The 72,089-nt window shown below is 39.4% G+C and overlaps 3 protein-coding genes across 3 annotated transcripts in view; 1 reads left to right on the top strand and 2 right to left on the bottom strand.

Moving 5' to 3' along the window:
• Window positions 1–2,263: 2,263 nt before the first annotated feature.
• LOC139725631 (3-oxoacyl-[acyl-carrier-protein] reductase FabG-like) lies at window positions 2,264–12,427 on the bottom strand. The gene is made up of 9 exons (XM_071636721.1): window positions 12,382–12,427; window positions 10,639–10,772; window positions 8,149–8,241; window positions 6,451–6,536; window positions 5,359–5,452; window positions 4,740–4,809; window positions 3,826–3,862; window positions 2,823–2,886; window positions 2,264–2,422 (listed from the first exon to the last, which is right to left on the bottom strand). The coding sequence occupies exons 1-9, from the start codon at window positions 12,425–12,427 to the stop codon at window positions 2,264–2,266; spliced, it is 783 nt and encodes a 260-aa protein (XP_071492822.1).
• A 4,139-nt stretch (window positions 12,428–16,566) lies between these two features.
• LOC139725632 (DNA mismatch repair protein Msh2-like) lies at window positions 16,567–53,835 on the bottom strand. Its single transcript, XM_071636722.1, has 20 exons — window positions 53,791–53,835; window positions 48,653–48,688; window positions 47,062–47,149; window positions 42,419–42,564; window positions 40,229–40,426; window positions 39,139–39,358; window positions 38,286–38,344; window positions 35,546–35,666; window positions 33,613–33,726; window positions 32,587–32,840; window positions 31,045–31,159; window positions 26,921–27,066; window positions 26,457–26,628; window positions 25,752–25,815; window positions 24,091–24,313; window positions 23,198–23,365; window positions 22,425–22,516; window positions 20,698–20,852; window positions 17,445–17,629; window positions 16,567–16,797 (listed from the first exon to the last, which is right to left on the bottom strand). The coding sequence occupies exons 1-20, from the start codon at window positions 53,797–53,799 to the stop codon at window positions 16,636–16,638; spliced, it is 2,727 nt and encodes a 908-aa protein (XP_071492823.1). The 5' UTR covers window positions 53,800–53,835; the 3' UTR covers window positions 16,567–16,635.
• Window positions 53,836–59,771: 5,936 nt separating this feature from the next.
• LOC139725633 (zinc finger C4H2 domain-containing protein-like) overlaps window positions 59,772–72,089 on the top strand; it is a 36,944-nt gene continuing 24,626 nt past the window's right edge. Inside the window, exon 1 of the mRNA XM_071636723.1 lies at window positions 59,772–59,833. Coding sequence (XP_071492824.1) covers window positions 59,772–59,833 — 62 coding nt within the window. The remainder of the gene's footprint in view (window positions 59,834–72,089) is intronic.

Genomic DNA, 72,089 nt, shown 5'->3' on the forward strand with positions numbered 1-72,089 from the left:
TTACAATATATAGGCCTACATAATATACTGTATATAGTCCAAATAGTTCAAAATTGCCATAATAGAAAAGATACATAAGCATTGTAATTTCGCACTGTATTTCATGAAATTTTAAGATTTTGTTTGTTTGTTTTTTGTTGTTTAGCAGTCAGCTAGTTATGAGAGGAAAAACTGAAACCTTTAAAAATAGTCAGAGATGGATGAGTGGGTCACTAGTTACACATCAGCGTGGTTCAAGTCTGGATACACCACTGCTTGCCATCTCGCGCACTGAGCGTGTATATACAAAATAGAACTATACTCCGAGAGAAGATTGGTGTAGAAGAGACAACTTCAGCAAATGCATCGTGTATAATACACACACGCGTAGCACACACACACGCACACATGATCAGAAACTGACATGTAACCTTATGTAAGAAGTATATTGTTTGCATTTTTTTTTTCAAGTTATATAAATAGTTAAGCACCATCAGGCTGGAAAAACGAGTCTCGGGTCATGAGAATGAAAATCGTAAATTTATCTTTTATTGGAACCTTTAGATTGATAGTGCAGCTGAAACATGATACATGCATATTTTGAATAATGTGCAGTGATAACACGGCCATTACAAGAAGAAAACGAAAGAAGAGAAAAATAACACTGTACCTGACATTTATTTACAGTATACACTATATGCACGGTGTTTAACTATCATAGGCAGAAATTCACTTCGCTTTTTATATATCTCTCACTGTGACATGACTGATGCGGCACAGGTACAATGTATAATTATGATCGTCGCCACGCTTCGTTGTTTTCCCATTTTTCGTTGGTATACTCGTGAATGTGTTTGCTAACACGGGTCATTTCTCAGAAATAATACGTTCGGACCTTATCTGTCCCCATTATAGAGTTCCCATTGTTTGGTTCATACCAGTAAAACATGCTGACTGCTGTGTACGCATCCTGTTTGAAAGTGATTTGACTTGCACAGGACCACTGAAATCAGAAAGGGGAAATGCATGTTTCGTTTGTTTGTTTGTTTGTTGTTGTTGTTTGTTTGATTTTTTTTTTTTTTTTTTTTTTGGGGGGGGGGGTCCCAAGCCGTACATCCATATAGAACAGAGACCGTCGAAGAATAATCCATTTTTCATAATTTCGAAGACGACAAGAAATTTAAACATGAATGAAATATATTACATGCAGGAAAAAATCCCTGTATGAACGAATCCTACTATTATGACACGCAAATCAAAACCTCTCAATAGATTCGTTTGTAAGAAAAATAAGTTGAAAGAAACATATAGAACGTAATTTGATAAAGTATCGGATGTAAACTGTAGGTCGCAGATGCGTGTAATTTAACCTACTCTAGCTGCTATCACATCACAGTTAGGAAGTATGATATTCTCTCAATTCAAATGAAAATCGAAAAAGAAACAAAGAAAATGTTCTAAAAAATAAAGCACGGAAATGCAGTGATCTACTCGTCGCCAAAATACTTTAAAACAACTATGAAGAAATGGTTGCTACTTTAGTGCTATATACGCTACCTTCACATCAAACCTAGATGATTATAGTCAAAAACAGTCATCCACTATTAACCTACGTGAATACGTTAACGGAAAACACTCAAGTCCTAGGCCACTTAGAAAATCACTTTATACTTGCGATTCCACACGATAAAAGTCATGCTTTGTTTTCACCCTTGACATCATCGTAAACAGTTGTTTTAAAATGAGCAAGATGCATTAAGCACAGTTGTAATTCTAGTAATTAACAAATGCTTCTTTAACACAAAATGTGAATCCCATGCGCAAATTATGTTCGGGAGATAACTTTGTCTCTATAAAAGTTCGTGGATACTGAACAATGAATATAGGCCTATAAATCTGTTCTGTACAGTAGATTCCATTTCAGATGATCCTTTAGAGCATCACTTTCATGGCCGCAATAAATACCATTTTGTTTCATTTGTTTAGGGTGTAATTTTATTTTATTTTGAGAGCTGTATTCTGATTCTGATTTTATAATGATCTTTCATATCGACTTTCATGAGATGATTGCGCTTAAAATTCATATTAGAGATAAACGTGTGTGATTCTGGATGAGATGTTAAGTTTTTAAAGGACGACTGAACTAAAGACTACATTGACTACAATCTTGTGAATAGATGCTACCACTTTGGGATGAAGCAACGTTCTTACAAAGAGCTACAAAATAATGATAACAATAAAAACACACACGCACACACACATTCAGGCAATGCCAGTTCTGCCTCTATCGTGGACAAAGGTTGTGTCTGCCACCATCTATTGGTAATGAGACGCCAGTGATAAAGGATGAAGCATCTGAAGCCAAGAAAGCGATGGTATTGGCCACTTCTTCTACGTCGCCAGGACGACCGAGCGGATGGGAGGCCTTGCAATTCTCGAGAAACTGAAAACAAAACATAGCAAGACAATTTGTGACTTATCAGTATTCAAAGTGTCATAATAAGTTAGACTAGAGTATAGACCTAGCATTTCATTTCACTGAATTCCATTGGATTTCCCTTTCCTTTAATTTCATTTCAGTTCTTTGTTTCTTCCAATTGCTTTTTAAAATAGGGCAAGGAAATTTGGCTTTGTCACACGATCAAAATCAAAATATTTAAAGCGCATCCAAAACGAAAAACGAATTTCATTTCTACGGAAGGCAAAGTCTGGTGCTCCAAAACAGCTCCACAAACTTGTCAATAAATATTGCAATAGTAAATGTTGGAAAGATAATGTTGAAATATCATCCATACTAATACGTATAATATCAACGGCGAGAGTGTAGTGAAATCTTGTCTTACCGTAGCATATGCCTCTTCACTTAAACCTCCTCGCTTGTGCAAGTTCGTGACTATCACACCAGGGCTGCAATGAAAGTACAAAAAAAAAAGGACAAAAGAATGGAAGGTAACACACAGTGACCGAAGGAAATTGTATGTCAGTATAAAAGTGTTTTTCTCAGAGCAATCATACGAAGAAACGGTTGTAGAGACACAGGTTACAGATTTGAATCATGACTGACTCTTTATGATGCACGAGCTCGCACCATTTTTGTTTTTATTTTGTAGATCATTTCTGACTACTAAAACATAATATATGAAATACAAGATCCAGAAACACGTATTTGCCGCGAATTACTGCATTGTCCGTTATTGTAGCTACCTGTAGTTTTAATCGGAAGACTGATAGGCGAAAGGATAAACATGAGCTGATTATGATATGGTAAAGAATGCAGGGTCAATGGTAAAATGAGTGAGTAAGTAGGTAGATCGATAGAGATATAACGAGAAAGACAGATCTTTAGAACAATATATAAATAAACGAATAGGATAGATGGTTAGATCGATAGATATTCAGATTGTTGCATTAAAGAATACCACACTGACAAGCTTATTTTTGACTCGTCGAGTCCCACTCCATCAACATCCACATACTGACAAACCTTCTTCACAGTAATAACACTTACTCCCTATACCACGTTGACTAGCTTATTTGACTATATAATGCCTCTTACTCCCCTCACAGTGACTAACTTACTCGACATATGATGACTCTTACTCTCTTCACATTGACTAACTTACTTCACCATAGGATGACTCTTACTCCCTTCACATTGATTAACTTACTTCACCATCATTATGATGACTCTTACTCCCTTCACATTGACTAACTTATTTGACAGAAATGACTCTTACTCCCTTCACATTGATTAACTTACTTGACAGAAATGACTCTTACTCCCTTCACACTGACTAACAGACTAGACTGCAATCACTCTCATTCTTTTCATCTCGACAAACTTACTTGATTGCGTTGACTCTCACTCCCTTCGGAGCCAAATCTGGAGAAAAAACAAAACAAGAAGAAAAGTGATGTTTAGTAAGACTAGAATGAAATGATATTGTGAGTACATAACATCTGTTCGAGAATATTTACATTATATGATAAATATGTTCAAAATCAAAGGAGATATTATTGATAACATAATACATTTATCACCGGGACTGGCATATTGTGCCACTGCTTGTAATTACACAAATCAACTGTAATCAATATAACATAACTATACAATGATTAAAATACACGCAGAGGAAAGTCAAGAAGCAGCATTCGTACGCCGCGCCTTACGGGAAAAAAGAAGTCGCTAACTGAAATGTTTAAAATAAAAAAAAATAATCCTATATGTCCATTTTTATCAACTTGGGATATTTGAGATTGAAGCTGCTGCAAAACAGAGAAAATAATCATAATCTTTGCGATAATTGTAACAATATCTTAATTTAAAAAAAATGTTTTTTTTTATATTTTTGCTGTGACACGAGTAAAGTATCATTGGAAAGATTTATTTTTTCTGTATTTGATAATGACCTTTATACTTGAAAACCCCTGAAAATATCGTTAACTTTATCAGTTTTTGCATTTGAACTCTGTAAATTAGGTTTCTCTTTTTTATGATATGATTTCGGTAACTCGTGGAGATAGATTAAATACATGGCAGCGGCGGTGTGAAAACTTGTTTGTCTTCACTACACGTCCTGTGAGCGAATTCCGATGTTATATATGTTCCGACATTATAGCTCAGTTCCAGTTACAACTGTATTTACTTTGATGTTTTCATGTGTACAGGAAAAGGGGTACCCTGTATTAATGTCAAGACGACCATACAATGATAGAGACCATTGCCTTCTATCTGATGTCCATAAACTTTTAATCATTACCGAGTGAAACACATCTGGTCATTTGGTCGATAGCAGCCTTTGACAAACAGTACCCCAGTAATCCAGAGAACTAGACATGAAAGAAGATAAAACAAAATATATATGGACATTATTACATACGCAAATGTACGGGGAGGAGGGTGAATTAGTAAATTTCCTCTTATTTCACGTAAATAATGTACCGTCATGCACGTGTACACCCACTTGGATGCCTTAGTCACGACTGTATGTAGCTGAGTAGATTATCCTCGTGCTTACTAAAACAACGTTTCGTCATCTTTCAGTAATGCCGACAGCTGTCTCAATCATCAAAAAGTGTCAATGATATGACAGTAAAAACAGCTAGAACAACTTCTTATTCGTATCCCTGAATTTTAGGTGATTACACAAAATCGGGAAATAGTGTACCAGTGACATAAGAAACACATCATTTTCTCATCATTCATAGGCCCTATTTGATTATAAATGTGTGGAAACTCACATATAGGCCTACACACTCACAGACCGACACACGTGCACACTCGAATAAATATAGACTCTGGTGCATGAAACTCCGTGAGAGATAATGTAACTTGACAAAGCCGACTGGCGACAGATAAAAACACCATACAGGTTATACCGCTTTGATGCCGGTGATGCTGGATAGATTGACGATGCTCCCCTTCGTCTGAATGAGGTGAGGAACGGCCAGGGCGGTCAGGTGAAAGACAGACCTGTGCCGAGCAGGACACAATAATTAAAATGGATTTAAGTTTGAAGTGATTGGTCCATTACCGGTGAATTAAAAAACAATATATAGTCACACAAAATTAATCAGGAAGCAACGGAAGACATTATGACTTTGAAAGTGCCATTCCTCACAGCGTTTACCTTGACTTTTTTCCTCAAGTAATTTCATATTTTGCAGGCAAATATGCACACTTTTTTTGTTTTTCCTTGATATCTGTTGATTTCATTCAAATCATTCATTAATCAACCCATTCTTGGTGTAACATGAACAAAAACAATACAAATACATTTTTCAAAACACAACAAATCCATTTTTCAATTTATACTATGTAATACAATCTCTCTTCAACATAGATAGCATAGAAAACACACGCACACACACACACACACACATTAACACACACAGTTAGCGAATCATATAGTTACCTCGTTCGCCCCTGCAGCAAAATGGCTACAGACATCAGCAGATCGCTTTCATAACTCTTTGATCTCTTTGACCCGACAGATTGCCGTATAGACGAGAATGAATGAAAACGGCGTAAACTATCTGAATGAGTACCATCGTCTATCCGACCTATCAGTCATTGTGTTTGATATCGTATCAGAACAGAAAATCATCTGCACTCGGCGTCAATATATGACCTTCCATCGACCTTTCTTCCGTATAGGTCGATCGATGTACCTTCTCATTGGATTTTAAGGCTTTCCGAATTAAACATTTTAGTTCTCCTACTGTTAATTGCGACGATCTCTGAAATTGCTGATTATGGATATTCTTGAATACATCTTTGCAAGACGACTTCAATTTAGCATCTACCTGCAGGTGTAAAACATCACCAGAAATGGGCGTGAAATCCTCCGTTATATTCCACACTCACTGAGTTTTTCTGATCATATCTGATTAAAAGGATTCATCATCACCACGTAAAGTATCGTCAGAAATTCTGCATATTTCACCATTGAGAGAACGATGCGAACTCACCTAACGTTTGTATCCATTATGTTGTCGTAGGCTTCAAGCGTCGTGTTTTCAATGTTTCCGGTGGTGAGTATACCCGCATTATTAATCTAAACGTGGGAGGAAACATATTTGTAGATGCAAGGATAACAAAAAAAAAATATCATGTCAAATTTAAAGTATTTGAAACAATACTTTTCATGACTCTGGGCATTAATGCTTAACATTCTTGTTTTTATTGATCTATTGGCTCCATTGTTATCCATATCTCTTATTTCATTCGCACTTGCAAGGGGACATGGATTAATCAGAAAATAAATAAATATTGAAGTAATTACGTTAATGAGCAGTGTATTATAAAGGAAATCAATCAAAAGTATCTGGACGTCTTTCAGCAAGGACATTACGCCTATGAAGGAAAGTGTAATGACACATCAGGGATAGTAATGGACATAACTTCATGTCACGTGAACAAAGCATTGAATATGCAAAATGGTATACAAGTATCCGATGAATTAAACTGACATCAAAGCATCGTCTCTTTTTTTTAATTCCGCATGTCAGTTCCATTCCATTTCCAAATTTTCTTTGATTATTATAATGTGTCATATCGCAAGCAAGCGGCTCGTGTCAGCCCTCTTCTGAGCTAATAATTCTCTCTGATTAGACATTTAATTTTACTTATAGAAGTAAACAAGAGGGAAAGAGAAAGAAAGAAAATTGCCTACACTAATTGTATACCCTATTTTGTTTAAGACTTCGGTGTTTTATTATCTATGATTTTTTTCAGATTTTATTTTTTATCTTAAAAGCAAGCAATCGTGGGACCGACAAATTAACGTCCCCTCCAAATAACAAGGCGATGAGTTTAAAGTGTCTTTCCAGAAAACACAACCACTGACTGCAAGAAGCGAACCGGTGAGATCAGGGCCCTATTTCATAGAGCTGTTCGTAAAGTTGCGAACAATTTACGAGCGACTGGTGATCAGTTCTTATGCTGAATTATGGAAATTCTGATAAGTATAGCACATCAAAACTGATCACCAGTCGCTCGTAAGTTGTTCGTAACTTTACGAAAAGCTTCATGAAACACCCCCTTGAATGCTGTGTTCTTGTCACTGAGTGACACCATCCCCTTTATTCATACCCACGGAGCCTAAATCCAGGGACTTTGGACTGGTGCACGTCACAATTCCGATACCATGCACGAGTCATACATCCCACGAGTTCGACACTAGGTAAACAGGGCCCACGAGTCCGACACTAGTTACATCACGCAGTTACATGTTTAGACGCAGTGTCGATCACATGGACCTTTTTCGTTTAGTGCTGGACTCGTGGACCTCGTTTGCATAGTGTCAGGCGTATGGGTCTTTTCCTGCCTAGTGTCTGACTAGTTGGCCTTGTTTGCCTACTGTCGGACTCGTGGCTGTTATTTGCCCATAGTGTCGAGCGCATGGGCTGTATGACTCGTGGGCTGTTTGACTCATGAACTTTTTTTTCCAATATCGAGCTCGTGAGTCGTATGACTCTTGGGTGTCGGGCTCGTAGGATGACCCATTTGGACAGCGTGCACAACGCTACATGGGATTTTTTTTTTTTGTTCCAATCAAAACTCAAACACACCCCACGGGGATATACCCGCCTTATGCTTTATACATGTCATGTAATGATATGTTTTTGCAGCCCTTGTGAAGTTTTCAAGCTGGTCCATGTACTCACCAAGATATCGATTTTTCCAAACTTATCCACTGTGCGATCGATTAGGTCCCGTCGACTGCCTTCAGCCGTGACGTCACCGACGACTATCAATGGCTGGGGAGAGAGAGAGAGAGAGAGAGAGAGAGAGAGAGAGAGTGAGTGAGAGAGAGAGAGGGGGGGGGGGGATGGAGAGTTAGAATACAATGTACTTCAGTAAACACTACTCACGGATATTCACTGCAACTGACAAATTAAAAAGAATCTGTGTGTTTGGATGGGGAAATGCGAATGCCTTGCCATTAGTATGTTGCTGATCGCACTCACTGTTTTGAGTCAACCTATCTACTGCATACATTTGACAAGCAATAATTATACGATGCACTCCTGCTAACCGTACGGCATTTGTTAGTTATTTTGTAAACGAGATAAATGAAAGCAGTTGTACTGAATACAATTTGAATACAATTTGAGAAGATACAGAAGAACGGTGAAATGGTAATTATCCTCTAAGGTTACGACCATTGCTATCATGAACAATCACAGTCATTATTGTTACATAAATCAATACAGTAATGCACTTATATAAAGTCTTGCTCTTTGCACATTAACCATAGTCCTGTCTGTAGTACTTCGTGAGATCAATACAACCATATCGGTATTAACATATCTGTATTACCATCATTTATGACAAGGCAGGCACTCGAAAACTATAATTTAGGCGCCATCCCTTTACAGAACTTGATATGCCATGTTGAAAATAAGGCTGGTACATCGAATATGTCGCGGGCGCCATTTTTTCCCCTATGTCTCGATGTCTCGTCCAAAGAAATTCACACACACACACACACACACACACACACACACACAAACACACACATTCTTGTCATAGCATACTCTTGTAGGACACCCACAGTAAGTACGTCCCACAAACGTATACTAAATAAAGCCAAAATCTATTGTTCGCAGTTGTGGGACCATTATCCTCAGGAATTTCTTTTGTTAGTTGTCCTACAACAGTATTTTTTTTTTGATAGAATACAGCAGTATTTCTTTTTTTATATATAGAATACAGCAGTATTTTTTTTTCGATTAAAAAAAAAGTATGTCATGCCTACCCACGCGCGCGCACACAATAAACACAAACACACACACACAAATCCAAACCCACGGTTATACTTCTCGGGTAAATACATGAACTGTATCACTAACGCCGAACGTTATTCCGCTTTCTCGAGTTTCAAACAAACGCATCCTAGAAACCGGATGTTCCACGCTGCATGTTTCGCTTTCTTTTGTTGTTGCTGGGTTTCTGAATATGGGTATACCATGCAATTCTTCACAGACTTGAATCTTTGCACAGTATATAAAAAAAAAAAAACATGTTCTAATATTTCTATGTAATCAGGTAGTGAAAGAAGAAGGAAATAATATTGATTAAATAAGGACGGGGACTATGGGCAACTTATACGAAAGAGCAAGATCGAGGGAGAGATACAGGTTAGGAAAAGGGACGTGGAAGGGAGAGAGAAAGATATAAACAGATAGAGATAGATGGATAAATAGACAGATAGATTGATTGATATAGATAGAGAAATTATCTAGATAGATAGATAGATAGATAGATAGCTAGACAGCGAAAGAAGAGAGAGAGAGAGAGAGAGAGAGAGAGAGAGAGAGAGAGAGAGATGTCTGCACTGGGAGAGACTGAGAAAAGGGCGCTTTCTTATTGTAAACTGAGTCCCAGATCGCGAGTTTGGCGATAAACTCGGAAAGTCGCAGATTTGGATGTATAGAACGTATAGAGTATTCGGGAACGCAGTGATCAGGAATGTATGTGCTGCTGGGGGTTTATGATAATCATTATCTACAGACGACCATAATACTATCGCTGCAAACGTTTTTGTGTGTTTTGCTTTCTTACCCATTTCAATAGCTGATGAAAAGAAGGCTGCATGGGTGATTATGAAAGGCTATAACGTTAAAGGACAGTGAATCAAAAACTAAATACATGCCTCGATCACTTCGTGGTATTCTTAGGCGATAACAAGGGGAGGCAATTCGTGTTACACATTGCTCTGTGCTCATACCGACGTGTGTTGAGGTAATAACTACGTTTGTGTACAGACAATAAAGCTGAAGACGACCAAGTGTCGAAAACTTCAACTAGTCCAGTTGGCATCCTGCAACATATGCCTTGTCATCATTAGTATAGGCTCATATACTCGCGCGCACACACACACCTGTACACAACTAAATGCATGCCTCGATCATTTCGTGGTATACTTTTAGGTAATAATAGAGGAGGCTCACTTATAATGTTAATAATCCACTGGTAAAGCGCATTTGAACATGTACGTTTATGGAAAATGCGCTATTTGTCTATTATTATTATTATTATTACTATTATGATTATGATTATGATTGTAATGATTATTGTATCATTATTATCATTATCATCATCAGTATTATCATTACACAAATACATACAATATGATGGTAAAACATGATTACCTCTTCCTGACAGCACTCTTTACAAGAGTCACTCGTCTCCTTCAGATTGTCTGCATTTCGCCCAGACAAGGCCAACTTTGCACCGAGCTTCGAGAACAGGACACTGGTAGCAGCCCCAATTCCAGAACTTGCTCCTGCGGATACATTATGACATAATTATAATGTACTTGTAATCACGTACTAAATGCGTCAATTACATTATGCACGTATCTCTTTTATCTCTTCCTTTCTCTCTCTCTCTCTGTAATATCTTTTCTTTTTTCTTCCTCAATATGAATATTTTTGTATGTTCTGTGCATGTCGTTAAATGGACATAGGCAGTATGGATGTTAGGAATTCGACTGTTATGTGTAGTTGTTTTTAGTTTTGATCTCTCTCTCTCTCTCTCTCTCTCTCTTTCTCTTTCCCTCCTATGACAAATAAGTTAACAATTTATGAGACAAACAAGTACACAACGTACAAGTGATGATGAAAAACAAAAATGGCTTTGGAATTCATTACACACTCTATCAACAATTAGATTTTTTAAAAAATCTCGAGAATAAATCCTTATATACAATATATTACAAAAGAGCAATCTAAAATGAAAATTGTAGTAGCTTCGGGCACCCCCAATTCACACACAAATACACACGCAAAACCACACACAGTCAAGAGGACTGAAAGGCAAACACAGAAACAACGTGTATGAAAAGAACAAAAGCAAGAGAAAGAAAGGGAGTATAATTATAATCATATACATACAAGGGAAACATACATAAGTGGACATGTACACAATGAAAATGCATTGCTTCAGGAAAGCTTGTCTGACGTATGGAAGTAGTTTTATGGATAAAAAAAAAAATCATACACATGGTCAAAGAGCTCTGTTCGCGTGGGAGAATGGCGAGCACGAAACATTGTCATACCGGCTGATCACTTTCTTTAATTACTGCACTCTTCCCTTTAAACAAGACTTTTAAACATGCTTGAAAGTTCGCGGGGTTAGAGTAAAAATCGATTATCATCCTTTCATCTCGTGCACCGGTATCCGATTCTCGGCCTATTCTTAGCTAGCGCGGTCATCGATCTGTGATCTGAGAACTGGCCACGTGTTGACAGCGGTTTCGGTACAGCTGAGAATTGGGTCTGGCCTAATATTCATCAATGTTCCTTTGTGTATAAACTAACTACAAATGAGCGCCACTGTGCCAAGTATATAGGTCTATAGGTGTATAGTAAAGATAACAAGTCTTTCTTGTTTGATAATGCAGCTAGCTTTCCCAATTTTTACTCCATATTAGGATATCATTCTTTGCGTTAATGGAATGAAATCTGTCTCAAAACACTACTAGTAACCTGTTGATTAGACCCTTGTTCGTTAATGTAGTTATATGTGGGAGATGTAGTGAAACTTTGGTTGAAATTTTATCCGTTTTGCAGCGCATATTTCGTGTCTATCGGTCAAAAGCAATGCATTTTGGCGGTCATTACATTCTCTAGTTTACTTGTTTGTTTGTTTGATTGCTGAAAGTACGTTTGTCCCCTCCCTTCTCTCTAGAGAAACACTCTGACAAACAAAACTATAGGCCCTAGAGCAATGCCGTGATCCTAATCAGGCAATTTAGTAAGATGTTTGATATGAATTTCGAAGTACAAATTGTATTTCATTAAGATAAAGATAAGCAGAGATCACAGACGTAACAGAATCAAGAGTAGAAAATGTGAACAGAACGTTAGACAGCGGACGAGATCGGGTCTTACCAGTGATGATTGCGACCTTTCCTGCCAATGAGATGGGAGAAGCCATTATTATTGAGAAAGTAAAAATGTAGCAAACGACACACTGGTCGGATGAGGACAACTCAAGTACTCCGATTCAGATCGAGTGGTTAGCAGCTGCCTGCGGATTCACTTCAGCCCGATCTGTCTAGGGTATGATGACTGATCAATAGTGTGCCGAAAAAAAAATTGCACATGCACGGCGTCCGAAAACGGATGGGTACCATTGTAATGGCTAGGTAACTCGCTCTCTCTCTCTCTCGCTCAGTATGCGGCACGCTTGACTGCACTCGCTTGTAAACGAATTCTGGGGGAAAAAAATGCCTCAAAGTTAGGAAAACTAAATTTTTGCGAAATTCGTCTTTCATTAATTTCTTTCCTGGAAGGAACAAAATTTTCATTTGCTGTTTTTGCCTCCCTCCCTCCATGCTGCGAGATCAATTCGATATGTTACAATTTTTCAGTTCATAGATGTACAAAATCAATCTTGCTTTTGTTATCAATCGCGTACAAAACGAAGAAAAGAAAGTGTAATGTATTATTTTCATGCCTCAGCGGCGAAGTGGCGCCAGGGGCATGATAAGTTTCCAGATTGCCCGTCCTGCAATCCGTCTGTCCGTCTATCCGTATTAAAATCAATTTTGTGGACGATGTAACTTAAGAACAGTAAAATTTTAAAACCCCAAATGAAACTTGGCATACTACAATTGTATGTATTTATGAGTGGACACAGCTGTGCCTATCAACTTTTTGGCGCACATGCTCAAGGTCAAAGATCAAGGTCAAATGCTAACATTTCAACTACAACAGAAAAAAAAATAAACAAAAAGGAGGTAAAGCTCAATCCAGGATTATTAAAGGTAATACTTTAATATATATTTCTTTAATCATTTGTTTTGACACCTTACGAACGTTTGCAAAACTCAGAAATCTGTTTCTTTTCCATTTACAATTTCATTATTGATTTTGTTACCTGATTTTAAGATAGGAATCAGCAAATAAAGTTTGAAGAAATGACAGCCTCGAGATGTTGACTAACTTTGTGTTTGAATGTCACACACTTCATAATGGCACACAAACACACCCCAACCCCCCCCCCCAAAAAAAAAAAACATATCACACATGGGCCATGAATTTAACAACACGTGAAAATGTCACCGTGAGCTAAGGTAATAGTGCGCTTATGAAGATCTCTGCATAAATTCGCAAAAACAACATCTCACGAAAATGTCTATGATCCCCTCATTCCCGAAAATATCTATACGCGAAAATAACAGCGTATACAGTGTATATATATATCATATATATGTATACATACATATTCATTGAAATTATTGTGTGTTTGTGTGTGTGTACGTGGAGGGGGCTTTGAGTGAGGCCATTTTTGGCTCATGCAACTTCACTCAATAGTGAAATCGAATGAGTCAATAGAGAGAGAGTCAATAGTAGGTAATTTGTTAATGCATTAATAGAATTGGAAGTTCCGATCAAACTGAATAGTGACCTGCTCTACCACTCCAATCCATTTCTCCTATCTAATTTCCACGGCATTAACTTGTCCTGGTTCAAATTCTCAAGATGTTGCCATGCAAGGCATGGCCAAGATGAAGACAAACACACAACAATTGAGAAGAAAAGATTATAAAGTACTGTAGAAGTAGAAGATGAGAATGAGAAGTTAAAGGGGAAAAAAAAAACAGAGAAAGAAATTTTAAAAAGAACAAGAAGAACAAGGAGAGGAAGAGGAAGAATAAAGACAACTGGAAGGAGATAAACAACAGGTAAATATAATACTAAGTATATATTTGAAGGGGTTGGTGCAATATAGTGCTAAACCACACAATGGTCATTTTGAGATAATCGCTGTTGAATGTTTGGAGAGTGCATACATTGTACATTTATAAAACATGAATGCATGCATTTTTAACCATCTTATTGGTTGAATTCAAATATGATATTTTCACGGAGGTTAGAGTGAAGGATAAGGATTATGAAAATGCATGTAACTCAATTTTGACAAAAGTGTAGGTTAGCACTATATTGCACCGACCCCTTCATTTTGTCTCTCAGTCATAAATTCGGTCTTAAACATTGAATGGTGCAAGGACAAAAAGACCCACAATACACTCTTCTCTTTAGTTTTGTTAGAAAATATTGTTTATTACATTGTGATGCTTTACAAATCAATGTAATGTAAACATACATACTGTAGATGTTACATGTGAATCAAAATACTCATCAAAAGACAACATTCTCATAGAATACATGTACTGCATGTAAATAATTTTTGTATGTACCCATGCAAAAGTGTACAACGTATAACATAATCGCCTATTCCCTAAAAGTGTTTCTAAAATATATATACAACCTCACAGGTGTGTGGCTCTTCAAGGATCTTGACCACATTCAGGGCTCCTTGCACAGCAGATATTATTATCATTAATACACATAGGTCAGATATAGCAAGATACCTGATATAACAAGGTCATTTCATAGGTCTTATTCCTTTTGATTATTCTTTTGTGTTTATCAATGACATTACAAGATACCCGATATAATGAGAAAATTTAAGCATTCTCAAACAGCTTGTTATAACAAGGTTCCCCTGTATTTGAAACAAAGCAATACATGTATCACAAGTCCAACTCCAGTTTATTATGAGAGTCCACAGCTGTTTGTTTAAAACTTCTCTGAGATGTTTTTCAGTTATCAAGTGCAAGCAGAAGATGATAATAACAAGTCAGTACGGAAATCTAAGATTTCATTCATCTTTGATACCTGAAAGTATAAAAAAGTAATAGTCTAAGATGCTCAGACATTTCTCTTGTATTTCTTTAGAAATCACTGCACAGGAAAGAATCAAGGAAGCACATATGAAAATATCCAACTCTTTTCTCTTTAGTTTTAAAATCACTGAATTGCAATATCTGTATGCAAGAAATTTGCTTTAATGACATTCTTTAACAAAGTGACAAACAATTTGTTTGGATGGAAGGGATTTACTTGGATTATAAATAGTCTTTAGCAGTTTGAGTGCTGTTCTGTGAAAAATGTGATAATCAGCCACTTGGTTACAAGAACTACATGGGTCCTGTATGAAGTCCATGGAAATAACAAAGTTTTGTAATGATGTTCTGTAACAGTGCCTTTAAGAAAATACAGAAAAAAAAGAAACTTTTCCATCATTAAAATCACTTCATGTTATCAACAGTGTTATCATCACATTTTGGTCAGCACTAAAGGTATTGGCATTATTGATATTACTTATGTCTCTGTCGCATCTTCAAATAATTACTGGTATGCTTGAGTGACCCCCACCTCTTCATCGTTAATGTTTATGCACATTTCAATCACACTACGTTACTGAAATTCTAGGAAATCCCACTAACATAGAGGAAAAATGCTGAAGATTCAAGTGGAACCACAAGTTCAATAATCAATACCGGAAATTTGAAGCTATCATTGTCAAACGCGAATGATGCAGAATTCTTGTGCGCTAAGGAAGGAGCCCGCACCTCACCACCCCGCTCTCCCATAGACAAAGCACGTAAAAGACGTGTGCGGGTGACCGTGATGATACTGACAACATGTACACATATTCTTTACATAAATGTTAGATTTTCAAGAAAAACTGTTTGGTTTTCACCTCAGTTTGCTTGGTTGTGGTAACCCTGCAAAGTTTCAAGCATACTGAACATAGGCCAGGGCGTAAATTTTTGTTCATTGCGTTTGTAGCAATTTTATACAGGGTGACGATATTTGGGCCCCTGACGAGGTGCGGGTACCTCACTATACATGTACAATGTACAGTGTACAGTGTAATCCATGAACATTTTCCTTGCCTTCAGAAGACAGCCTTTCTGCATATCACACACACAACATACACACACAAATTTGGCACAAATGTTTTATAATGTTAGACACTATGACTATTTGCTTTACATTTATTAACAAAACACAAAAGATTTATTTACATTCAAGTACTGCATTACTGAAGCCTTCAGGTGGGACAAAAATGCACCATCTGTTGAAAGTGGGTATTTATAGCAATATGCAAAGAAGAAGAAGAAGAAGAAGAACAAGAAGAAGATGAAGAAGAAAAAGAAGAAGAAGAAGAAAAGAAAAAGAGGGAGTCTAAGTAAGTCTAACAAGTTTCAATTTCTCCTATTCCTTCACAAACTTGCTGAACTTCTGTAAAACCCCACACTATGTAGCTGAAGAATGTGACACTGCTCTCTATGTTCCACGACTGAGCAGGTCCTGGATGTAAGAGTTGCCTTTCGCCGACACTTCCTCTTTCAGAGCCTCGAGATGCTTTGCCAGCTCATCCTCGGACAACTGGTCAATTGGCAGGTTCTTGACCTTTGACACAAAGTCCTGGATGATCACCTCACCCTCCTGGAGAAAACAAAAATTGACAGAAGTTATCATAAAAAGTAAATGCTGCTGATTTTGACTATAGTGTACCATGCCATCTACGATATTTTTTTGCACTAAAGATTATGGCATGCAGCCAGTTCAGATGATAAAAGCTTTTGAATACTTGAGTAGCATAGGATATAAGTTTTCTCCATTGGATTCCTAGATGCACCTTCACGTTTAAGATACTATATCAAGGCTTGGTGTCCAGATAAGCATTCTAGACACTGCCTCAATGGTTCATCCTCAATCATAGAACCACGTAAGTCCCACTCGCACTGAGCAAATCTTCTGGAATAGAGACCGTGTAAAATCAAGCTTAATGAAACTTTTTGAAGAAATGCTTTCTCAAAATCTCAGGAAAGTTTCTGGTGTTTTCAATTTTCTTGCCATAACAGTTGAAGTGCACATTCTCGTAGGAAAATTCCTGTCATCAATTTTCTTGAAAACTTGCTTTTCTTAACCCGTTGAGGGCAGGCTGATTTTGCTACAACACGCATTTCCCATAGACACTTGCCCGAGTATACTCGGGACTCGTCCTTAACGGGTTAAGATACAAACACTCTTCCCAAAGATATAAAATATGGAGTGTGAACACAACCATCATGCACAGAGAAAACCTTCACCTGCTTGTCCTGCCTCCGTCTTTTAGCCGTTGGCTCGTCTAGACCCTCCATGCTGGTTGCCGATGACGATGCGATGCTCTGGAAGTCCTCTAGCTCCGCGGCCTTCTCCCTGGCAAAGTCTACGACCTTCTGAGGGAAGTGGGCCAGCTCAGCCACATGGATCCCAAAACTCTGATCACACACACCTGGATCACATATGGCAAGATATAATAATAATAATGATAATAATGTCTTATTTATCCAGTGTAGCTTCTTCAGTGTTTCTACTGCTCTACCAGAGGACCCTGCTATCATTACTACCCCAGCATTGCCAGGTACCCATTTGTGACCCGCTACAACAAAAGGATCCGAAAGTCGGGGAGGACAATTTTCTGAAAATGACATGATATTATTCCCTTACTCTTCCACTTTTATTTCATATATAACATGAGATGACTCATGAAAGTACTCCAGTGCGGAGATATCAATGATTTTATTAGAGCATATCGAGTGGTTTAGGAAATCAGCGTTTCGAGAAAACCGCCTTCAAAGTTTTCCTTCCGACGCTATCATGATCAAGGGGAGGCAAGACAGTCCTCACCGCTTGACAATAGAAGGTATGCTCTTAGCAACGTCCACGATGTTCATTCAAGCTTAGCGCCAGCGGTCTACACATGACCAATCAGTAACCAGGATGCCACACACAGACCCATAAGATCACTTCTTCGTTTCTAGAGGCGGAGTCTAGCTGCGGCGCTAAATCCAAATCTTCGGACACGTTCCTGTTCCATTGAAAGTCAGAAAATCATGGCCCAGAAAAACGCTATTTTCTTGCCTTTCCTTTGACCATTTAGCTTCGAAATTTTGGCAGATGATAGACGATACATTAGACTACAAAATTCTGCAATAAACAGAAAACCGATAGTTTTGACCAATTTTGATGATGTGACTTCAAACTCGATTTTCTCGGCTCAGCCATCAGCGACTTAAGGATCCTTTTGTTGTAGCGGGTCACATTCATACACCTGGGTCGAAAGGGACATAGTGGGTAAAAACATCTTGTCCAAGGACGTAAGCACTGGACGGGAATCAATCTCGGGTCCTCTGATTGGGAGTTGGGAGTCTTATCCACTATGCCACAGTGTCCCCACTGTGATATCACAATACAGTGGGATGTTCGACTCACATATCTAGCTTACACACACAATGAGACAACACAACACAAATTGGATTGTTTCATGTACACTCTTACATCACACATTACAAGCCAACAAAGGGTAGCAATGGAACTTATCACGGGCAAGATCATACATGACGAGTAGCGACAGCAAAGCTTGTATAAAGTTTATCACGTCTCCTTATCATACGTCAGCAGAGAAGAGCAAGGATGCAGATCTAACACTAACACCTATCATACAAAGGCAGAGAACAGCATGGACGCAGATCTTACAGAAACACCTATCATACACCAGCACAGAACGGCACACATGTTAATTTAACACTAACAAACGTCTTACACTATTAAAGAGATAATTTACAGTCAGGAATTCTATAACTCACACAGTGTACCTGCATCATACTACTTTTATGACCCAAATCATACTTCATGGGAGAACAGTGTGAACTGGGCATGGCCACATCCAACCAAAGCTTACATTCTGAGAAAACACAGCCCACTTCAGTGTTCCTTACATACACGCTGCTTACACCATACATCGCATATGCAGCATACATTAGAGATAGGGATATCTCACAATCCTACATCATACACTGTGAAAGAACACAGACTACTTACAGGTTTAATCACACACACTCACTGACACCTGTCAGACACTACATTCACCAGTAATGATACCACACTAACCCTTGACTAACCATTCCCATTTTTTCCTTATCCTCAAAAATTGCACAGAAACCCTGTTATAAAAACATTGCCATGACAACCAGTTTTACCTTGTTATATCCATTATCTCACTGTAAACATACTGAAAAAACTAGACATATCGCTACGGCTACTGATATGCCTCCGCCATAATGCATGGTTCTCCTAATAGGTCTATAGTACAATGTCTTGACAATGTGTGATGACAGTTTCACACAACTGGCAAAATATTAAAAGGACAGGTTTGACACAAATGTGCTGAATGTTCACTTTCCTAGAACTAGGGTCAATTGGATGAATTATTAAAATGTCAGAGTGCAGGTATTTGGGGAACTGATGATTTTTACTTGACTTTTGACCCTTTTATAAGTTTATGCATTGAGTAATTTTGAAGGTATTGAGGAAAAGTATAATTTCAGTATCAAATGGGAAAATAGCATTATCTAAACCTGGCCTTTGACCTTTGACCTCACAGTTCCAAAGAGAATCACTGTTAGGTTGAACATGCATAAATATGTAAGTTTCATGATGATACCTGGAGTTACTTTCGAGATATGGAGGAAAAAGTGGAATTTAGCACTTTCACTTGACCTTTGACCTTTGACCTTTTGGCAAGAAACTTCCCCAAAAATATATATTGGGTAATACATGCCATACATCAAGTTAAAAAAAAAAAAACCTTCAGGCATATTGCATTCTAAGGAAAGTAGTGATATTTTGAGGAGTTGACCTTGACCTTTGACCCCCTGACCTTTGACCCACGACCCCAACTTCCCTAGATAATCACTGCCCATTAGTACAAGCATATATACTAAGTTCCATGAAGATACCTTGAACCATTTGCGAGATATGGAGAAAAACATGAAATTTCAATTTTTTTTTTTACAAAATAACCTGTGACCTTTGACCTTTGACCCTGTGACCCTAAAATCCACACAAAGTATTATCCCCCAAGGATATACCCTCATACCAAGTTTGATGTAAAACCACCACACGGTTCTTGAGATATCGACAAAAACAAAACGGGACGTACGGACGGACGGACGGACGGACGGACGGACGACCTGAAAACATAATGCCTCCGGCCACTTCGTTGCGGAGGCATAAAAAAGCAGCCAAGTACAGAAATAGTAAACCAGCTACATGTAAATTGGTGAATTTATCTCGATACAAGCAGTACCTCATTGTAAGCAAGATTGTTAAAACAGGATTACTCAGTAATGGACTTGTAAAATACCATAGCACTAGTTCACAGAATTACACTCTGATAGATTGTCTTTTTAAAGGAAAATCTAGACCCTCAATCTCTTTAAAAAACATTCTCATTGCACTAAGCGAATAAAAAGCCCTTCATGCACTGAAGAGCGAAGGTTTGAGTTTGGCCGGACTGACCTGGTTTGACCTTGTACAGCAGTGTGAGTTGTCCGTCCGCAGTCAAAGCGGTCACGTGGAGATTGTTGACCGTGGAGACGACGTCAGCCAGGGCGGTCAACTCATGGAAGTGGGTAGCAAACAGGCAGAATCCAGATATCTTGGTGGCTATATACCTAGGGGATGCATAATTTGCTTTATACAGTCAGCATACCATCTGTGAAATCTACTGTTCATATAGACTAATGATCTGCTATATTCAATATGTTCTGAAGTTCATGGGTAAGGAAATTTAATTTGAAACTGTAGAAGAGCTACTATAGCACTTTCTCTTAGCAGTGATACCTAGGCTAGAAATTATGTTATCATAATTACATGAATGTCAATTGTACTGTGGCGCTTCGCTTGAAACATATCACATTCTACAAATGTACAACAAACAGAAAAATTGGTAAGAACTTTAGAAATCTAATCTTCTAATTTCAATGATTGATGTAGCACAATGCATATGAGACTTGTCAATATGAAAGAAGAGATACAATTGCAATGATTTCCTGATATGGGCATTTTCATATTCTCCATACTCTGCTATGTCAGGTAATTTGTCCCACATTTACTTCATAAAACCTACCAAAGAAGTGATAAGAATACAGCTTTACCCTATTCCCACCAGGGGGGGCATTTTGGGCCCCCCCTCGACGTTTCGCATGATTACTCCGCAACGCATGATGCTCTCGCCGCGACATTTTATGACTTTTTTCTTTCAAGTATCGCGCAACTTTTGAGACCAAATTTGTTGCTCCCAGGCATACTGTTTTGAAGCCACGCCCCTTTGAAAAAAAAATTTTGTCAACCCAAAAATTGCTCCAAAACGTGATTTTGTGCATAAATCCAATGTAAGTTGTGTTTTTGCAATTAATTCATATAAAAAAATATTTTCACTTTTAATGGCTGAGAATTATTTACTTTAGCCTGATTATGCTTTATGCTTTAAAAAGTTTCTCCAACAAATTTTGACAAAAACCAACAAAAACATAAAGTAAAAAACAGAGAAATACATAAGAAATTCAATAAACAATAAAATACATAAGAAATAATTATGAAGCCGAATTTTTGCTTCAATGTTATTGTTGAGGATATTGAAAAGAGTATGTTCACCATAAAATTAGAAGTCTTGGAGCTTTATTTTTTTATTCATAGGCAAAAAAAAAAATAAAAAAATTTAATTTTTGCATAAATTAGCATAGATTAATTAATATAAAATGCATAAATTAAAATTTGAAAAATCTGATTACACAGTATTGTAGATTACATTGGCCTCTACCTTAGTGCAAATTTTTGCGAGGATCGTGCAATCCACAACCGAGATCACCGGTGGTTTCAAGACCCTCAAAAAACCCAGTGGGATTAGGGTTAAATACAGTTGAGCATGCATGTTTTCGGACAGCCAAAAGCAATTTATAGATTCAATACTAAGTACTGGCTTCATAAAAAACGGAAAGTTTAAAACTACCAAAATATTCATAGACTTTCAAATCTGTACTTGAGGTAGCTAAAACATCAAATTTACAAGTTGTGAACCAATAACAAAATCCCTTCCTTTTCAGGAAAACCATCTCATATTACTATTACACTGGCTTCAATGTTTGAATCTTATCAGGTCAAAAGGTGATTGTGTTTTTTAATTATCATCGATGCAAATAAAGTACAGAATGCAGGAGCAATCTTCGCAAAGAATTTTCACTTACTCTGATATTGCCCAGGCAAGCCCAAAACCATCATACGTTGAAGTACCACGCCCGAGTTCATCTATGATGATAAGGGAGTTGTTGGTTGCTGACTACAATTAGTGCAAAACGGACAAAAAGAAAGAAAGAAAGAAAAAGAATCACAATATGCATTTTACAAGATGTGTTCTTTTGCGGGTTGAGGAGCAAAGCAGCATCTTTCAAATTCTTTTAAAAATATGCAACAGACTAATATTCTACAGGTATTCACATTGTCATAAATAGGCTAACCATAACATCTTGTCTGAAATACTGCAACACACCAACCGCTTGTGGCTTTCAACAAAATCAATTACCCTCAACATTTATAAATGCTCTGACTTTGAAATATCTAGGTATTCTCAAATTTTGTCATCAGTGTACATGAAAAAGCATAATGCTCAAGAAAGCAGCACAATGGGTCTAGGGCAATTACCCCCTGGGCAATTATCCCGGACCCTTCCCCTTACCCTAACCCTAATCCTAATCACGAATCTTATCCTAACCCTAACAAAAACTCTAACCTTAAAACCCAACCCTAACCCTCCTCTTTAATACTCTAACCTTCTCACTAACCAGTATTAGCGCGGGGAAATTGCCCTCGGGGGATAATTGCCCTAGACCCATTGTACTGCTTTCTTGAGCATTATGTTTTTTCATGTACACTGATGACAAAATGTGAGAATACCTAGATATTTCAAAGTCAGAGCATTTATAAATGTTGTGCTGCTGCGAGTACAATCACAATTATTTACCCTCAGAATAGATGCCGTCTCCAACATCTCAGCCATGAAGGTGGAGACTCCCTTGAGCTGGCAGTCACCGGCCCCGACCCGGGCCAGGATGCAGTCTACGATGGACACCTCGGCCGCCTGACAAGGCACAAAACAGCCCACCTGGGCCATGAGTACCACCACACCCACCTGAAATGGTGAGACGGAGCCTCAAGAGATTTAGTCCAACAATATGTACATCCCACTTCCTCCACTCTATACTTGTATCTGCTATATCAGTGTGTTTTCTTTCAGTTTAAGCCAATGACGGTGTCTCATGAAAGATCATGCTAAAAAGATGATGACTATACTATGACTGAACACTTTAGAAAAAGGAACAGTACATCAATGTACATTGTCTCTTTTGTCACGAGATGACAATTTCGAGACAAAATTGTTTTTACGTTGACAAATGATGTTGTCAATTTTGTGGACAAAATGACTTGAATTCCATCACAAAATGACAATCTTGTCAATGAAATAACAATTTCGTTACAATATTGCCATTTCGTGACGAAAGAGACCACGTGACACTTGGCGCTCCATACTTAATTACGAGCTTATCCTCAAAATTAGGGATCGCTGTTTGAATGTAACTACTAATAAGTTTAATTTTAAGCATCCTATCTCATAGGACCTTGTTGTTGCTTGAAGCTTCCCTTGCTTCATGAAGAGAATATACAAAGTGTACACTTAATACTCGTCTCATGAGTAGGCTACCAGTAATGTCTAATAACTGACATGGAGCAATGTCTATTGGTCTTGATAAGTGACTCTTGGAACTTCATAGGTCTGATGGTACCTTTGTGGTATCAAAGTGAGCTTTTGAACTCTAAATGTCTCTGTTGCCACTCCAGACAAGGTGTCCTTCCTACCTGACGGATGAAGGTGGACTTCCCTCCCATATTTGGGCCAGTGATGATGTGGAACATCTGCTTCACGCGCTCGAAGGTGACGTCGTTCGGAATGAAGGCCACGTCATCGAGCACCTCCAGGCATGGATGGCGCGACTGCTCCAGTCTCAGGACGCCCTCGCCTTGCGCCCTCAGCGTGGGACGCACGTACGAGATCGGCGCGCTGGCTGACACATGAGCAAAGCTGAGGAACATAGAAAGGAAGTACTTCATAGGAATTTGAATGGAATAAAAGCTTCAAACTACAAACACTTGGTTTCAGTCTCTATTTGATTTAAGTCCAGTCCGGGTTCCCTAAAAAAAAATGCAATGACCACAAAACCAATGCGTGATTGCGTCCATCAATCTTCCATCGATCTCCACTGTACTGACTACATTGCATGACCATATTTGCTATTACAGCTGAACTTTATTATAATGATGTCTGACATAGCAAGATGCCTGATATTATGAGATAATTTTGAAGGTCCTTTTCCTTTCATATTTTTTGTTTTATGGCTCACATAACAAGGAAATCTCCTACTACAAACCTAAGGTTGCATTACTATGACTGCAATTGATGAATACCATACTGGTGGCAATTGACTAATACAGATATTCCAATCCAGCATCACATTATTTTCATTTCATTTCATTCATTGTTTTTGCATGGTACAATTAATCAACAAATCACTGCTGAAAACGTACACATTGATTCATCATTAATCATGGCTAACTTTGCATATGAGAGATAAAGAAATCATTGTGAGAGAAAACAGAGATATGATGACATAAATGGTATCCCGGGGTACCAAATAAAAATCAGCCATTTTGTTGAATTATATATTTTTTCAAAAAGGTTGTACCCTGGGTTGCCAAAACGTGGAAATTATTTTTGTGCTGCAGCTAGCGCGCGCTAGCCACTGCACTGCACTGCACTGCACTGCACTGCACTGAAGCACACGCTATTGCTAGCACAGCGTGCCATGGATGCATAGTATAACATGCAGTGGTATGGGAATCACTATGTACACGCACACACAGTGCATGCATTTCTCTGCGGCTGTCCTCGAGTGGACGTGAGGTGGCGCTACACAACGTGGTACCCCGGGGTAATTTGGTACCCCGGGGTAACGCTTGATGCATCATATAACAATAGGGGGAAAAAAGCAAAGTACAATACAGGAAGATCCCAATAGTGAGCTTAATATTTGGGGCCTCATTAAATACACAAATAAATGAACAAAGAGTATCAACAAACTATAGCAAGGCTGCACACTGGCACTGGTCCGACGGTCGCTGACCAGTAAAAATCACTGTTAAACCAGTAACTTTTTTCGGAATGGACCAGTAAAAAATTCTGAAAAACTGGGTACCTACCGGTCTGATTGAAATGTTGGACTAAAAAAATTGGTTAGTGTGCAGCCCTGACTATAGACTTACTTATCTACAGCAAACAACAAACTATTTCACACAAGAAAACATTAATACTCATGTACACAGGTGATGCGAAGAAAAATGAAGAGAAGGATAGCAATCATGGAAGATAATGAGAAAGAACAAGAGAGAAAGAAATAGAAAAACTCCTTGTTTACTGGAAAATTGATATGATGATTATTGATGCATTCTGATTATGAACTTACCTCACTAGGACATCTAGCTGAGCTGTGACATCATTCAAGCTCAACATCGGCTCAACGTATCCCGCTGTTCATACAAACAAAACATTTTAGGGAAAATATGAGTCTTCCACTGAAAATACAACTGAATTGTCTTTCAATGTTTTCATTTCAATTACACATAGGGAGCCAATTCCACACAAAAGTACAAGTACAAGGAGCACCATACCATTCCAAATCAAATGATTTACATAGCAAGCAAAAATAGGTAGTTTAACACATTGATTATTGTACATAAACATTGCAACAGATAACTAATGTGTGATATTCCCTCAATAATGTCTATCATGGCGACACTAGTTGAAACGTAACAAACCTGTGTACAAAAGCACAGAAAAGCAAAAACTATGTGGTCACAGTGATTCTAAGACTACACTGCATGAGGATGCAAACATTCTTTGTCAAATATCCAAATAAGCTCAACATTTAGCATAAATCAATGTGATCTATGGTGCTGTGCACAACGTAGGAATGTTCAAAGCATTTGTATTTCTACATCCTTTATTTTGTTTTGAATGGACTCCTCTTCATATCATGTCGATCTAATCTGGGTTGTGATAATGCTATCATTGCTAGTGACATTAAGCAACACCAAAAAATTTATTTTGAACAGTTGCTATCCCAATGGTGTGGTACACCTGCAAATACTTGATCACCACGGCAACCCACCTGCAATGCCGACTATTTCTTCCACGACAGCCTTCTGTGTTTCATTGTACTCGTCCCTTGCTGCCATGTGTTCTTTGTTCAAGCCACGGAGTTTCGAATTTGTGAAGCGGACTCCATTTTTGTTTGTGTCTATGGTAGAGTACCTGCTGTTGTTCCTCAGAGCCTTCTCTTCCTGAAGATGGCAGGACAAGATTAAAATGTTTATGTTTCCAGTTTCATGTTCTGGACGCAATTAAGGTATTAAAGATTGAATAGATTATTAAAGATACAAGTAATAACATGATAAAAAACACAGTAAATTAACTATTTTCAAGCAAATTTAAGTGAGTTTCATTTCACAGATGAGAATGTTTCATAAAATATCTCATTAGCATGTCTTCATCTTGCTTGATGTCCAGCCTGCTTTCATCTCTTCACAAGGAAACATTTTCTGGTATGTCCCGTTTCCCCCCTTCCTGACCCACCTTCCTTGTGACCCGGAAGAAGTAGCCCAGCTGGGTGTTGGACTCCAGCTTGATGGTCTTGTGGGTCTCCAGTCCGAGGTCACAGGCGGCACGGCTGAGCTGGGCCTTGATGTCATCCTCCAGCTCATCCATCCTGGTTCTGAGAGCTGTCATATGACAAGATAGTTAACAAAGTGAAGTGTCATCTTTATAGACGCCACACACCTGGTTCCCCTACAACTGCAGTCAACTGCAGAGATGAAAAAGTGGCCAAGTCAAAGAAATATTTTACCACTGAAGGATATACACATGCATTCATTCTATTTTGTGAGTTGAAATTCAACAAAATTGAAAGATTTTCTTGTAGTCCCTTTTGGATTAGACCTAGCCGAAGTCAACTGTAAATGCGAAATTTGCGTGACTCCTGTCCTTGTGAAGGCCCCCGGCAGTGAACTTTGCTTGTTCATAATTTCACTGAACAGGAGTATTTCTGACCATATTTCAATATCTCTTACAATATTCCCATTCCTTGCTATAACATCAAAATATATTGTATCAAAGAAAAAGCAAAACAAACAAAAAAGAAAACACCTGTTTCATTTAACACATCCTCTACAAGCATAACTGCAGTCAACCTCAGCTTTTGTGTTCCACCACTAGCTGATGGCTTTCTACCAACAAGGCAAGTGCCATAATGTGTCTTGCCCATTCGCGTACAAGAAATTGTACGTGAATGGGATATAACAGATAAAACTAGAAATGTCGCTATGGCGACTGATGCCTCCGCCATAATGCATGATTCTCCCAATAGGCGTATAGTACAATGTCTTCACAATGTATGATCCATGACAGTTTCACATAACTGGCAAAATATTGAAATGACAGGTTTGTCAGAAATGTCTTGAACTGGGTTTGCTTTAAAGAGTGCAGGTACACATATTTGGGGAATTGAGAATTTTTACTTGAATTCTGACAGACCTTTTTATAAGTTTATGCATTGAGTAATTTCCAAGGTATGAAGAAAGAGTGTAATGACGGTACAAAATGGATTTTTTTTTTTTGGAGGGGGGCCATTGAAACCTGGCCTTTGACCCTTAACCATTGACCTTTGACCTTCTGGCTGGAAATTTCCCAGAGAATCTCCATTAGGTAATGCATGTATTAAGTTTTGAAACTAATAATGCAAGCATTGCATATACTAGTATATGAGGGAATTCAAATTTATGAAGTTCTTCCGTCGAGATGTTTTCATTGCAACTGATTGACAAATTGCCCTACATCACTTGCTATCAGGTGAAAGCTCGGTGGTCTAGTGGAGATGACGCCTGTCCGGTGATCAGGAGGTCGTGGGTTCAAATCCTGCTCGAGTATGTACGCCCATGATTTTTTATCATGGCTACTACTAAAACACTGATCAATTCAGTGCTTATTTACGTCGATGTAGGGCAATTTGTCAATCAGTTGCAATGAAAACATCTTGACGGAAGAACCTTATAAATTTGAATAACAAAGCAGTACCTGCTGCATGCTATAAGGATTAGGACCAACACTTGCTATCGGGCGAAAGATCGGTGGTCTAGTGGAGATGACACCTGTCCGGTGATCAGGAGGTCGTGGGTTCGAATCCTGCTCGAGTATGTACGCCCATGATTTTTTATCATGGCTACTACTAAAACACTAATCAATTCAGTGCTTATTTACGTCGATGTAGGGCAATTTGTCAATCAGTTGCAATATATGAGGGAAATAGTAAAATTTTGAGGAGATGACCTTGACCTTTGACCCCTGACTATTGACCCATGACCCCTAAATTCCCTAGATAATCCCTGCCAGTCAGTACATGCGTATGCACCAAGTTCCATGAAGATACATTGAACCATTTGCGAGAAAACTGATATTGCGACATTTTCACCTTTACTTTTGACCTCTTGACCTTTGACCTTATGACATGAAACTCTCTGGAGAATCTTTACGCAGTAGTACATGTCCACACCAAGTTTCAAGAAGATACCTTTGGGCATTGCATAGATATGGGGGAAATTGCAGCATTTGTAGCATTTGACCTTGACCTTTTGACCTTTGACCTCTTGCCAATGTCACTAAAATCTACTCAACTAATTGTCCTATCATACATCATCCTTGGACCAAGTTTGGTGAAAGATGCTTCATCCAGTTTTGAGTTATCACGTAAACAGATAAATATTAGGATTTGATCTTGATCTTTGACCTTTGACCTCTGTCTGATTTCACTGAAAAACTAATCAAGTAATTGTCCCATCATACATCATCCTCCAACAAAGTTTGGTGAAATTTGCTCTATCCAGACTTGAGTTATCGCGTAAACGGATACAATTTCATGATTTGACCTTGACCTTTGACCTTTAGCCGATTTCACCCAAAATCTAATCAAATGATTGCCCCATCATACTTCATACTTGGACCAAGTTTGGTAAAATTCCAGTAAATATTACTCAAGTTATCGCGTAAACGAAAGCGGACGGACGTACGGACGTACAGACGTACGTACGGACGTACGTACAGACGTACGGACGTACGGACGGACGGACAACCCGAAAACATAATGCCTCCGGCACCACTTCGTGGCGGAGGCATAAAAAGAGATAACAGATAAAAAGAGATAAGAAAGGGTAAAAATTTATGGCAAAAAAGAAATGTGCCATAAAAACTTAACATTGGGCCCTTAAAGTTCGTTGACCCGTGCCTGTGAACTTTGACCTTGTGGTGACCATCCACTCCCCAAGGGACATCTACCATCCAAGTTTGGTCACAAACGGACCTATGGATCAAAAGTTATGACCCATAATAGAAACGTGCCATAAAAACTTAACATTGGGCTCTAAAAGTTTGTTGACCCATGCTTGTGACCATTGACCTTGTGGTGACCATCCACTCCCCAAGGGGCATCTACCATCCAAGTTTAGTCACAAATGGAGTTATGGATCAAAAGTTATGACCCATTATAGAAATGTGCCATAAAAACTTAACATTGGGCTCTAAAAGTTCGTTGACCCCTGCTTGTGACCTTTGACCTTGTGGTGATCATCCACTCCCCAAGGGACATCTACCATCCAAGTTTGGTCACAAATGGAGTTATGGATCAAAAGTTATGACCCATAATAGTGTAATGAAATGACAATTAAGTACACTATGTAGATTGCGTACAAGTATGTTGTGTATATAGCTTACGTGTACGTGTATTGGAAGGGTGTGCGCGCTCGGCAACTAATTATAGTACATGTGTAAAGGGCAGACGCACTTAGCGCTCCTAGTATGCTATGGGTATATCTGCGAGCGCGTCCACGTAGTTGGGGAGAGTTGTTGAGCGTTCACTACAGCGGATGGACGTGCTGTCTGAATTCTCTCCGGCAGACTAATCGTCACCTACGAGTTACTATAGGGTTACATGTGTAGGTGTTACGTGCTAGGCGTCGGCTTCACACCCACTTTGTGTCGATTGGATCGTCATATACGGTAATAAAGTTCTTTATCTTCATGAACTCATTATGATTCGCATGATTTAGTGTGATCAATTCTGCGAATATGATATGGCTTGGTGTGTTGGCGTGATTCTTAACGTAAAGGCCGTGACCGTAGAGCCTACATAGAATACATCGTATAAAAGATACTGTCTACTGACTGTTCAGAGAGAGAGAAACTAGAAGATACTTACGGTTACGTTACAATAGAAACACGCCATAAAAACTTAACATTGGGCTCTAAAATTTTGTTGACCCCTGCCTGTGAGCCTTGACCTTGAGGTGAGCTTCATATATGGTAAAATGTGAAACTTTGTATGACCCCTCTTCACTCGAAGTTTGATTGCAATTGAAGCCCAGAGTAAAGAGTGATTGAAGTTTTTGTGGTGTTACGGACAGACGACGGACGGACGAACGGACGGACGCCGCAGGCGATCCCTTAGTCTCCCCTCACCTCCGGTGGGCTCGACAAAAATTGAGGGACCTACAGCTGTAAAATTATTTTTTTTCCCCTATTTTTCTTCTGTACAAATATCTAATGGAAATGGCTTTCACCTGGCTAGCCAAAAAAGAAAAAAAAAGAAAAAGAGAAACAAGATTTCACAGATTAACATGGACCTTCAAAGAGGCTGTGCTATCGTGACTCACTCATGAGGTTCACGTCAAAGTCTGGTATGATGAGGAACTCGTGATTCTCCACCTGCTGCAGGTCAAGGGTCGTCTCCACCATATCCTGGAACTTGGAGAAGTCCATCAGGAGCTCCTACATCATATGCATAAAAAATAATAATAACAATAATTTTCATCACACAGCCTGTACCACCAAATGCTCAGGAATTTATGCATAGGCAACTTTCTACACTTAAAATATATGATAATTCTTTTTCTATTCTGAGAAATAAGTCTGTAACAAAAAGAGCTCCAAGAAGTGCACCTAATATTTTGTTGTAGTTGTTGTTGTTTTCATCCAGAGTCAAAATTCCATCTCAAAAAATCTCTAATGCCACAAGAGATCAACCAAGCAAGGAGTAATGCGTAGAGAACATGTCTGCAGTATGTGTTCTTTGCTGACATCTAACCCTTTCCGTGCCAGTGCATGCAATGCTGTGATGTTTCTGTGCCAATCGGCAGTCATTCTGGGGGGAAAAGAAAGAGAAGTGACAGATCCTATATACAAACAAACAAAGTACAGAATGAGCTGTGTGCTATTCTCCCTCTTTGTGTGACACGATGGGCCTGGTCGATGCCAGTTACTCAAGTTGTGAGTCACCTGGGGCAAACTATGAGGGGTTGGTGTTATTTGCCCCTTTTCTGGTGTAGGTATGTGCAATGAACCACTTTACTGAGTAAGAACCCTGCTCTTTGAGAGGAAGTGAAGAGGGCTCTTTAATGTACACGAGTCATGACTCCCTTGCAAACGGATCCTCCATTGAGTGTCCTATTTGAGAGACAGAGTGTTTTTGCCTTTTTACCAGAGGGGACGGAATGAGTACAGACAACATTGCTCAGCCAGACTGACTGGAAATTAAACCTAAGCTTTTTAAAGGACAAGTGCACCTTCATGTACATGTGGATTGAGAAAATGCAGCAATAATAGTAGAACACATCAGTGAAAGTTTGAGGAAAATCGGACAAATTGTTCAAAAGTGATGAATTTTCAAAATTTCCGCACAATCACTGCTGGATGAAAATACTACTATAGTGTCTGATGTCATATGCGTACAACGATATAAGGAAAATATATAGAGAATTCCGCAAAATTTCATCTTTTGAATAAAGTGCACATTCCCTCGACTCGCTACAGACGTACATGTTAAGGGTACATATCATTCCCCCGTCTTCTGAAAGAGGCAAGTCAAGTGCTCTTTTATTTTGTGAGAAAATTGAAAATCATTATGTTGAATTTTCTTGATATTTTCATTATACCGTTCTACCAATGTCACCTTACAAACCGTACTAGTCATACCAAGTCTTCCCATCCATGGATGGCGGCATTGAAACTTCAAAAATTCTTTAACTTTTGAAAGGATTGTTTGATTCTCCTCAAACTTTCACTGATGTGTGCTGCATTTTCTCAGTCCTTACGTATATGAAGGTGAACTTGTTTTTAATTGCAAGGCAGATGTTCTACGTATACCTCAACGCCCTTTCTGCGCTACCAACATGCATCCATGGATCAATCTAACACACCTTGAGTGGGTTTGTGAACACTTCCCTCAGCAGGTTGGCCTTTGCACCGTCATGCTTCTCGACCACCTCTATCAGGTTTGGCAGGTAGTCGATGGCCTGGTACACCCTGTAGCAATCCTGCAAGGTGGCCTTCTTGCGCTGGAATTTCTTGGCCAGCCGCTGGAAGTCCGGTATCCTCTTCAGCGGCTCGTCTTGCAGCGTCTGCCTCAACTCGAGATCGTTGAAGAAGATCTCCACCAAGTCAAGTCTCTCCTCTGATAAACAAAAGGGTTAAAACAAACAAACAAACAAACAGACAGATAGAACATCAGCACGATTTCACTGCATTCCTGTCATGAGCATGGCCTTGCCTTTTGGAGTCCTCATCAATCCTTAAATGCCATGGATATACTTTTTAATAAAATGTCTTGCACTGTGGAAATATACCAAAATGACTTGCTCACAGTAGTTGTGTTACTACTGTTATTGTTGCTATCTGTAGTTAGAAGTTGATTTTTTGATGGGCAATTCACTATTTATTTCACAATAAAGCTCATATCTGACAATTTTGACACTTATTTTCAAGACATTTTGATTTTGTGCAGAAGAACAATTTCTAGGATCCACCTCCCCCCCCCCCCCTTCACAAGGAATATCTTTCCACAAGAAATGTAAAGATGGTAAAGGTGGAAAATTTTGTGTTGGGCCAATGTGTTCATGATATTGTGGAAAACAGCATTTGTGCACAAAATTCTATATTACCCAAAATATGTGCCTGTTGTTGCTTTCATGAAAATTTGTTTGAGTATGATATTCAAGAAAATATTCAGTGCCAATAATTTCAAGTGTACAGTATTTAATAAGTCTTATGTGCCTGTTGTTGCTTTCATGAAAATTTGTTTGAGTATGATATTCAAGAAAATATTTAGTGCCAATAATTTCAAGTGTACAGTATGAGTATCTAATACAAACTGTAAGTCTTACGGCCAGTATATAAACCACAGTAATCCAAATTCATTTCTGCAATAATCTTCTGTTGGATCTCACCGATCTTATTCTTGTCGAGCAGCGGCTGTTTAATCCACTGGCTGAGAAGTCTCTGTCCCTGGGCTGTCTTGCACTTGTTGAGCAGGTTCAGGAGACTCACTCCACGTGTGGCATCTTCAAAGGTAAATATTGAAGAGAAAAATCAAGAGCAGGGTGGTCCACAACTTGAAATTTTAGCATGTTGCAAGCTCAGAATCTGAGAATATTGCAGAAATTGAATATGCGCGGAGCGCACACGATGAGTACGTAGTACGCAATATTTTGCTGCTTATCTCTCTTTGTGCTGCTTACATTCAATGTTCTCTCTCATGTTTTGCACACAAATATCTAAAGTACCTGGTAGTTTGATGTTTCTTATGTTATGCACATGTTTTGCACATTTTTTAATACTTTTACTTTGAGCTTGTTGCAAATTCTTAGGGATGTTGCATAGCATGTTGCTGGCTTTTTAGGATGTTGCACAAGAATTTTAGCATGTTGCAGCGACACGCTAAAACCCCTCGTGGACCACCCTGAAGAGCATGTTCAGACATGTACACTTTTTACACAATCATATGGACGCACAGGTGTGCTATGTTATCAATATGTGTGAAATCGGATTCCTCGTTTTGGTTCTAGGGCAATTACTCCCTGGACAATTACCCCGGACCCTGACCCTGACCCTAACCCTAATCCTGAACTCAATCCTAACCCGAACTCGAACCTTACATCTAACCATAACCCTAATCTTTACTCTAACCTTATCACTAACAAGTATTTAGCTGGGGGTAATTGTAACAAGATAATTATCAGGCAGCATTCCAACCATAAACTGTGTTACATGACAATCATGCATCAGTGAATGCTTATTTCCTTTTCCTCAATGAAGGAACTTCCATTCATTCCTTCAGCTGTGTCAGGACTTTTCGTCAAAATGCTTTTTGGTTTTTTTTTGCCAAATACCATGGCATATTAGGCAGGATGCAGGATTTCAAATTTCTATCTATGCAAGCTAACACCTTCCTGGTGACTGTGAAAGCTCCCTAATTATTCAGACACAACATACATCAAGACAGCATTGTCCAAGTCCCTCCATCCATCATAAAGTATTAAGTCCCAACTTATGTCTCTAGAGTTCTTTTTATTTCAAGTGACAGACTGATTACTAAAGCAAGAAATGTTCATTGCATGAATTTTTTTTTCGAATCGGAGCCGACAGCCTTTTTCTGCAGCATGAAACTTTGCAAACTGTCACTGGCATGAGATGCATATAGTACAGATAAGAACTTTTGGTGCATTTCAATTTCACAAAATTCAAGAAATTAAAGGTGCATAGTCCCGGTTGTGTAGAGGGCGCTATTGATGATACTACCGATTACCATTAGCCTTGATACAAAGTTTACCGAAGTTGAGCTGTCATCAAGAGTAAAGTGCGTAGGTGTTGCTCAGTAGCGTTGCCTTCGTTGTCTTCTCTGCGCATCGCGCAGTCTGTAATGCCAGAGTGCGTGCATATGTGCCTCTTATTATGACATCACAAAAGAAGTTCGCTAAAACGGTCATCCCCCTCAGCCGAATCATGAGCCGAACTGTGATCGGACCACTGACTACAGTGAATCGGACTTCTTCGGACTCAGGGAAGTGGGTCAAAGCGTAAGCGCCAAAGAGGCATCGATAGCATAGGTCTCTATAGGAAACTTGTGCCATGCGCCCGCGTATGCATTTGACTAAAACACCGGGACCATGCACCTTTAACCCGTTGAGGACGAGTCCCGAGTATACTCGGGCCAGTGTCTATGGGAAATGCGTGTTGTACCAAATTCAGTCCGTCCTCAACGGGTTAAAATGCCCACAATTATTTCTGGTTTTCAAGGAGTGGAGCAAATTTTTCGACAATGGTAGCTTCAATAATGGGACGGAAAATGTGCCCAGAGACCAGCTGCCATCCTATACTCACTGTCCGAACCAGTCGTCAGAAGATTGAGCGCCCTCACTGCTGCCGAGTCCAACTTCATGTACTGGGTCAGATCAAAGGTCTTCAGCTTGAACTGACCAAAGTTCGTCTCATCTCCGAGCAGCTTTGGAGAAAATGATAAAAGGGAGGATGAGACCATGTGAAGGTACTCTGACTATAAATTGCATCTGAAGTGCAGTGCGCCCTCTCTAGTTCGTCCTGCTTGTTTCTACAGTATCCAATAATCATGTACTGACTGGATTCCGTGAGTTTGTCAAGACTGAGATCATACTTGCCACTTTGCCTAGTGACAAACATTACATTACAAATCCAAATTGCCTATGAATTGTAATAATTATGAAATCTTACAAAACACTGAAATTCTCTTATTTGATGTGATATATTAGGCCAAGTAAAAAAAGAAACCAGTTTCTCGTCCTCGCGCGCATCGATTTTGGCCGCCGCGTCGAATTTTTTACTATTTACTATTTTCAAAATGGCGCTGAAAATACCAAGAAATTCATAATTCTCGTCCCAGCCCGCTTCCCGCCCGCATCGATTTTCAGTTGTCGCATCGACTCTTGATAGTTCTATTTACTATTTTTTTCGGCCGCCGAAAAAAAAGAAAAGATCGACAATTCACCTACCAATCGTGACGTCTCATTTCTAATTTTTACGCCTTGTGTCCTCTACTTAGCTGTAGACTGTAGTACAGCTGTAGCTTCTGTGTGTAGTGCGTATGTAATAACGCATGCATTTCACACTGCGAGCTCGGCCGATCGGGAAGAAGGAATGACCCACAAAGCAGTCGAACTGCACTGTAGTTGGATGGGCGGCGCGGCGGGCCGGCCTACTGGGCTGTGATGTACAGCGCACTCGGTACGTCGTGAACGCGATAGCGGCAACATTTTTGCGAACAATCGCTGATATTCCACGCATATTTCGCGCGTTGTTCGTAGTTTTCCCCGTTTCTGATATTTTAAGCGGATGAATTGTACTGTACAAATGCTTGTGAAGATTGTACGGTATCGAGTTTGTATACATTTTCATGTCATTGTGACTATGTGCATGTGTGTGCAGTGTCGGAAGGTACGATGCCAGCAGGGAGGTCCACACCTCCCTGGTGCCAGTGCAGTGGCCGTGCCGCACCGTATATCGGCAAAGTGTGCGTGTTTTGTAGCTGTCCAGGGTCCCCATCCCCTGGTCTGTCACGGCGATACATTCTATTTTGAAGAGAAAATGAATGCGCTTTTCCAGCATATGTAGAATTATTAAATGGGTGTATCTACAAAATAAATAACTTTTCCACGGATTCTGCATGGTTTGTCTCGTATTTCTGCAGGATACTTTTCTTCACGATGTAAATTCACGGACACAGCCGTGAGTGGTATCATCTGTAGTGTGTACTGTTATACAATAATTCATCATCCAAATAATGAGTGATTATCAAATGTCTTTTTAGAACATGAAGAAACATCTTTAAACGTTTAATGCTAGAATGCCATATCAGTATCGTTTTGACATCCATCTGCAATTGTACAAGCCAGTTTCCAGTTGAATGTGCTACAATTGTACTGTGAAGAACTGCAGATATACATACCAGCTGTGTGGACACAAAAAGTCACAAACACCAATAAATAAAGCAGTGTTTTGAATATCATGGAATTTATTTCAGTCGTACATTTGTTGAAAGACATGTTTTATACCTGTTTCAATCAATAGCACAATACATCAGAATTGCAAGTACACTGGTATCAGAAAAGCCATTAAAACACTAAATACCATTATTAAGATGGCCATTTTCTCTCGACATCTGTATAGTGGAAAGAAAAAGCAAATGTATTTCTGCATGCATGAAGTTTCATTTTAAGTATGGTACATATATCTATTTGTTTGAAAATGCACAGAGTGCAGGCAAGACGTACACTTGGGACCTGGTCTCATAACACAGCTACCAGAGTGATATTTCATTTCATAAATTGAATATAGACAATTGTAAAGCCCTCTCTCGTTACCTTTCTCAGAATTACCGGACGAGAAACACATATTACTTTCATTTTGACGATCCTTGAAAAAATAGTAAGATATCAAATAGTAAGGACCTCCCTCATCGCCTTGCTCAAAAAACCCGGACGAGAAACTACTTTCTTTTTTTACTTGGCCTTACACTAAATATTGATCAGATGGGCTTCTATCTGACAAGTCTAAACCTGTAGAAAAAAGAAAAAACTTTTCATATATCAACCACAGCGCTCATGCGGTGCTCTTTATGTTGTTTGATGTTACCTCCCTATTCACCTTCATCCCTATGATCCTTGGGATTATCACTGGCCCACCTCTGCCTTTTGTCTGTTCACCATCTTGCTCTAATCCCCCTTCCTTTGAATACCTGCTTGAGTCCCTGCCTTTTTGACTCCTAAACCTACCACTATTGTTTTCTTTCTTTTGTATCCCTACCCCTCCTCTTACTTGTTGCATGTAGTTCACATATTACATATGAGTTTGCTTTCCCTACATGTTTGACATTTTGCCTCTGACAAAGATTCTGCTACGATCAATAGCTCAGGCCCCTTTTAATTCTGATGAAGGTTCTTAACCCGTTCCATACAGGAACCTGGTTGCCTCTGTACTATGTCTATGGGGATTTCAGAATTCAGTATGGAACGGGTTAACTTGATATCTCCTTGGACAATCAATGCTCATGTACATGTATGGCCGAAAGAGTGATGCTGCACAAACTCACCTCCATGTACTTGATGAGAGCTGACACTGCACTCATGGCATTTGTTTTCTCCATCTCAGCTGGAAACATAAAATGGGAGGGAAAAATATAAAGTGAATGTAAGTAAGAAGAGGTTGATGGCAAAAACAGGTTAAGTGCCATTTTCAAACAGTTTAAAAGTAAGTCCACCATCAAGTAGTGTGAAATAATACTGTTGCAATGATGCCTCACTTAATGCAAATGTAGAAAAATTCTTGAAGTTATTATCAAAAAGTCCCATGTCTTTTTTTGATCATTTTGCTTTTTAGCAGGTTTAATCGCAAATATCTCAAAATGACAAGAGTGGAGTTAACTCTTTTTGCGATTCATCATCATAAAAGTTGTGTGCTATTGATTCTTACAATTCCTTTTTTGGGCTTGCTTGTAATTTGCGAGTACCTGTTAACATTTACCATGGTATTCATTATCGACCTACAAATCTGTGGGAATTTGAAAAAAGGAAATATGTTGTTCAGGGGGAAAATGTCTACTATTTGTGTTTTCTATTAAGATATCTTTATAAACAGGTTTAAAAACAAGAAAAAGTATATGAATAGTAACAAATATACAATTGTAGCACTTGCAGGAGAGAAATGATCTTTACAGCAAAGTGACTTGTAAAGCAGGTTTGACTGTAGATGGATTTGTTGGTTTTGTTGTTGTTGTTTTTTTTTTGCAGGTGTAATACGAAAACAATATCTGCACACAACAGTGAAACGAAAACCAAATCTTATTTCACAGTCTTTTGTTTTTTCAGGCCATCAAATTGTATGTCCTCTTATAATGTTTCAACTGTCTTGTGAATGTTTCTGACTGTAGAGGGCAGCAGACTCACGTAGGGCCGCTGCATTGATCTGCTCCTCATTCCTGCCTGCCTTGAGTAACCTGTTCAGGTCCTGCACGATGTCCTTGGTACCAAAGTCTGCCTTCTTCCTGTCTGTGAGGAGCACACCACCTCGCTGCACCACCTGCCTCAGCTTGGCCAGTTCGGGGTTGTTGGGGTCGCCACCAGAGGGCAGCAGACATTCTCTGGGGCCCAATTGGACCATGAGTGCCTGGGACACAATGCAAACCAACAAAACCCTTTTCTTTCACTCATCAACTTCATTACAAGTTGATTAATACAAGTCCTCCAGGATACATTCTCTGAATCATTTCAGGAAACAAGAAAGCAATGCCTGGCCTCCCTGCCACAGAAACATAGAACCATGAGCATTCCTGTTGCTATCAGGGGAAACAGAGCTGTTGTTTGTTTGTTTTTGTTTTTCTCACATTCCACAGCATGTGATACATAAGAGTCAATCTCATGAATTTTGGTACATGACTTCTGTATACGCCGAATATTTGGTACATGACTTCTGTATACGCCGAATATTTGGTACATGACTTCTGTATACGCCGAATATTTCGCGAGGTTTTTATTTTCGCGAATTTCGTGAGTCAGGTGCTATTCGCGAAATTAAAGACACGCGAAAATATTGACTCTGATCCCGATGTGGATGTGACATACGCATGTACATTCTCCACTATCGCAAATTTAACCACTCGTGAAATTGTCGGGAATTCCCAATTCGCAAAAATTTAGACTCGCAAAATATATGGCGTATACAGTAACTTGATCCTGCTCACGGTGGGATCTGAGTATTAAAGTACAACCCTGATATCTTAACAAGTACAGAGAAAACTTGGTTGACTCTTCAACAGGTACACACAAAGTGCCATTGAATTTCTGATTCCTCTGATATTTTTTCAAAACTACAGTGTACATTTTTTTCTGATCTCTGGCTACTTTGAGCATGGCTAAATTCTCTGAACGCTTTTCATGACGGTGGAACACATCATATTTATCCTGTTGAACTTATGCAACAGCAGCCTTACTTAATGTTTCTAGTTGACACACATTAAGTCCCAATTTTCCCACTCACCTCCAGATTTGAAAACTGGTCATTGTCGGCAAACTCGGACACGCCCAGCTCTCTGAGGGTGGCATCGGCATACCCGACCCCGACGACCCTTTGTCCACTCTCCCCGCCCACTTTGACTGCGATAACCGAGGCTGAGGTCGACATGTCATTGTGGCCAAAGAGGATTTCTTCAAACTGGGTCAGGTTTCCAGGCGAGGCCTGATGAGGAATTGGTGCAACAATGAGCTTGTTTTTACTGAATAATAAAAATTTGATGTGATGCGGGTATTTAAACACCACAAATTTTTCTCGAGTAGGACACATCAGGTAGTGTTTGATACAAGGTACTGCGAGGTGATCTGTCGTCCCCCTTTTTAGGTTCTTGATGCGAGGGACAAATATTGGTAGAAACAGAGCAGGTAACGACATTTGTGGTGTGACGGAAGTCTTAAATTCTTTATAGAGAGACTCTTCCCATTATTCAATTTATCATTAGGCAGTGCGTGCGCAACCTGATCTGTGACATTTGATATATGACTACCTGGTTCATTGCACTTTGCAAGTTCCCTCGCTTTACCCCACATCATTTTATTGCTCAGTAAAAACAGTTCCGGTAGTAGTAAAATACAATGGGATGCAGGTGACAAACATTTGAGGTGATGCGAGGTTATACGAGGTGTCCAGAAGAAACATGCACAATGTCACAATAGACAGTAAATCTTTTCAGGCACATTATTACCGGCAGATGACTTGAATTAATCAATCCTACAATGCGGGGCCATGGTCCCACTTGCTTTGTCATGCATTCTATGCCATAGCATTATTTCGAATGATCATGATATTTATACATTTTCATGAGAAATTCTGCTTCTCCATTTGAAGTACAGTCCAGTCTACGGTTCATCAGCACACTGTCTGACTGGTCTGGTGCACTGTATAAAGGACAGTGATATTCCTGGTATATTAACACTTAATTTCTGTATATAGATGTGACTGTGCATCACAAAACGAACAAAAAGTCGCACACACTGATTTTGCGCGAGGACTGAAAATAAGTCAAATGGGTCAACCTAGCCGATCTTGACTTTTTCATGTTTTCTGAAAGAGCAAGTCTTCTTTTACATTATGCTAAAATTTGGGGTCATAAAACGGGTAGGAAAGTGTGTTCTTTAGCAGTTTATCTCGAACATTTTTGGTAGAATAGTGTGAATAGGTGTGTCTTTTTAAGAGTCCTTTTTTCATTTCTGAAAAACCTTGTACACACTCTTCATTTTCAACTCTAATAACTTTTGAAAGGATAGTGCTACTGCTTCGAAAGTTGGCATTAATTATGGGCAGAATGTGTTAATGACGCATGCTTAATTTCAGTTTAATCTGATAATCCCTTCATTGTTGTTACTCGGGTGGTTTACTTCCTATTTTGTCCCATTCATCACACAGCCAGCACGCTTTGGTAAAGATTAGCGCTTGAATAGACACTGTACTTCAGAGCCTCTTTTCTCAGTTCACACTTTTCCTGAGTTTGTGCTTTCTTTCCAAGGTTAGGAGAGTCCATTTGATTTGAGTTATAATACATAATTTTAAAGCTTAAAGCCTGCTCTTTCAGAATATGGTCTTAAATAAAATTTCATGTCTGGCGACTTTTTGTTTGTTTTGTAGTGCAGGGTCACAATATGTGACAAGACGGTATCACATGCTCTACATGTATGTGCCTGCAGCATGCCTAGTACTAGTTCATCGATTATATTTGGATTGATTATCCAAATATATCAGCATTCTACTGATCAATAACTGAACATAGAGTTCAATGTGTGATGCACTAATGACTCCTTCATCCATACAGTGTATTAAAATTTTTAATCAGCGATACAAAGTTCCCTGTGATTGCAAAGAACATACTGTAAAAGTAGATAGTTTTGCGAGAGTCATTTTTCGCGCTCGGCTAGGTAAACGTATTTTGCGTGTTTTTAATTCCACGGAATCAGGACACTAACTATTGAAACATATTGCTTGCAAAAATATTTGCGTGCTTTTATTTTTCGCGCCAGCTTCTAGTTGCGCGAAATGTGAAAATTTCAACATTGCAAAAATTTCCACTTTTACAGCAGTGATTGTGGAATTTATACAGATAAAGAATATACTGTACTTAAGGAATAAAGATTTGATAATATATTTTTTTAAAGGGATAAATCACAATAAAAGCAATCTGACCTTGTAGGACAGTGTCCAGTTGTTCCCTTTACCAGTGGCCTGGTTGGAGTAGACCTCGACCCGGTACTGTCTGACTAGTAGGAGATCCCGCACCACTGACTCGAAGTTCATCTTACTGAGGACGACAGACTCAATTTTATTTGACCCTTGTTTATACAAGGAAAAAAAAAAGAGAAACATTTGATATCATTGAAGTGATGAAGACAAAGCTTAAAAAAGGAAGTGATGATAACTGGGCTATCTAGCCTCACTAAATTGATAAAACTGAAGCACAAATATAAGTACATGGTATGAAGCAAATTTAATACAGTGCAAATATGATTTTAAAACCGAGCTGAATGTCTAAATAAGGATGGAAAATCTGATACCCCTAGCAAAAAAAGGAAAAAAAAAAAAGAGGAAAGAAATGAAAAAGAAACAAACTGTCAGTGAAAGTATATTCCAGTATTACCGGTACTTTAGAACCACCAGACAATAGCCAATCTTGTGTAATAGTACAGTACTTGATAATATGAAGGGGGAACTTTTTTGATGCTTTTCAAGAATACAGCCGTACAGTCAACTTCGGATACCTCGACGTCGGATAAGCCGAATATCACTTACCTCGGGGGCAAAATGAAAGTCCTGATTGTTCCTATGGAGTTTCCGTGTATTAAAATTCGCGTAGCTCGAAGAAAATAACTCGAAGTTCGGTTACCTCGAAGTGAAATCTACTGTCCCGATCTTAATTAACTTATTGTTTTTCACAGCATGTAGCTTGAATCGAAATGGAAAACATCACTCAGCATCTCCGATAAAGCGCGCGTGGACAGCGAAGAAGACATGTCGCAAATCTTTTCACACTCGACTGTAAATATTCCCGACCAGACCAATCGCGCGCCCAAAGAAATACCCGATACACAGCTGGCAAGAAAAATCCCCAACACCTACCTGCATACGTACACGGTATGCACATAGCACCCTTGCCAATGGAGTGCTTACGATAGCACTACGCTCTGCCCCATCATCTTCTTTTCTTTAACCACTGTTTTAATTCTTGATCATGATAGTCATACCGTGCGCATAGATTTCTTAACCGTCGTGGCGCACCTGCGACGGTCCACTGTCCAAACATCAATCTCCTGCGTAGTGCCTTTTTTATACTTTTTTTTTTGCCTTTCACAAAGTATGTTTCATTATATTCTTCCCCGATAACGCAAGCACTGATTTTTTTTTTTTTTTTTTTTCAGCAATGCGATTATGAAAATATTGTCGAATATGATGTGGAAGTATAGACCGGGCATAATAAAGAATAGAATAGATAGCGCTCCACACTAACTTTTATCGGGCCACCAGTATCACTGATTTTTATTTTTTGGTGGTGGAATTTACTCGAAATTAAAATCTGGCGACACACACACAAAACTAGAAATATCACTTAAGGTGATTAATACCCCCGCCCCGTGACGACAGTCTTACCCAAGGAATGATCTTTCCTTGATCTTCTGCCATTTAAATGCCGCTACCATGGCAATGCAGCTTCCGACACGTCCGAAAAATATGTCTTGCACATCTTCCCACCAAGACTATTGTGTGTGCCACATTTCATAAGCTTTCGTCAAAAACTGAGGAAGTAGTTCAATCCACAAGATCTTTCCTTGATCTTCCGCCATTAATATGCCGTTACCATGGCAACGCAGCTTCCGACACATCCAAAAAATATGTCTTGCACATCTTCCCACCAAGACCAATGTGTGTGCCACATTTCATGAGCTTCAGTCGAATACAGAGGAAGTAGTTCAATCCGCAAGATCTTTCCTTGATCTTCTGCCATTTATATGCCGTTACCATGGCAACGCAGCTTCCGACACGTCCGAAAAATATGTCTTCCACATCTTCCCACCAAGATCAAGGTGTGTGCCACATTTCATAATCTTTGGTCAAAAAACTGAGGAAGTAGTTAAATCCGCAAGATCTTTCCTTGATCTTCTGCCATTAATATGCCATTACCATGGCAACGTACTTTCGGGTACTGTCAAAAAATGCGTCTTGCACATCTACAACCAAAGGCACACATCTGTACCAAGTTTCAGGGAAATTGGGCAAAAACTGAGGAAGTAGTTTGCAACACAAAATTTTCCATCATTTTGGCTCATAATATGTGAGCTGTTACCATGGCAACATACTTTTTGTCACTGTCAAGAAATGTGTCATGCTGACCTATATCCTAAGACAAACATTCAATATGAATTCCATGAGAATTGGAAGAACACTGATGAAGCAGTTTTGCCATGAAGCATTTTGCCCTATATTTTACCAATAACATGCCGTTACCATGGCAACGCACTTTTTGCCACTGCGGAAATATGTGTCTTGCACATTAACATATTCAGATGAACATCTGTGCCTAATTTCATAAAAATTGATCAAAAACTGTGGGAGGAGTTCGCGACACAAGATTTGTACCCATTTTTGCCCATAATATGCCGTTACCATGGCAACGTACTTTTGGGTACTGTCAAAAAATATGTCTTGCACATCTACAACCCAAGGCACACATCTGTGCCAAGTTTTATGGGAATCGGTTGAAAACTGAGGAAGTAGTTCGCGACGCAAGATTTGCAACGGACCGACCGCCCGACTGACCGCCCGACCGCCCGACCGACCGCCCGACCGCCCGACCGACCGTCCGCTGATTCCTATATACCCCCTTCAAACTTCGTTTGGCGGGGGTATAAAAAAAATGGAGAAAAACATTAGAAAAACTAAATCGGTCCTACTAAACATAGAAAAATGAATATCAAGCATTATTAAAGTGATACAGATGCCCATGTCTAAAACAAATGAATAGAAAATCCAATCATCTTATTCTGTGTTTTAAGATTTAGCAAATAGGCATATAGATTATTATAAAAGTTGATGCCTATATATTTAGGAGGTCAAAACTTACGTTTGAAATGAAAAAGTGGGAGCATTTGCCGACATTTGTTTTAGCATTGTAAAGAGCCGAAAGTTACCGTTATTCATTTCTTATTGTAAAAGCAATCATCCAACATTTATTAGTCTGTTAGCACCTTACGGAGCCGAATATTACCGTTAATCATTTTGAAATGTAAAAGCAAACAACCGACATTCATTTTAGCATCTTCCGGAGCTGAATGCTATCCTTATCCATTTCCAAACGTGAAAGCAAACATCCGCTATTTGTTTCAGCATCTAACTAAGCGGATTAATACCGTTAATCATTTCCAAATGTAAAAGCAACAATCTGTCATTTATTTTTGCATCGTACGAAGCAGAATATTACCGAAATTCATTTCAAACATACAATGTACGACATTTATTTTATCATCGTACGGAGCCGAATGTTACTGTTTTTCATTTTTTAACGTCGAAGCTGACATCAGACATTTAATTTACCATCAAACATAGCTGAATGTTTCTGTTATTCATTTCGAAATGTAATGGCAAATATACAATTTTTTTTTTTGCATCATATGGGGGCAGAATGTTACTGCTATTCACTTCCAAACATGCCAAACGTAAAAGCAATCATTCGAGATGTATTTTAGCATTTTCCGGAGCTGAATATTATTGCCATTTACTTTCGAACGTAAAAGCAAACATCCAGCATTTGTTTTATCATCGTAAGGAGCTGAATGTTATTGTTACTCATTTCCGAACGTCAAAGCAAACATCAAACATACCATTGAACGCAGCTGAACGTTACTGTTATTCATTTCGAAATAAAGCAAACATCAGACAGTTATTTTAGCATCGTATGGAGCAGAATATTACTGCAACTTCCGAACATAAAAGCGATCATCTGACATTTATTTTAGCATCTTTCCGGAGCCGAATGTTATTGCTATTTCCTTTCGAAAGTATAAGGAAACATCTGACACTTATCTAACCATCGTACGGAGTTGAATATTGTTTCTCATTTCCGAATGTCAAAGCAAATATTCGACATTTATTTCAGCGTCTTCCGGAGCCGAATGTTATCCTTATTCATTTCCGAACGCAAAATCAAATATCTGACATTAGTTTTAGCACCATACGGAGCTGAGTCTTATCGTTTTTCATTTCCAAAAGTACGAGCAAACATCCGACATTTATTTAAGTATCTTACGGAGCCGACTGTTACCGCTGGTCATTTTCAAAAGTAAAGGCAAACATCCGACTTTTTTTGGTGGCGCGATAGGGCCATCAAAATCTTCATTTCTGAAATTTTGATTTCAATTCCGATTTTCATTCAATTCATTCATATAAAAGTCGATTCAATTCCAATTGACAAGCATGCAAACAATCGGTAGGCACTATAACAGATACCATGTAGAACATCGATAAACGTTGGATAAGTCAAAGAAAATTCGACGTACGTACGCGTACCTCGAATTTCGCGTACCTCGAATTTCGCGTACCTCGAACCATTTTCTTCAGTCCCGACGAATTTGAGGTATCCGAAGTTGACTGTATATAATAAACTTACTCAACGACAGCACTGTCAATGCTTGTAAAATGTATTAATGACATCACACACAGTTGTTTTGCACAGAAACAATGACTATACTGTCAATTTCCATAATACATCGATGGTGTGAGGTGTAAAGGTATAAATGAGGGACCCTGTAGACATTTCAGAAAGAATACATCCAACATACCTGATCCAAGGTATTTGATAACACCGTGTGTCTTGAAAACTTCTTTTGCAGCGAAGACAGCATCCTGTCCATGAACAGTGTAATAATCCTTTCCAAGAAAAATGAAAAATACATCGATTTTCAATAAGTGAAATCTAATCACATGCATGCATTTGTATGTGCTTTTCAAAATTCATCTGAAGACTAAACACATGTTTAATGTACTGTATGACAAAGATGAAATACAACCCAAATAAATTAACTCAAGGAAGAAATTACCATGCACAGTCATCGCAGCCTGTGTACCTACGTACTCATCCAGGGTCTTTTATCTCAACTTATTTTAGTAATTCAAGCCACCTCGTCTGTAGTAATTTCAATTAAGCAAATGCCAATTACCTAAAATTTGCCATTTTGAAACATATCATGATTGAAATACTGCAGCAAAATAATTGATTATCATTGACACATTGCATCATCATCATCATCCTTTTTTTTTTTTTTAGCAGTGTTTTTGGTACATGCAATCAATAGCCTGATCTCAGATCCACTTGTTCCATCTGATGTTGTTGACAGCTATCTCAGGTTGGCAACCAGGTGAGCCTCATATGATTGATAATCTACTTTACACGACACATCGCTAAGAATTCTTTCCATCTCTCTTGTGATTGAAAGGGCTATTTCCGCTTTTGGATACCTATGTCAATCAAGTCATTTGAAAACAAAGACTGGAAAATGTAAGAAACTAAACTAAAAAAAATAAGCAAAGAAAGTTTGACAAAATGAAAGTAATAGAAATGCACAGAGAGGGAGAAAGTGTGCACAGGAGTGGGGAGAAATTTATATGAAATGATACAAAAAGAAGAAGAGTTTTAGGGAGAAAAACAAAACAAAACAAACTACTTCAATTTGCAAGTGGAATCACTCTGGCCTGGAGGGTTTGCTGGGAAACAAATCGGGACGTGGACACGACACCGGTTACTGTAACCACTTTTGGTCACACGTGGGATGCGCAATTTAAATCCATCTTGGTGTCACAATCCGCGGAGCGGAATCCATGCAACATCCCCTCCAGCTATATCAATTAAGAGACAGCGATTTGGGAGGACACCGGAGTGGAAGTCGGAGGCATTTGGGACGGAGGGAGGGAGTTACGCTTGGTCAGGGGAGACACAGATCATTTGCAGCGTTATCCTCTTCTGGTGGTGGTTGTCGGGGGAGGGGGGTAAAGGGGATGATCACGGTAACGTAAGGTCAAGTCTTTGGGGTGGGTGGCTATCAATAGAGTTTAAAAAAAGGCAGTCTGTACTGCTGGAGTTTGCTCATATCAAACCACAGTTGAGAAAGCTTGCGTATCACTGCTTTTTAAATGAAGGATTTCAAGCCACCAAAATCAGCAGAATTTCAAATAAGTTTCCATAATCGACCAACAAGCGATATAAATAACTGAAGCATGTGATAGATGACACAGATATATTCTAACAAAATTCTATCAAAATAATTCAAATGGAAAGCAAATGGCACAGAAAAAAAAAGAAGAAGATATATCGGTGCACTGAATGCTTCCATTAGAAAATGCATAGAGCCAGTGGAAAAAGACTATAATTCATACCGTTCTGTCAAACACTCTGAATGTTGTCTCCGGTTTCTGAAAAGGAATAAAGGTGAAAATCATTAAGCAGTCTTTCTTGGATTCCCAGATGAATATAATACTCATCTAATGGAAAACTGCTAGAGCTTGCAACAAAAGACTTGTGGGTCTAGCACTTACCCGAGTAGCATATTTTGCTTTCATGACACTCCATCTGAGGCAACTTGTTATATAAAATCTTGGGCAAAACCCACCTAATGTCTGGTATTTGGGCCCTACATGTACCTTAGGTGCTCCCTAGGGGCAGAACTACCATTTGTACAACTGATGATTCCCTCCATTTGCTGATTCCTGCCAAGTTTGGTCAAAATCTAGCTAGCTCCCTGGTTTCTCGGAAAAAGATAAAACAACACTAACAACAACAAAATACCCAAGAAAATGTATTACTTTGGAACGTTTGGGCCCCACCTGAGGGGCCTCTGGAGGCACCACCACCATAGGTCAAAACTATGATCCCACTGATTCATGGCAACTTTAGTAAATATCCAGCTCCCTCTTTTTACGAAGACAATGAAAATGTGAAAAAGTTTCATATGTGACCCTGCACCTCAAAACGAGCATAAAGTCGCACACACTGATTTTGCGTGAGGACTGAAAATAAGTGAAATGGGTCAACCTAGCCGAACTTGACTTTTTCATATTTTCTGAAAGAGCGGGTCTTCTTTTGCTTTATGCTAAAATTTGGTATCATAAAACGGGCAGGAAAGTGTGTTTTTTTAGCAGTTTATCTCGAACATTTTTGGTAGAATAGTGTGATTAGGTGTGTCTTTAGAATCCCTTTTTCATTTCTGAAAAACCTTTTCCACACTCTTCACTTTCAACTCTAATAACTTTTGAAAGGATAGTGCCACTGCTTTGAAAGTTGGCATTAATTACATGGACAGAATGTGTTAATGAGGCATGCTTAATATCAGTTTAATCTGATAATCCCTTAATTGTTGTTACTCTGGTGGTTTACTTCTTGTTTTTTGTCCCATTCATCGCACAGCCAGCACGGTTTGGTAAAGACTAACGCGCTTGAATAGACACTGTACTTCAGAGTCTCTTTTCTCAGTTCACACTTTTCCTGAGTTTGCGCTTTCTTTCCAATATTTAGATAGGTCAGGAGAGTCCTTTTGATTTGAGTTATACATCATTTTAAAGCTTAAAGTCTGCTCTTTCAGAATATGGTCTTAACTAAAAATTCATGTCTGGCAACTTTTTGTTTGTGTTGAGGTGCAGGGTCACATATTCACAACGAAAAACACACAATGGACGATGGTTGACAGACATTGGACAGTGAATAATTGCAATACTCTCCTTCGAGCCGTTCAGCTCCAATGAGCTAAATATAAAATCTTGGCATAACCTGTCCAGGAATGCTGAATTGTAGTCACAGCAATCATATATGGAAAACAAAAAAGTTCTAACATTTGACGTAGAAATATAATTTTCAAATGGAAAATTTAGGAAAATGTATTTAGGCATCCATATCGCTACATCTGATGTAGGAAATACATAGATAGAATTCGACAAAAAAAAAAACCCACTTGTTCATTTTGTTCATAAAAGAGTCTAAAAAAAACTAGATATATCGCTACGGCTACTGATATGCCTCCGCCATAATGCATGGTTCTCCTAATAGGTCTATAGTACAATGTCTTGACAATGTGTGATGACAGTTTCCCACAATTGGCAAAATATTAAAATGACAGGTTTGACACAAATGTGCTGAATGTTCACTTTCCTAGAACTAGGTTCAATTGGATGAATGATTAAAATGTCAGAGTGCAGGTATTTGGGGAACTGATGATTTTTACTTGACTTTTGACCCTTTTATAAGTTTATGCATTGAGTAATTTTCAAGGTATTGAGAAAAAGTATAATTTCAGTATCAAATGGGAAAATAGCGTTATCTAAACCTGGCCTTTGACCTTTGACCTCACAGTTCCAAAGAGAATCACTGTTAGGTTGAACATGCATAAATATGTAAGTTTCGTGATGATACCTTGAGTTACTTTCTAGATATGGAGGGAAAAGTGCAATTTAGCACTTTCACTTGACCTTTTACCTTTCGACCTTTGACCTTTCGGCAAGAAACTTCCCCAAAAATATATATTGGGTAATACATGCCATACATCAAGTTAAAAAAAAAAAACCTTCAGGCATATTGCATTTTAAGGAAAGTAGTGATATTTTGAGGAGTTGACCTTGACCTTTGACCCCCTGACCTTTGACCCATGACCCCCAACTTCCCTAGATAATCACTGCCCATCGGTACAAGCATATACTAAGTTCCATGAAGATACCTTGAACCATTTGCGAGATATGGAGAAAAACATGAAATTTCAATTTTTTTTTTCACAAAATAACCTGTGACCTTTGACCTTTGACCCTAAAATCCACACAAAGTATTATCCCCCAAGGATATACCCTCATACCAAGTTTGATGTAAAACCACCACACGGTTCTTGAGATATCGACACAAACAAAACGGGACGGACGGACGTACGGACGGACGTACGGACGGACGGACGGACGGACGGACGGACGACCCGAAAACATAATGCCTCCGGCCACTTCGTTGCGGAGGCATAAAAACCCTGAGAGCTGAAAAGCCTCTTAACTCATTGAGGACGGGCTGATTTTGCTACAACACGCATTTCCCATAGACACTTGCCCGAGTATACCCGGGACTCATCCTCAACAGGGTGAAGGTGCATGGTCCCGGTGTTTTAGTCAAATGCGTACACGGGCGCACGGCGCAAGTTTCCTATAGAGACCTACACTATCGACTCCTCTTTAGCGCTTACGCTTTGGCCCACTTCCCCGAGTCTGAAGAGGTCCGATTCACTGTAGTCAGAGGTCCCATCACAGTTCGGCTCATGATTCGGCTGAGGGGGATGACCGCTTTAGCAAACTTCTTTTGTGATGTCATAATAACAAGCACATATGCACGCACCCTGGCATTACTACAGACTGCGCGATGCGCAGAGAAGACAACAAAGGCAACGTTACTTAGCAACACCTACGCACTTTACTTTTGATGACAGCTCAACTTCGGTAATCTTGGATCGGCAGTATCATCAACAGCGCCCTCTACACTACCCGGACTATGCACCTTTAACTGCTGAAGCTATAATTTTTGTAACTACCTTTGAAATTGAAAACACATTTTAAGAGTTTCAAATGTCTGTTTGTTTTACCTCACATACTTGCAAATTTTAGTACAATTATTTTTTATTTCACGCAGATTTACATACTGTATACGCCAGACATTTTGCGAGGGTTCTATTTCTGCAAATTTTGAGCGTCAGGTGCTCAGGAATTTAACATGCAAAAATATCAACTCTGATCGCAACATAAATGCAACGTGTAATGGGTGTGCAAATCCTCAGTTCATTACTGTACACCATGAGTGTAAATCTAGCCACTTGCAATATTACTAGGAAATCCTCACTCGTGAAAAATTAGACTGGGCAAATACATATGGCATATATACAACCACTTCCTTCAAGTCTTTCGAACAGTTAAATTTAGAGATGCCAATGTAATGTGGACTAGATGCTAACCCATGACTTGACAAGTTGATTTGAAGATGTCTGTGTACGTATGTCAGTGTTTGTTCAATTCATCTTCTACTTGATAATAATAATGAATTCTTTATTCAGGGTAGCCTCTTCAGAACTGCCACTGCTCTACCAGAGGGACCTGCCATTATTGGTATGTACTTTTCTTTTCCTGGTATCTCTATATACAACAAGTTTCCATAACTTAAATGTTTGTGTCTCTGAGTTTAATCAATAAAAATAATATAATTTCACTCATTTAGTTCTTTTAACCAAGTCTCAAAAAAAAAAATACACCCATGCATTTATTTAATTCTCTATTTTGTTGTTGTTGTGATGAATTATTTGTGACCTTCTCTCTCCTAAGTGAAAAATTTTATCATTATTCTGCTTTTTGCTTTTATACTTTGTAATCAATACTAACACTCAAATATGCATAAGACTGAATTCCTCCATTTTACTTTTAAAATCATTGCTTGAATTTTAAAGCTGGGATTTGGGCCTTGAAATTGACCTTACAATTTGTAGATCTTGAAAATTTATTTACGATGCAATATTTCATGGCCATACATACAATTGTACAACCTTGTAATTTGGTGTACTGAACATATAAATTAGAAGTTTTCTTTGTTTTTGTTTCCGGGTTGGGGGGTGGGGCACTCATTATTTATGGGCTTTAAAGGGATGGTACAGTATTGGTGGAGGTGAGGATTGGGCTTTTAACCTTTTGCAAGATACCAAGAAACCACTTATGAAATAGTGCGGAGCACACCATTCTAAGACAAGTTCAAAGTTCATTTGATGAAAATCGGTTTTGGAATGGCTGAGACATCCAAAAACAAAGTAAAATAAAGTGATCGTAATAAAATCTGGTACCCACCATTTATTAGGATTACTCTGTTTTGGGTATCTCAACCATTTCAAAGCCAACTTTCAGTAAATTAACGTTGAATGCCTCTTGGATTACATGATCTTTCATAATTCATAGGATGTTTCTCATTATCTCACCCAAAACTGTTAGAAACCTGAAGTTAGGTCTCAACCAAAACTATACAATCCCTTTAAAGTAGGAATTGACAGTGAAGATGGACAGACACAGGTATTTACTGGCAAAACTGATATCACACTGCTTTGTTATTTCTCTATGACGGTCACATTATCAAAGAAATGAGAAGACAATAAAAAAGCATGTCTCTCTGCATGGTTGGAACACTGGATTGTTTCAATGATGCAAATTTTGTGAAAGTGTCTCTTTTCATTTGTTTTCCCCCACTACAGATAATTTCTTCACAAGTAGTGACTGAAACTGAAACTCTACAAAGGGGATCACATTTGTGTCAAGCCTTTGGCTTTCTTTGTGAACTCCCCGACACATTTTACGCTGTATATATTTCTGTTTTTATGATTATCAATAAAGTGAATTGAATTGAAATTGAATTGAAATTGAATCGAAATTGAATTGTTGAATTGTTGTGCAAAGGAATTCAATGTCAAATCCAACATAGGCTGTGATTACAATTTCATAATCTACTCTGTACATATTGTACTTGCCTCTGGCATTGAACGAAGAAAAGCGATGAAACCTTGCTCCTGAGATGCATCTGTCATGGGGGGAAAATAATACAGTAAGTGTTTATAACTTCTGATATAAGAAACAGCAATTAAATTGTCATAAAGACACTACTACTACTGCTTATTCTGGTCATCACTTCTCCTGAGGATGATTTTGATAATTTAGTAACTGTCACAATACATGTACATGTACCTTTCATGTAATGAAAATAATGATATTAAAATAATACTTCACATTAATATTATCATCACAATCAGCATTGCTCCAGTGGATTGTATGTTTCTACTGCTACTACATCTGTACTAAAAATGACAGCAATATTAACTAGAAAAGCACTCTGAGAGCGCAGACCTCCGCCAAGCAGCTACTTTCCACCAATGATCTTGCTCTTCCTAAAGAGATTTTTCTCCTTTCCACCACTGGGGAAAAGTTCTTTGGGCTCTTCCACAGAGATCAGTGATTTCCACCCTATGGTACATGCTGAAAAATCGCTCGATTTCCCAATATAGAAGCCTTTGTTACGTCATAAACCCTGAGAACTCAGGACCTCCGCCAAGCATGCAGCTCATTTCCACCACTGATCTTGTTCTTCAATAGAGATATCAGTGATTTCCACCCATACATACTTATAGCATTGTGTGCTGAAAATCGCCCTATTTCCCAATAGAAGCCTTTGTTACATCATAAACCCTCAGCTGCACGGCGCGCCTCACCCTAGCAGAAACTAGAGCACGCACTTTAGCGCGCGCATGCAAACCTAAAAAAATACGCGCAGCCTGAACTCTCAAGTTCATTGACCCTACCTGCCAAAATATCAAAAATCCTTCATCAATTCCCCCCAAATTCTCGGATCACTACCAAAATTTAATCAGTTGTTACTTGTATCATTCTAAACCTTTCCTGCAAGTTTCATCTGAATCTGTTAACTACTTTTTGAGTTATTTTGCACACGGACAAACTAACTAACAAACAAACCAATGGTAACGAAAACATAACCTCCTCCCTTGGTGGAGGTAATAACTACAGCTGTACTGGTATAATAATGATGACATTGATACAGGTCTGCAACAATGTTGAGTACCCCTCGTTACACACTGTGCATGTTGAAGGGGACACAGTTGGCCCTACCTTAGTACAGGAGTTTACACATCAACAAAAAATTTCTCTCAGAAACTCAATACATGGCGAGTTTGATATAATTTTCCATGGTATGTTACATATGTATCCACTACAGTTCTGTCAGCCATTTGCTAGTAAAATAGGAAACTTTTAGAGGGGCTTAAATCTTCCCTTCTTTTTTCATCGTACTGAGATACCACTCTGTTGACTCAGGGCGCTCCCATAGTAAAACTGTGTGAAGGAGCGCTCCATGTAAACAATTCCCCGTAGACGGTAATAGAAAGATAGCCGGGCCGCTGATTGGCTGATCGCCCGATCGCCAGGCCATCCGCTTTACCGCACTGCGTGGTGTGCGAGATCCACTACTCCGTGTGGATCGGTGTGGTGTACACAATTCGCTGCAATCAACATGCGTGCTTGCCATCGTGTTATGTAGCGGGCTATGGCGGCGAGCTCGACTGAAGAGCTCCCATCGGTACACAACGCTACACAAACTACACAATATGGCGACTAAGTGCATCGTGGTGTTGAGCTTCTTATGTGTGTCGCTCCATACCCGTACATGTCGCTACCATACATATCGCATATATTGATACACACACACCAACGAACACATCCAACTACTTCACAAAATCATACCTTAAAATCATGTAAAAATATGACTTATCAAATTTCAAACGCAACGACAGCTTCGCTGAATACATGGTTAAACCAAAGGAGGAAAATATTTTGCCAAAAATTGAAGACTTGATGTAAAAATGCCGAGTTTGGTATCAAACTGTTCAGCCAATTGCGCTGGAAATCATCACACACATATGTTACAATGTTGTGGGAAACTATGTAAATGAAGGGGGTAAAGAGCCAATGATGATGCAGCTTCGGTGTAGCACCCGATTCATGAATGAAAAATGACATCATGCTAACGCGAGCGAGGGCAGTAGCGAATCGCGCATGCGCGGCTTGCCTGTGCATATGTTCTATGTGTGCCCCAGGCACTACGGTTTGCACTCCCACCGTTCAGGAGCGATGACGTCATGTCTCGCTCGGCGCACTGCATGCACCATGCCGTTGATCCCTACCATAGCAGACGACGGCAAGCTGGTATCGGTTGATGATCGGCTTGCTATCGCTTCTCAACTACGAAAGGTTTTCCCTCATTGGTCGGCTTGCTCTCCCACAATGCCTTCCAAAAATGACATCATCGCTTTCTTCCATTCATAAGCTTTACGTTGATGCCATGTACACCTCCGTGGCTTACTGGAAAACGACAGAGATTTTCCGTATAATTTCGCCCTATTTTATGTAATTTTCTGGCAATCTGTGCCAGGAACATGTCATCAAAGGAGTAATTTTGGTCATTCATGCAATTTTTTTTCATCCTCGTGGTATTTTTTTATGGATTCTCGAGTGATTTATCCGTGTTTTGATACTACTTTTACCGTGTGCGAGTACGTGCAATGTATGTGCGAGGATGCTTGAAGTGCATAGATCAGTGTTGATAATGTTACATTTCCGTAGCAAGCGACCTACATGTACCCGATACCAGCGGTGCGCTGCGAGGCTGTTTGGATACATACAAACGAGTTACGAGAGCGGGATTGCGTGCAGTGACTACACGCACTGTGCATGCTAGCGATGCAGCGAGCGAGACACAGTGCTCACAATACACATGGCCAATGCAGTCGTGGCTCAGCCAATCAGCAATGAGGTACGACATGGCAAGCGCATTGTGGAGCGGAGAGAGCCCGAGAGAGAAGCGCCAAGCTATTTTCAGCTCTCTCCTCGCTGCGATCGCAAAGCCGATAGTCGAGATAACGATATTCTGTAGGCAAACAGGAGTTGAGCGGTGGAGCGGCAGGCATTCTCGGTGAGTTCGGGGCGACATGAATTATGCATATCGGGGATCTGCACTTGCGCTGTGTTGACTGAGGCGCTGCTTAAACTGTGTACATGGCCTATGGCAGCCAAACCGTCGTGCCAGGGTCAAACCTATCCATAACACTATCCTCACATCAAACTAAACCTGAAAAGCAACACCCTATCACTATCACAACCATGACAACCCTAAACCCTTTGAGGACCATTTGCTAACCCGACATTATGTCCTCAATGGTCCTTAACCTTGGACCTTTGGAGAAAATAAGAGTAAAGACTGGAGCAATTGTCAGTGATTGTCGCAGGAGCAAATCATCAATATGACTTGTGTCACCAAAGGCAAAGTCCAATCTTCACAGAGTCAAACTGAATACTCTTACTTAGCAGGTAATGTAAGCACAGAGAACAAAAGAGCACCATTATAGCAAGTGCTAACAAATATCTGGATATCAGCACAGCACTTTACTCATAATACTTGTGACGGGAAGAGTTCCTTTTGTACCCCCCCCCCCCGATAAATTGAAAAAAAAAAAGAAGAAGAAAATATATTTTGTTACAAAACACATTTATATAGGTAGAAATAGTGGCAAAATTAATAAAATCCTACAAAAATGTAATAATAGTGATAATTTACTCACCAACTTCATTTCACGTAGGTGGGACTAACATTACGTATGCTGCCACAGTGCTAGCGATTAATCCAAACTTTTGTGCGCACTTTACAGCCAATTCGTTGTCGTGATCAAGTTAAAGCGATAATGCCACGTCATTTCCTGAATTAAGCTCCTGGTGGACAGTAGTTTAAAAAAGAAAGATGAATTCTGATGTTAAACCAGATTGAGTCGTATTGCTAGCGAAATGCGATGGATGGACACCGTTCCACTGTACTGTGCCTACTGCTGCATACTGTGTGCGCGTGCATGCACGCATTGTGCACGTACCTACATCGCTCGTTTGAAGGTACTGTAATTAGCTCGCCCTTCACTCGCCACAAATATTAGACAACTCGGTCGTGACCATGTACAATTTGACAGTCAGGATGTAAAAATGTTATTTCGATGGTAACGTTTACATTAGAGCTAACAATTAGGGTTAGTGTTAGGGTAACGTTGATCGCAGAGTCCTAAGGTGACGCGGACCCGAAGTCCTAGGGTTAGGGTAACGTTGACCTCGGTGTCCTAGGGTGACGCGGATCCCGGTGTCCTAGGGTGACGCGGACCCCGGTGTCCTAGGGTGACGCGGACCCGAAGTCCTAGGGTTAGGGTTAGGGTTAGTGTTAGGGTTTTAACGTTGACCTCAGTGTCCTAGGGTGACGCGGACCCCGGTGTCCTAGGGTGATGCGAACCATGTACAGTTTGCGCAGAATGTGTATATTACAATTTTTTGTTGTTGGTGGTAAACTAAATAAAGGTTATGGAAAGTCTTCCCATAAAAGGCATAACCTTTATTTAGTTTAATGTTGGTGAAAGGGAATAGTAATTTGTTGGATTAGGGCTAGGGTATAGCGATTTAGATGCTGCTGTCTCGTCAGACATCTTGTACCAGACTGAAATTGACTGAGGACGTGCGTGCGTACAGTACACACATGTACTTTTAGACCAGACTACGTAAATGTCAAGTCTGTAGCGCCATCTACGACGAGCATAGTACAGTTTTGATGCATTGTTTATTTGCCACGAATCACCTCCGCCTCGCAACTCATCATGCAGCACGATCGTGAACGCACTGGGCTCAGATACTCATGATAGTGAGTTCGAGTCCCAGACCCGGCACTTAATTTCAGCAAAATGTTTTCTCTTTCTTATTATGTCGTGTTTATCTTTACAACAGGTTCATGCAGGAAGTCAACTGGAGATGGCAATCGTCAAACGGAGAGAAGGAGAAAGGAGAAAGAGAGGGAAGAGGGAGAGGGAAGAAAGAGAACAGAATAAGGGAGACATGAGAGAGGAGGGAAAACATTTTTTCAACGTTTTTTTTTTTCTTTCAGTAGACCTAATGACCCCCCAAAAATTCCACGCCCCATTTTTACTCAACCCCCATCAAAATGTCACCCTCTTTTAGACAGTTAGGTAGAGCTCAAAATACGCAATCTTATCGGGGGGGGGGGGGTACAAAGGAACTCTTTCCCTTGTGACTTTTGTCAATGTTTGTGTGAGTAGAAGCTCCTTTTGGTAGAAGCAAGATGGTGAGTGGACAGTGCAGTGGCACATGCACGTGTACCATACCAATGCCTATTAGTAATGGCACCAGCGACCCACACGTACACACCGCGCCGCCAGCCACTGCACTCCCCGGTTCTGCTCCGGTCAAAAACATCAGCACACACCCCAACACTGTACTGTGTGTGCTCCGATCACCGGGATCGGGATCGGGAGCATCAATTCCATCTAGAAAACGACACAATCTCGCATCATTGTTTCGCCCTTATTTCTGCTCTACGTACATTGTACATACGAACTTACCAAGAGATAGTTGATGAGTTGACTGCAGTGCCATGATAATCAAGCAGTTGAGTATCAGAAAATTTAGACCTCCAGTTCGGTTAATGTTTTGGTTTTTCAATCCAATGGCGCGAACGAAGTGACACACACGTGCTCTTTTAGACTATTCCATTAAGATAAAATGTAATTATTCTACACAATTTGCAATATGGATGTACAAAAACTGAAATAAAATGGTTATTACCAAAGCAAAATAAATGTTAATAAACTTTTGCTATGGATATGATTGATTTTTATCGCACTTTTCGACTTATATACCTTGTAGATGTAAACACACTTCTTAATTTACATTACTTATTCCCCTTTTTTTAATGGTTGAGTTCAACCATCCAGGGTACGACATCACGGTTCCGTTTCGCGTAGATCCTCAATCCATCACATGCACATCACACACATCACAGTGTCAATGGTACAACGGGAACGGCGTTTTATGTGCTGACTGGTATTTACGGCTTACCGATGTCATGGAATCAGCAGATGATGTGATGTCTGTTATGAATAAGTTAACGCAAATAAAGGAAATTCGGTAAGTGCCATGCTGAAGTTCCACTCTTGCTTTCAATCAGCATATCACAAGGGCCCTTAGTATGCAAACGCAAAAGAGCTTCCATGCTTTGTTATCATGTTTACAGCCTCTGTCGCGAGATTGTTTAGTCCCACACGCGGCGGTCTATGTTATGTTAGTTCATTAAACATCTTTTAATTTAAAAGTCTGTAGACTGTAGGCCTACTCTTAGCTTCTCCGCGTCACTTTCGGCGTTCATGTATTCGAAATTATACTTTAAAAAACCCACGTAATCCTCGTAATTAGTTAGTTAGACCTTATTAAATGGTTTTCTTTGAAAATTCAGCATGACTTCTCATGCGATCAGATGCGACTAGCCCGAACGAGAAGGTAGCGTTCACGCGTTCTCCCTGCGGATGTAGCGTAGGATTGGGGTCTCGGATGGGGTAGTATCGCGGCTAAATTTCAACTTAAATACTAAAAATTGCTTCAGTTTGAATACATATACAGATGTAGTCCAATTATTGACAACAGGATGTGATGAACATTTGGTTCCACTAATACTCATAGTCCATTTCTGTCCAAATTGTAACCGCAGCAGCGACCCCATACGGACAAATACGTACCGTAAAGGGCTGTTACTGTGTTACAGCGCCCCGCGACGGGGTTATCCAAATTGATGACTTTAAATGATTGGGTCAAGAGGAATCTCTGTCAGACTCTGACACTGAGAACGACAACTGCTCGTATGACGGATTTAAAACTTACGCACTTGCGCTGTTGTTGTTGTTGTTATTTGGATTTATTTGGCGTTTATCATTCCTCAAGGAATATTTACACCAAATCAATATTCATAAAATCACTTTAAAGTTTTCAAATTTTACCCTAAATTATTTTCATTTTTTTTATATAAATAATTCAAAATAATACACAAATATATCAAAATGAAATCTCCCTCACTGGCCTCAGTTCGAGCTGCCCAATCGACGATCGTATTTTCTGGCCAGCCCGGCTCGGTACCTTGAGCAGACTTCTCAGCAAGGAGGGGCCTAGCCCGTAGCAGTGTAGCCTTTGGACCAGGCACTCTTGCTGCTCGACATCGTGTGGCGCCCGATCGCTCTCTGCTGGTGCAAGTGGTGGGTGTGTTTCACTCGAACCCTTTCGCTCGCGCTTGCCAATCACAGCGAAATGGCTTTGTCCAAAGGCTAAAAATATCGCGACTTTCATGCATATTCATAATATCATATCACTGATGCGCAATGTGCCATGCAAAGGTTGTTTTGAAAAATGAAAGACAAACGGGGGGTACAGAGAGCAACTTTTGTAGAAAAACATCTTTTCATGATGACATGGGATCAGTCTGGAAATGAGCAAGTGCACAACGGGCATGAATTAGATACGGAACATGTGTACATGTATACTTAATTTTATAAACTACATGTTAGCTGTTTGCTGGTAAAATAGGACACTTAGACTGGTTAGAGGTGCTTAAATTTGTGTTTCTTTTTTCATCGTACAGAGACACTACTCTGCTGACTGAGGGCACTCCCACAGTATAACTGTGTGAAGGAGTGCCCCGGGGTTAGTGTGACTGTAGATGTATCCATAGCCTGTATACACGTAGGTCGGCTGCATACAGCCACATCAACACACAATCCAGGGTCCATCAGACACCACCATTACAATGAAGATTTTTAACCTAATTTTTCGTTTTACATTCTGGACAACTTTGTTTTCTAAAAATGGTTTCCACTTCATTCTCATGATCCTTTCTCTTTCCTTTTTTTGGACTTGTCTTAGATATTTGTTTGCTTATCAAATTGCAAGATCTTGCTTTCTAAGTTTCTATCCCAACTTCCCAGGGTTGGTCCATTCTGATTTCATGATTGATGGCTGGCAGCAGCAGAAATGCTGGCGCAGCGGTGGCTAGATAGCACTACCATGCCATGCATACCCTGCAAGCTGCTGTTCTTACATTAATGCTACAGTCACACACGGCCGAATTTCGAACCGGGTCCATGAGAAATTAAAACCGTATCGACCCGGTTCGAGCCGTAGAGACCTGCATTGACCCGCATCGTAACCCTTGTCAATTCCTGATGGATGCCGGGGACTACGATACGGCGGTGAAAAATTTTTGGTCATCTTCAAAATTTTCTCACGGATTTCAATTCCGTATTGATATCTGAATTGACCCGGTTCGAACCGCATTGACTCTGATTGACCTGCTGCAACCCGCAGTGTAAAACCGTATGGGCCCTTGCCATATACCGCACTGCCTTCATGCAATGGATGATGACAAGGTTTCCATCCGGGTCGGTACGGGGGGTCGAAGCGGGTTGACATGGGTCGATAGGGGTCGAAAAGGATTCAGTTTAGGATACAATGCGGATTTTTATACTTTTTGATACGGGTCAATATGGGTCTCCACGGTTCAAATCAAGTTGATACGGTTTGAATTCCTTATGGACCCGGTTCGAAATCCGGCCGTGTGTGACTGTAGCATAAATTACCCTCCATTCCGGGACTAATCCGGCTCATTTTCACCCGGATCAAATCCGTTTTGTGACCCGGCCATGTGTGACTGTAGCATTAATGTACAAAAAAGAAAACCACGTGGCTAGGTTATCTTCCAGAGAATGCACAAACTTCTAATGCACAGGTTCACAGTAATGTGTTGTTTGCAGCCAAAATCTCAACATGTACATGCATCGAAGAAACCGTGAACATTGAATGAGTACTCTCCCAAAAGCGAAGGCGCTGTCCTGGAGAGGGCTGTGTCTGTGTTGTGCAGTGTGCTGTAGCATGTGCCCATGGTGATGTGAGCTCCAGTGTGTCTGTACATTGTGCATGTACACTTTGTGTGCAGGTGCTCGGTGCAGGTGTGTCTCTCATTACAGCATCTTGAGGGTAGGGGGTGGTGCCATCTGTCTAATGACAGGTAGGGCTGCACTCCTAAAGGTCATCAAAGTACCTGATGTTACTACTTTTACTTTGGCAGGGAGAGTGTTCCAAATTCCTTTGGCTCTGGGGTAAAAACTGTAAAGGTGGCAGTTGACTCTGCTCTGGAGTATGGTTGGTGGTGTGAAAGGTTGTGGTTCCTTGTATTGTCTTGTGCTATGCTGATTTCTTCTGGCATGGCTATGTTGACAAAACCATAATGGATCTTGTACAACATCTCTCACTGATGGAGGATGCGATGATGTTGTAGTGTATCCCAGCCGAGAGAAGAGAGCATAGAACTATCACTGGATTCCCTTGAGTAGTCTTGGAACACAAATGTGGCTGCTTGGTGCTGGATATTTTCTAGAATCAGGCTGTCTTTCTGGGTATGTGGATTCAAGGTGCAAGTTGCATACTCGAGCTGAGTTCTGACAAGTTGGTTGTATGCAGCTACCTTCACCTTCTTGTCACATTTGCCTTGAGTTCTCCGAATGATGCCAAGGGTTCTGGAGGCCTTAGCCTGGGTTTTCTGGATGTGTACACCTCAACTCAAGTTATTGGTAATAATGACACCTACAAGATACTGTAAAACATGATATATTCGCGGCATGAATTTTTTTGTGAATTGGAGCCGACAGCTTTTTTGCGGCATGAAATTTTCGCGAAATGCCACTGGCATTCAATGGTGGATATGTGACCCGCTACAACAAAATGGTCCTAAAGTCGCGCACGGTCGAAGCTGTGAAAATCGAGTTTGAAGTCAGAGCATCAAAATTGGTCAAAACTTATGATTTTCTGAATTTGACATATTATTAGAGTCCGACATGTCTTCTATCATCTGTCGAAATTTTGAAGCAAAATGATGGAAGGAAAGACTAAAAAATAGCGTTCTTCTGGGCCATGTTTTTTTGGGCGTTTCAACGAAACAGAAACTGGTTCGAACATTTGGATTGAGCGCCACACATAGTGTGCGAGCTTGAAGCTCACACACTGCCCAGTCGACTGGTGTGTGCTGGCGGGGTGCGCTATGCCCAGCCACTTCTCCTGGCCTCCTGGTCACTGATTGGTCGGTGAGGAGACCGTCGACGCTGTGTTTGATTGAACATTTCGGGGGTTGCTAGGGCTTACCTTCTATTGTCCGGAGGTGAATACTGACTTGCGTGTCCTTTGATCGTGGTTGCGTCGCAAGGAGAACTTTTAGGGCGCTTTTCTCAAAACAGAGATTTCCCAGACGTCTCAACATGCTCTTTCTCAAACATCGATATCTCCGCAGCCGATTATTTTTATAAGATGTGTTATATATCAATTTAAAGCAGAAAGATTAGGGAATTGTGTCATGCAATTTTCAAATAATCGACCTCGCCCGACTTTAGGATCATTTTGTTGTAGCGGGTCACATATAGTGTAGACAAGAATTTTCGCGTGCATTTTAATTTCGCGAATCTTGGCGCTTGCGAAATTCGCAAAATTAAAATGCATGTGAACATTCCTCGTTTTACAGTACTTTCAGTATTTTGTCTTTGGTACCTCTTGTCTCTGCATGGTGTAGGACAATGTCATTGGTTTATGCTTAAGGGTGATGGTCATGTGTGCACACTTCTTGATGTTGAAGGCCATGTCCTATGTCTCTGCCCATTTTGTTATGGTTGAAAGGTCTTTTTGGAGGAGATCCTGATCATATCTTGATGTGATGCATCTGTATATTCAAATATTACAGAATCATCAGCAAAGAGCCGCATTGGTGATGAGACCCTATCTCGGCTGTCGTTAATATTGACACCAGGAAAAAGGTTGGCCCAAGGACCAACCCTTGCGGCACTCCAGATAAGACATCAACAGCTCGAACTCCATCACTGCATTGTGATAGTCTCCCACTTAATTATAATGCACTTGTCAAAAAGGTCCAACCCCATTACCCCTGGACATGGATGCATCATGGTTGTTTTTTGGACGCATCCCTCAGTCACTTTTTTTGACAGACAGAACATTGAAAGTGATGCACTCCAAAGTAAAAATTTTGTCACACATCCATAAATATGGAAGTGATTTTTACATTACATTTTATTCGGGCATATTCATTTTCTTTTGGTTTGCAGACATATATGTTCTAGTTTCCCTTACCCTGTACCGTAATCAGTCACTCTGCCACGATATAATCCATATTCTGTGTAATCCATACACAATGTATGCCTGCTGTGTGTGTGCCAATGTGCGAAAGGCATGCTGTGTGTAATCGTGTTTCTTTCTCTGTTGAATGCAATACATGCAGCTTACATTGTACTTTCGATAAAGGAATCATTGATGTCCTTTGTACAAGCAGAAAATAAACGACTGTTGAACATAATACACTGTAGAATAGACTGAGTATTAATCATAATAAAATAGACTGAGAATTAATCAGAGTAACTTCATGGTTTAGAGAAAATTGAAGTTCTTTGGAATTTTGAGAAGTATCACACAGTTTTACTGAGCTTCAAACTACAAGAAGCGTTCAGCTTTGAGATTGTCAAGAGCCTCTCACCAGCTCTAACATTTGGCTCCAGCATGCACACATGCTTGTCTTTGCCATTGAGATTCACAACACTGCCGCTATCAGCAACTGTTGCTTCCTCGTCAACTCTTTCTGTTAGCTTAGTGTGATAGGTTGGTACTTGTTTGCCACTTTCATTGGTAGCGGCACAAGTTCACGATGCCACTTTTCCATTGAAAGGAATTCGTTAACTCATCGAGAACGAGTCCCGAGTAGACTTGGGCAGGTGTCTATTGGTGTTGTAGCAAAATCAAACCATCCTCAACGTGTTAACCCCATTGACATCTCTTCAACTTTGGGACAGTCATTCATCGGAAAGTTGCATTTTAGATTAACCTGTTGAGGATGGACCGATTTTGCTACAACACGCAATTCCTATCTTGACACTTGGCCGAGTATACTCGAGACTTCAACGAGCTAATCCATGATGTATTGGTGGGTTTATAAAAGTTTTTCTGAACAAATTGGGTGCTTGTCAACATTCAAAGTTAAAAAGAACATTAAGCATGCAAGTGAAGTCACATACACAGTGCATGTGCTCAAGACTTTGACTCTCAAACAAGCAAAATCAGAAGTGAGCGGGTCATGAAGTTGATCCAAAGTTCTAAATATCTAAGTACTTTTTGGATAGAGTTGTTAGCCTCAGTTGCTTGGAGATCTCAAGAAGAAGAACAGTTACCGTACACATGTACTCATCTACCAAGTATTATTGCAACTAGTCTGTGTAAGAGCAGTTTTGATCTTGACACATCTGTCTGATAGTGATTACATCACTTCTTCCCAGCATGCTAAAATAATTTCTGTGACTATGTAAGCACATATTAAACTCATATTACAGAGTCTAGACCTATGTGTGGTGGTGAAAATCACTCATCGGATATGCTGGCTGCCCATCCTTTAAAAGTTACATGAATGTGTGTCCTCTACAAATTGGGTATGATAGTAAACATCCAAATTGTTGCATGAATTATTATTGCCACTACCCAATGAACCCACCCTTTTGTCGCAGGAAATTAAGAATACAGCACATATATATACCCATCTGAAAGGGAATTTTGAAAATAAAACTTCTTTTAATCCTCAATTTTCATGTCTGTGACTTCCACTGCACCAGGGTATTCCTCCCCTACCTGGCACACACACCACATTGACACACACACCATCACTATCCTGTTGAAGACGAAACCCGAGTATGCTCGGGCAGATGTCTATGGTAAATGTGTATTGTAGCAAAATCAGTCCGTCCTCAATGGGCTATTGTACTTGCTGTGGTATGTTCCATTTCCTCACCTATAGCAATCAAGTCTTCCTGGAGACTTCACACTTGGTTAAGCCTGAGTTTCACACCTGTGAAAGGGGACTTTGCTAGCCATTGTTAATGTGGCTTGATCATAAAATACTCTCTCAATCAATCTTTATTGAGTGCCTTTGTTTGCATCACGCTTTTAAACTTAAGACCAGGAAAGAATAATGCACTGACTTGTAGACAAGTTAATTGATGGCTGAGTGGTTTAGACAAGCTTTTGAATGAACATTTCATTGCTTTCACAGGGGACTTTGAAAGCAGTCTTGTGTCATGTTCTACAAAATTAAAGTGTTTTTTTTTTAATTGTCAAGGCTAGACTTTATGAAATGGTGGGATGCAGTCACTACACTGTAGACAAATGGTCTCTGCAGTGCTACTTTAAATGGAAAACTGAGAATATGGCATGGCATGTAGTTTGTTGCTTCCTGGATCCATCCCCTTCTAACATATTTGTGTGTGTGTGTGTGTGTGTGTGTGTGTGTGTTATCCAAGCCCCCCCTCCCCCCCACCCCCCACCCCCGGGGTTGGTGATGGGGAGGGGGAGAAAAAGAATGTTCGTACAAAATTTTTAAATCCATACAGAACTACTGTCTCAAACTCTCATTGCTATTGTACACAGATGACATGCCTCAGGCAGCGATAGGGTTTAGTTGGAGTCCCACTCTTGCCAAGTAAACTCTATTGGAAATGTGTACTAATGATTGGTGAGGAAAGTACACTTTCTTCCTTGAAAATCAGTTATGGTATCCTGTACCTGTCTGTCATGTTGATATGGTGGACACTTGTAGAGGGAAACTGCAAGTGTACGCACCTGGAGAATGTTTAGAACATATCTATTGATTTTTATTGTAATTATGAAAATGTTTGTTTGTTTGTTTGTTTGTTTGTTTGTTTGTTTGTTTTTTTGGGGGGAGTTTGAGGTGTTCAAACAAAGCACTTGTCGAGCAAAAGAAAGAGGGATCAATGCACTGTTAGGAGTACAACAGGTAATTTTGGTTTAGAAATATCTTTGAGTAATTAATCACTCTTTTTTTTTTTAGTAAAAAAATTGACTGCTAGTTTTACTAGTGCATGCGAGTAGGTAAAGGATGAAAACCGGCTTGCAACTTTTACTTTTAAGAGGGCTCACTTTATTGTTTGAAAGCCAAAATAAACAAGCATATCAAAAAAATACTGACTAGAGCAAAGCAAACAGAACAGGAATAAAACACGAAAGCCTTGACTACAATGAAATATGAATCAATTTTCTATAAAATGGCATTATACACATACACACATTCAGGGGTCATCAAAATGATATATTAAATTTATGCAGTTTGTAAAGTTCCAGACAGGTTTTCTACTGAATGAGACACAAAGAGTATTTGCCAGAAACATCCTGCCTCTGCTTCTATGGTCCCACAGCACACTTTTATACATTTAAAGAATATTGAGAAGATAACCTGAGCAGTGGAAAGGTCTCCTTTTTGAATTCATCCAGTCCCACAGATCATATTCATGTTCAAGTTCAAGTTCAAGTTTGTATAACATTTATTTTCCATCTTTTTTTCATGTAGGAAATCACATGCATGAAATTATTGTACAGGAAGGTAGAACCTCAAAAAAGCAAAGCTTGTGGTGAGCTGCCTTACAAAAATACATTACATCACAAACACAAACAAAAAAACCCAAACAAACAACGAAAACATGATAATAGTTCCCATGACAACATTGAAATGAAATAATCCTCAAAGGGAGTAGTGCAGAGAGGCAACAATGTTGTTATCTGAATTCCAAATATTTGTTATTGTAGTGTAAACAAAACCCTTTCATTTGATCCCATTTTTGTTCAAACATAATGGTTTCTGTTGGTTACATAATTTTCAAAGCTTATTCAGCGCTCACTTTAAAATTGATTGTGAAATTGAAAACACATGACTTACGAGAAGAGCTCTTTTAGTCCTTGATTCTCCATTTAGCAAATTTGATAAATTTCTTTTTAATTTTGTGCAAAATTATTCTTCCTCCAATGTAAACACTTGGAGGAAAATCACCTAGATGGAAATTTAATAACACATTAAGGTTTTAAAATTTCTTCAGCTAAATTACCACAACCTGATAGGTTACACTTTTCTTCCTTTGTCAGTGTTAGAAATCTCATGTTCTGTTTAATGATAGTGTCATTGTTGCCCCCCCCCCCCCGCAAAAAAAAATCATTATACATGTTTTATACTGTATATAAAGGACCCATAAAGCTTATTATTGCATTCTAGAACCTACAGTGTACTCAGATTGTACAACAGACTCTTCCATAAACTTATACCTACTCAGTGCATTCACGTGGCTTTAACTTTGGATGCGTTCGTTTTTGCAATATCAGGCAAGCCTTGCACAAACTTTGTGGTTGTCTAAAATATGATACAGCTGTACATAGATCTGTGTTTGAAAGGGTTGTGCATTTAAGATTAAAATCATGTTAAAGAATTTTAGAAACAATATTTTATAACATCCTTTTGTTTAGATTTGTGCAATATAAAAGATGTGGCTTCCACTATGGATGCATCAGTTGTTGCTATGTCAGGCAATCCTTGAACAATCTTTGTGATTGTTTTAAAGAATATGCATTTAAAAGGGTTAAAATGCATTCAAGATTTTAATCATGTCAATGAATAGAGCTATAAAACGTAATATTTTCCAATCCCTTGTTTAATGTGTATACGTAGTATAAAGGGAATTTGTGAAGTATGCCGCTTTGAAAGTTTGAATGAAGTCTGTTAACTCTCTCAACAGAGCTGAGAAACAAGTTTACTTTGCCGTACAAAGTTCCTGGTGCAATGCTTATCATGATACTCTCCCAACTTTAAGATTTTCAACAATTTTGAGACTTCAAAGAATATGGATCTTGATAAATCCCTGATACTTTAATAGTAGATTTTTAGGGTCCCAAAGTGATTGTTGGTGTTTTTTTTTCGTGTATGTGTGAATTTGTTCGGTGGAATCTTAGTTGCCCGATCAGGCCACCAAAAGTAAACCTTTTTTGGAAGTCTGGTGGCCAGGCATCAATTCTTAACCCGTTGAGGACGGTTTGATTTTACTACAACACGCATTTCCCATAGACGCTTGCCCGAGTATACTCAGGATTCGTCCTCAACGGGTTAATGGCCCCAGGCTGCTTGGCCACCACTAGTAATATTAAGCCCTGCCAGTAGAATGTGGTGTCTTCTTAGAAACCATGTGACCAGCCATCAAATCAATTTCTTTGTGTTCTTCTTAACTACTCACTAAAAAGGTGTATATGTCAAGAGAATTAACAGCATGATAAGAGTGCCTTGATATTTCCATCTTCACCTTCATATATAGTGCATACCGCCCTCGGAACATCTGGTTCACAATTAATAGTAGAAGTTTGCCTCAACTTGGGTTGCTGTATACCGTCCAATCACCATCTCTCTAATATAAAAAGGGAGTGATCATGAGCCAATATCACAAGGTCATATCGCATGAAGGTGTCAAGTATTGATAATTTGAACACAGAACATCTAGACAGCAAATATTGAACAAAAAGTACAAACCTGCGGGGATATTGTGTGTGCACAGATGAATTAATTGCATTTAAACCTTTTTCTGTGCAATATTTGTAACGGTCTGTGTTCCTTTCAGGCAGGGGCAGTGTTTGCAGAGATTAAATATCTGTAAACGTGAGATAGTAATGATAACCGCCCTGGACAGCAGCTGTGCAAATCTGGTCCAGATCGGTGTTTCATTTTTGTGAAACAGTAACAGCGCATCAAAAAGTGCAAAGAGACGGAATAATGCATATTACACAATGCGATGTTATGAGTTTTTGCATTGTACAATGAGGCTATCAGTGTCTTATTGTCACAGCCGTTGCATTGAACAGCATCATGCGTACAGTATCAAATTTAGCAAGAGGGTACCGGGTATGAGGTACATTGTACATGCTGTACAGTATGATGTACAATGTACAAATGTAGAGATGTGGTCACATCATGTATTGTTTGAATATGGTCTTTCATTTCCTTTGTGGTGTGTTGATGTGCATCGTATGATTCATATTCCATAGATCTTTAAAAAGCAGAGTACCTTCAGCCTATTGTATTATGAGTGGTGTTCCAATGTTTCTCATTTATCATTCTGAACTCTGTGTAAAAATGTTCCATTCTGCAATTTTTAAAGCACTCTAAGACTCGTGGGAAGGGCATATCACACATTAATTGGATTTGTAAAAATTGTATTGTATTTGGGTTAACCTGGTAATAAATACCTGTGAAGCAAAATGTTTAAAAGCATAACAGGTGTCATGGAACAACTGAATCAAAAAGAATGATGTACATCATTTCCATCTAATTATGATGGTCTTGAATTTTGCTTAGGTACTGATGCCTCTTTCATAGGAAACTGGAGTTGTTTTGTTGCTAAATCACTAATAAAAAGTACAAGTCTATAAGATCTTTTTCTTACCATGAATGGGAGAGTTGTATTCAAGGCCTCTCCTAAGTTTACCTACTAGGTGGTTGTGACCAGCAGTACATTTCAGTGAAAATGCAAAACTAGTGTAAATTTTCCGTATATTTCAAAGGCCTGTAGTAGAAACAGACAAGGAATGAAAAAACAACAACAATTATTCACTGTTTTGAGTACTCAATGATTGAAAATGTAATGATGTGAAAAAAAATAAAGCATGTTTCATGGCCATTGCACAGTTGTGAAACACAAAATGCAAGCATTGCTTTTGATGTGATAGATTGGAAAATACTGCCTGCACTTGTGCGTTATGCATTTCTGAAGATAGATTTTTATTAGTAGATACTACCCCTAGTAGTGCTCATGCAGTTTGTCCGTTTGTTCCTCTTGTCTCTCTTATAAGTTACCATCTCTTTTCACTCCATGCCTCAAAGAATTTGAGTTCTGTTTTGTTTCTGATACCTGTCCACTTATAGTTAGTTCCCTCTCCTACTTTGCTGCCTCCGTCTCTCTCATTCTCTAGCTGTATCTCTCTCACCTTTTCCGTCAGTCGCCTCCCCACCCCCCTTTCCCATTTCACTTCTCTCTCTACCTGTCTCTTTGGCATCAGTTTCAACAAATCTGACTGAAGTCTTGTTTTTCGAAAATCCGCCTTTGCCTGAGGAAGAAATTAACTTCTTGCGCATTGTCTTACAGATCCTGTTAACCCAGATGGAAATGACGGCCTCTTCCCGGCCACAAGTAACTGCCGCACTGTCCCTCTTCCTTTTTGTTTTACGCTCGGCAAGATCCTTCACTCCCTCTTCCCCACAGAGTCTCTAAGATGTATACTTGATATTTTTCATTTTTACTAGCAAATGAGGACCATCCATCATTGCCTCTCCCTTCTCCCTTCTTCTTCTTCTTCTTCTCCCTACTTCTTTTTTTCTTCCCAAACTTTGTATTTAAGCGTTCCTCGACGTTTCTTTATGTCCTCGTTTTTTTTTTTTCTTCTTTGCATACGATTGTTCCCTCGAGATGTTTTTTCCGCACAG

This window comes from Diadema antillarum, unplaced genomic scaffold (genome assembly GCF_040938485.1).
Source record: "Diadema antillarum isolate AM-2024a unplaced genomic scaffold, OU_Dant_1.0 seq00000053_RagTag, whole genome shotgun sequence".
Classification (NCBI taxonomy): Eukaryota; Metazoa; Echinodermata; class Echinoidea; order Diadematoida; family Diadematidae; genus Diadema; species Diadema antillarum.

Coding starts and splice junctions, on each gene's coding strand:
- LOC139725631 (XM_071636721.1), bottom strand. CDS start 12,427: ATGGCTTCTCCCATCTCATTGGCAGGAAAGGTCGCAATCATCACTG. Junction 10,773..12,381: donor AAAGGTCGCAATCATCACTG/GTAAGACCCGAT, acceptor ATGTATCCGCAG/GAGCAAGTTCTGGAATTGGG. Junction 4,810..5,358: donor GCATCACCGGCATCAAAGCG/GTATAACCTGTA, acceptor TTTCATGTCTAG/TTCTCTGGATTACTGGGGTA.
- LOC139725632 (XM_071636722.1), bottom strand. Junction 42,565..47,061: donor TATCAAATACCTTGGATCAG/GTATGTTGGATG, acceptor TGTATAAACAAG/GGTCAAATAAAATTGAGTCT. Junction 39,359..40,228: donor ACCAGTTTTCAAATCTGGAG/GTGAGTGGGAAA, acceptor ATTGTGTCCCAG/GCACTCATGGTCCAATTGGG.